Source organism: Balaenoptera borealis, assembly GCF_965194805.1.
Source record: "Balaenoptera borealis genome assembly, chromosome: 17".
Classification (NCBI taxonomy): domain Eukaryota; kingdom Metazoa; phylum Chordata; class Mammalia; order Artiodactyla; family Balaenopteridae; genus Balaenoptera; species Balaenoptera borealis.
Window position 1 is genome coordinate 78243340 of NC_138876.1, and position 72089 is coordinate 78315428.

Sequence of the window (72089 nt, forward strand, 5' to 3'; positions counted from 1 at the left end):
TATTTATTTTACCAACTACTGGTAGATCATTTGATTTCTAAAAGATCCTCATTAAAAGATGTATATGGTGTGTGTGCATGTGTGTGCTCGTAGGTAGGTGTGTATGTGTGCATGTGTGTATGTGTGTTTGCATGTGTGTGTATACACAACTTGGGGGTACTGTCTGATTAGTGGTTGCACTTCTAAATATAGGAAGCTCTCCAAGTTCTCCTGGGACCCTTCTAGTCTCCACAGACAGAGAGATTGCTTACCGCTTGGCCAAAACCAGGAATGAGAATGATTTGCTCTATAGTGGACAAATGACCTGCAGTAAAATAAAAATAACAGTATCGACTATTAAGACAGTTGTCATAGGTCGTGCTTTATATTTAAAAGTTAGTTTCTGGACACATACTAATAGCAGTAATATTAGTTACTCACCCAAGGTGAACATATTTCAATAAACAGCAATGATGATAAGACAGTATCATAATCATGTACAAGGAATGAATGGGTGAACAGGGCAGCTAAAATCCTGTACTCTTATTTGTTGTAAGTTCTCTGAAAATAAGGACGGGTCGGTCTCAACTCCAGGCCAAGTCTCAACTCCTACCCAAAGCTGAAGTACCAAAACATTTTGGTAGTAGTAGAAGATCATTGGTTATTTTTAAGGAAATGTTAATTCCTTGCAAGATACAATTCCTTACAAGGTCTGGGAGCACATTCCAGAAGGCTATGATTGTAAGAGGATCTCTTTATGACCAAGACCACCTTGGCTGTCATCACAGCTATTTCTGTGAAGGTCTGAGTGTGGGCCGTGTCCGGTGGTGGTCAAGCACTCTTGTGGGTTTACTGAGCATGTAAGTCGCTCACACTATCTTCCTGCACTTGGCAATGGGAAAAGAACATCTCAAATGTCCTCTTCTGCCACAACTCTACTAACTGACTGTTCTACAAACTGCCAAGAGGACGCGTAATTACCCAAGCTTAGCAGATGCTGACTGATGGCAAAAAGGACAGAAGCCCATCTCAGATAATGTTGGCTTAGCTGCTACTCTGCTATCTTATACCAGGAACACTTCATAATTTTTTTCCTTATCCTTCTCTTTGTTTGGGTAACCCAGTTTTGTTCTAATGTTGTAACTTGACAGGAACCAGGAAGAGAGCTACCACAAAGACTACAACAGAACAGACATGTGAACGTTTTGGTCTTCGCCCTAGAGAAAGAGTAACTGCATAGATTCACTTGTTGCCTCTACAGAGAAACGAGTTATTTCACTGTTATGAAATGTGAGTAACCGTAACTAACACAGTGTTAACCTGGCTACTACAGAACTGCAGAACTGAAATGCAGAACTGCAGTTTAGGTGTGGTTTGTTATACAGCAAAAGCTAATTGATAAAAGCAGTAGCATTTTCTTCAAGTAAAATGCTTGAAAGTAAATATACTGCCATATCCTAAATTATATTCTTCATAAACTGCTTAACTTCTCACTAATGTAACTGGTTCATAAATTTTAGTAATAAACTTTCCTGAGAATATAGAATATATGCATGTTAAATGTGAAGAGGGCAGAAAATTGAGAATTAAGATGAGATACATTTTGAAAAGCTAACATGATAAGATACATCCAACAAGTTGAAATTTATTAATATAAAATATGATATCCTATATCTTTGGCTATATTTATAGCACAGATATAACATGTCTTCTTGTGTCTTGACTGAAGCATTTGAGGATAAACATTTAGGGCAATTTTTCCCCTCAGTGCAGAGGAGATAAGGGAAAAACACAAGGACATGCCAAGGTCACCTTGAGGACACCATTGGATATTATATCGGTGAAAGCTGGCTAACTGGGCAAGGCTGGGAAGGTAAGCAGACGGACAGAGTGGCCCTATTCCATACAATCCGTAGGGAATCCAGGCTGACGGAACTCTGTCACCTCCAGCACGTGGCACCATTATCCCTTGCCCCTAACATCCAATTCAGTCCTGCATCCCTTGTCTATTTCACCGGCCTAGAGGGGGAAGGAGCGTGAAGGATCTTGTGTAGGAGATACTCACGTAGCTTTGAAATAGCTCAGTCAACAGCTTGTACTCAGTTACATGGCTATCTAACTTTAAGGGAGGCTGGGAACTCTAGTCTGACTATGTGTTAGGAAGAAGGAAACATGGAACTTGTCAAGTAGTCAGCCTTTCCCACCACAGCATCTCATAGGTGTGCACTCTTGCCCAGCACTCCTTCCCATCCTCACCTTCTGAGGACCCACTGCCTTCCCTGCTCCGATCTTTCACTTTGAGTGAGTCACTGCCATTAACGTGCAGGAGGCTGCATTACTCAGTTGCAGAGAAAACTGTTGCAGAGAAAAAATTAACTCAGAGAGCTTTATTCAGTACAAATCAATAGTGGATATGACTGCAAACAAGCAAAAAAAAATTCCTTGATATCAACATGCCATCCAGAATGAGAGAGATGTGACACTTGTTCTTCACCGATTATCTCAAACATAAAATATTTCATTCAGTTGTTTTTATCACACTTGCAAAGGGATAAGGTGGGTCACAGAACAAAGCCATAGAAGAAGAGATAAAAGAACTGGAGTTATTCTGGTAGAAGAGCAAAGAAGGATTAAGGAAGAGGCTATCATTACCTTTAAATGCATATTTTCAAAAATCATCTTTCTCCGACTACAAAGCTACCAAAGAGAAAAAAGAAACTTCATCCATATTCCCACCACCCCAAGACAAGCACTATTAACATAACTTTTTATATTAATCCTTCTGGACTATTTTCCATGCATAATCTCTTAAGATATTCTTGCATTTTATCTATTTCTCTAACTTTCGTGTGCTTTGGTCATTTATATGGGCATAGCGTTTGCCCATGTTTTCAAAAAGTCTTCACAAACACGTTTTCTAAGAACACATACTGTTTCACTGTGAAGATATTTTATAGCCACTCACTGCTGAAGATTTAGATTGCTTCCAAGTTTTCACTGTTTTAAATATCACCTGGACGCATCTTTGTGTGCGTCCTTTTTCCAATTCATTTAATCAAAGTACTGTCTACAAAATCTCTTCCTACATATGCTATATTGTTTTTTAATATTTTTCTCCCACTGGTAAATGGGAGGCTAGGAATCCATATTTCATCAAACCTTCTCTAGCATTTGGTATTGTCTAAAAAATATTTTCCGATGGAGAGAGAAAATTCATATCTTATTTTGTTTAATCTGCCCGGGTCCCTGCATCCCCACCACAGCTTGATGAATGCCCGTGGGACTGGGCATATGCTTGTAAACTTCCCCAAAAGAGCTCCCTTGTAACATGGTACTGTGCTGCTTTCTTTCACTAACACTCCCTACCTGGTGCCCAGCGTGAGGCAAACACAACTTGTCTTGGTTGTGGACCATCCCAAGGTGGAGGAGGTGGGAGACATCCCCACTGAGGATGGTGACAAGTTATCTGGATGGGGCTGGCTTGTTAATAACCATGAGATGTATGTGGCCTTAAGTCCATAGACTGTGGAAGCCCTGTTAAGGGATCCAAAGTCCCCTGCAATTCTATCCCCTGCAATTCTATCCCTTGACTTGACTTCAGAGTTGGTAAATCCTTCTGAGCCCTAAGGATAAAAAGGAAGAGAAAAAAGAATTTCCATATTATCCCCAGGCAGTCTTTGGAGTGGCTGTAGCAGTCTAACCACTTAGACCTGAAGCCTTACGTTATGCAGTGTAACTCAAGGACCTTCTGCGGGAAAACAAGTATGAGTAGAGTGTGACAACACATAGAAAGAGAACTGCACTCCTCTGAGTGTATTATACCCAATACCTGGAGGAATTAAAGATAGTTCGTTTTAATGATGAAGTACTTAGATCAATGCAGTTGATGGAGACCCCATATTAGAAAATGGGAGATGATTAATGCAGGACCCTCAGTTGCTGAAAACATTTTCTAAACTGGCTAATAAAATAATTAGGGGCTCTGGGGAATCGTGTTCACATTATCAATCCGAGGATACTTCTCCAAGAGTTTAGGATAACAAACCTACAGAAATCTCAGGAGTTTAGCATGTAAATTTTAATCATTTGCAGTTCACTGGGAGCCCATTAGCTCTTTAGGGAAGCTGCTTTTTAAGCAGTGACACAGAGATCCAGGCTGATTTTACCTGAGGCTGTAGCTTCTCAACTGTGGCCAAGCCAATCAACGTGGAAGGGAAAGTGGGAGATAGAGGAGGCACAGGGCTCTCTGACATTTAACGGCCAGGATGTGACATAGTTCACTTCCTCCCATTTCCCGCTTGCCAGTATCAGCTCGTGGTACCATCCCAACTGCAAAGGAGACTAGGAAATGGAGGCCGGTCCTGAGTGTGTAATAAGCATTAAATGTCTCTGCTGTAACACTTTTATTGGTTGAGAGAAGCTAGAAGAGATACTCTGCCATAAGAAAGTCAAATTTGGTAATGTTAGACTTGGGTACCTAACACCCATATCCTGTGCAACATTAATCCGGGATACAGAAGAAAAGAAGATGGAGCTGTTTACATATCAGTAGCTAGAATTATGACCTTTTGACAGCTGCTATCTAAGCTCAGTTACATCCATTTATGTCTCCTATTATAAATGATAAATTTTATTGGTTTTCCTAATCTCCTTTATTTTATGTAGAGAGCTTTAACAGTCATTAAGGCTGATTATAAACGTACTTGTGAATGTTTTCAATCCAATTCAAGCATGAAGTGGGGTTTATGATATTTCTACCACAAATCTCATTATTAAGTGATTGTTTCTTCCATCCAACATTCTTGTTTTCCTTGTTAGTTTTAATTAAAAACCCATTTGAACCACAACCATAGCCTGACTAATATAATATGTCAAAAGCTCTACGCTCCATGAGAAATGCAAGAATCAACTCTCCCGAGAGCCTCACGGCCCCATCATAACAGTGTGCTTTTTATGAGCAGTACTTAAGAATTCAGGGAGAAGATTCATGGAGCTCATTCATCAATTCACATTGAATCATATCATTATAATTTTAGAAGTGTGTATGTGGTTCATAAATTGGGTGATGAGCTTTCAGTGAAAATTATTTGGGCTACTTTCAAGACAAATTGTGAATATAAAGCAATGACCCTTAAACAACACCCAACTGGCATGATAATAAATTAATATTATGTCAAGTAAATGATACAATTAACTATTACTTGTCTTCTTTTCTCTGAGATACTTTTCTCAACTGTACTTGAAGAGCTTTTAGTTTGCTCAAACTTAAACAGAAGACTCTTCAAGAGTCTTCAACTCTTCAAGAATAAGAGCATTTCTAACAACCTATCTGGGAACGGTTGTGAAGTACTCCATCTATACATGTATATATAATGCCCCTCGAAATAGAAAGTCATATTTTGGTATCTGTAAGAAAAGCAATAGACTTAATATATTTAGCCCAGTTGTAAATCGCAGGGTCTTTCAAGGTCATGTAGTTGACCCTCCTACTCACTTTGTCATTCCTTCTACGTTGCCACCAGGTAGTCTCCTGGCTTCTGCTGGACCGCCTTTAACCAACAGGGGTCCATGTTGCCTCTAAGCTACGCACTGTTAGAGATAGTTGTTGGACAGAAGCTCACCTTCTTTTGAACAAAAACTTACCTTTATATAACTTCTTCCCAACTGATCTTAATTGTACTCTAATATCGTAGTAATATTATATTATACATATAATATTCTATAGTAATATAATATCTCTCCCCTGACAGCTATGATGTCTGCCTTTAATCTTCATCTAGTCTGAAGCCGGAATATAATTAAATACCCCCAACATTAACATGAGATGGTCTGGCCACTCCCTCCTAAACAGACTGTCTTCTGTATTAGTGACCCGCAGCTGGTGATGGGTATACACACCGGTTGGGGTGGGGAGAGGACTTGGGGTTGCCTGAGAGGTGAGGAGGGTTTTTCCCCATGTGGTTCCCTCCCTCCAAGATTTCTCCCTGAGGAGAAATGCCTTTTCTTCTGTCCAGGAATGACTGCTGAGTGAATCCCCATAATTAATGGAGTTGGGGGAAAAGATTTACTTAAAATGTACTCTGTGACTTGTTAATACACTCTTCTAGTATAATGTCCAGATTTTAGTACAGAACTCCAGGTGTAGTTTGATCATTACAAAATATAATAAAGCTACTCTCTCCCACATTATTAAGTTTCTACCTGTAGTAATTTAGCTATGACCTGAGTTTTCTCAGGCTTTACAAACCTATACATATAAATGGTTTCTTATTCATGGTAAAAATACACTGTACTCAATACTCTGTAATGACCTATATGGGAAAAGAATCTAAAAAAAAGGGAATATGTGTATATGTATAATAGATTCACTTTGCTGTACAGCAGAAACTAACATAACATTGTAAATCAACTATACTCCAATAAAAATTTTTAAAAAATAAAATGAATAAGTTCTGGAAAAAATAGTAAAAATATAATTTCTATTGACTTTTGATCTCTACCTTCTTACTCAGCTATTTAGTGCCTCCCCTCCCCACCCCCTGACCCTCGGACACACACCATGTATTTCTTGGAGTCTCACACATGCAAGGAAAGCCTTCAGTCAGGTGGAGTGCTGACTTTTTAAAAGTCTCTTCCATCATTTAATTCCCTGCTCTGTGGGTAGTATCTTTACAAAGCAAAAAAAAATGACAGAGAGAGGTTAGGTCATTTGCTAAGTTTCCATGTCTCCTAAATGGTGTGTTGCTGTATAACTGTGTAAATAATTACAAGGAGTTATTATGCAATAGGACCACAGACAGTACAATTATTTAGCACAAGGGCTTTAAATTATTTTGCCTGAAATTCCTAGCAACATGGATGACCATTTCGAATCATTGTTGTTTCCATGTCCTGCATTTTCATGGAACTGCAGACTCTCCATGGTTCCCTCTGTGCTGTCCTCAAGTACAAGGCTATGGTCAGTGTCATTTCCCAGGGTGGAGGACTTCAGCACCCAAGTTCCTTCAACGCCCTCATAACTGCCTCAATGTCCTCAAACGTCACCCAAATTTCACGTCAAGCTGAGCGCAGTCTCTAACCTGCCAGATCACTGGCTCCTACTCTTTCTGTTTCGAAGAGGTCATTGCCACTGCAGGTGGAGGGTGACAGCCACGGATATTTCCTGTCTGGGCTTCCATGACACACAAGCAGATCCAACTGATACTAATGGTAGGGAAAACGCTTCAGTGTTTAAATTTGAATACGCTCCTCACGATTGCTTTCTAAATCCCCCCTCATGCCCAAGCAGCTTATGACTGAGGTCTCTGAAAAGTCAGACAAAATGTCCTAATTTTTGGAATTAAAATCACCTAAGAAACAAGGCCAGTTGAAAGACTGGTCATGAGCCACCCCAGGAATATCCTGAGTCCTTTGCCTTGAGCTTCAATCTAAAAGCGTCTCATCAGAGAATTCCCTGGCGGTCCAATGGTTAGGACTCCACACTTCCGCAAGAGGGGGCACGGCGCAGGTTCAATCCCTGGTCCAGAAACTCAGATCCCACGTACTGTGCGGTACGGCCAAAAAAAAAGTAAAGAAAGAAAAATTTAGGGGCTGCCCTGGTGGTGCAGTGGTTAAGAATCCGCCTGCCAATGCAGGGGACACGGGTTCGAGCCCTGGTCCGGGAGGATCCCACATGCCGCAGAGCAACTAAGCCCGTGTGCCACAACTGCTGAGCCTGTGCTCTAGAGCCCACGAGTCACAACTACTGAAGCCCGTGTGCCACAACTACTGAAGCCCGCGCGCCTAGAGCCCGTGCTTCGCAACAAGAGAAGCCACTGCAATGAGAAGCCCGCGCACTGCCACGAAGACCCAATGCAGCCAAAAATAAATAGATAAAATTTAAAATTTTTTAAAAATAAATTAAAAAAATAAAATTGTCTCATTGATGGAAGCTGCTACTTCATGTAAGAAGACATTCCTCCAACCCTCTGGACTAATTTCTCTTTTTGGACTAGATTCCTGCTTTATAGATATTACATTTCTTTTTTTCTTTCCAACAAGCTTACTTCTGTACCATTATTAATGCTTTACTTTATGCAATTAGAAAAAAATCATATCTGGTTAAGACCCCATTTGCAGCAGTAAAAATAATAATTGTATTAATAATCGAATACCTAGGCATAACTTGGCATGTCTAATACCTAGATGAGGAAAATTTTAAAACAATCCTGAAAGCCACAAAAATAGGCTTGAGCAATAGAATGATACATACCTTGTTTGGGATAAGAAAGTTCAATATTATCAGTACGTTGATTCTCCCTAAATCAATTTATAAATGTAATGCACTAACTACAAAAATATCCTCATATTTTCCAAAGCAGGCTGAGTTGACTCCAACAAGCGAGAAGAGTTGAAAGAGAAATCTTTTTTTTTTTTTTTTAATTTTATTTATTTAGTTATGGCTGTGTTGGGTCTTCGTTTCTGTGCGAGGGCTTTCTCTAGTTGTGGCAAGCGGGGGCCACTCTTCATCGCGCTGCGCGGGCCTCTCACTGTCGCGGCCTCTCTTGTTGCGGAGCACAGGCTCCAGACGCGCAGGCTCAGTAGTTGTGGCTCACGGGCCTAGCCGCTCCGCGGCATGTGGGATCTTCCCAGACCAGAGCTCGAACCCGTGTGTCCTGCATTGGCAGGCAGATTCTCAACCACTGCGCCACCAGGGAAGCCCAAGAAATCTTTTAAAGAGGAAAAATGAGAGGAGGTCAAGGAAGTTAGCAATATATCTAGAAATTACTCCACAGCATTAGGTAAAGGTATCATCTAATATTAACACATATGACATTAAAGAGGGTCAGATGAATGCTTTCTGAGGGCTTTGAGGGGGCCGCCTGGGGGACTCAGGGAGGAAAAAACACACATGTAGATCATTCTTGGCACAGGCCGACCAAATGAAAGATTTTACTTCCAACCCGCCACACTTTCTGTGAGTTGGATTATAATTCTCTCTCCAAAGCTCTCTCTGAAGATTCCTTGGTGTCCCGTGTGTGTATGTGTGTGTGTGTGTGTGTGTGTGTGTGTGTGTGTGTGTGTTTGCCCACCTAGATAAGAGAGGTCAAGTATCTTGCCTAAGATCATACAGCCAGTAACTGGTAGAACCTGGATTCCCACTCAGACAGATGGCAACAGAGCCAGGCTCTTAATCCCTCTTCTAGAGACTGGTTTTATTGACTCCAAGATAAGGGCCATGATATCTGGGATCCATTTTACAACAGCAGCTAACATCTAACAGGTAAGCACTGTGCAAAGTGCTTTATATAAATGAACTCTCTTAATCCCATAGAAAGCTCAACTATGACCTTGTGATTCCCTATGAGAACATTGACATTCCAAGAGACTGAGCAATTTGTCCAGGGTCTCAGTGGTAGCAGAGCTGGATGATGTGCCTAATTCCGTCTGTCCCCAGCATCTCTCCTTTCACCTGCCTAAGGAAACTGTCTCTTCCTGGAAAGGTGCTTTATGAAAAGCCTTTTATTTCTGAGACATCCTTTTCAGTTCTTAAACTTATATTGCATGCTTTTTTGTCTCATTAAGTGGATGAAGAAAATTTAATAAAATATCTTAAAATATAAATTTCCTTCGGTAGGTAATACGCAAATTGGAAGGAACCTTCTTAATGAAATATGAGTGAATACTGAGAGTTAAGAATTGGTAGTCCTGATTGAATCTCTGAATCTCAGAATTGGTAGACTAGATCAAAATGCACTTAAGCAAGAAGTCAAGGAGTTGTATTTCAAGTAAAAAGCCTACTGGTGGGACAAGGGTGAAGGTTTTGGTCCCTAGTACAGGGTCCAAGATGGAGGCCAAGAAGTCTAGATGTTAGGATCTTGGTATTGAACTTTCCAAGGACAGCTCTTGTAGGGATAGCCAAGAAGACATATGGGAGCAGCTTCTATCACTTGATAGCATGCGGGCTTCTGCATCAAGCAACTCTGGTCTCCTAGACGGACATTCACAAGCTCTCTGATGATGTGTTTTGTTTAAAGCACACTGTCTGGACAGTGTTTTGCCTTTCTTCCTTTTCTCCATATGGTCTCTATCGATGTAAATGAAACATGGTGCACATGTAAACCTATATATTTAAAAATTTTTAAATATGTTTGAAATGCATGCCGGCCAAATAGCTCCTCGGTATGTGGATGAACTAGAAAATGTGCATCCAAGGAAGTGCTTCTTGCATGAGGTCAACCTCTCCAGTCCCCTGAGTCAGGCCGGCTCCCCTGGGGGCCCTCATGTGGACTTCATTCTCCGACCACTCTCTTGGGGCAGAGGGAGGAAAAGCAGTGACATAGAGCAGCGTTTATAGGATGGTGTCCTGATCTGGCGCTGCTGCCTCTGGGTGATGGAAGCCCAGATTCTGGCTCTGTCTCTCCTGGGGCACTTTTGTGGGTTCTCTGAAGCTTCCCATCCCCACCCCCCCCCCAGCAGGGGACCTTCAATCGATGTGTTCCCTGCTGAGCGTGACATGCTCTCCAGCCCCTGCCTGGGAAGCTTCATCTCCCAGAGGCCCTCTGTCATGGTCACTGTGGCCTGACGAGCAGGCAGGGCTCACGGACAGTCTCACCTCCAGTCAGCCCTGGCCTGGCCACTTTCTGGGCAACCACGTGGTCTAGCGCAGAAAACCGGCCCCTTGCCTGCCTGACTCCGCGAGCTCAAGCTGCTCTGGGCAGACCTCACTCTCAGCCCTGGTGTCCCAGGTCTCACCACCAACCTCCCATCTTTAGACGTTTCTCCTCCCTGGGCCCTCACATTCTAGGGCACAAATGTTTTTTCTCTCTGAAAGGTTCCATCCAAACCCCTACCATTCTGTCTAAGGCACAGAGGTGGTAGAAGGACAGCCTCCAGCAGAGATCTTAAAGGAATCTTCACCATCCCCTCCTCCGATCGTGCTCCTGGTCCGTGTGAAAGGGAAGGTCAGTCTGGTTCCCTGGGGACCCTGACAGTAGGTCTGGGGTGGGGATGAGCTGACCAGCCTCTTTCTTGAGACCATATGGGCTCTTCGTTCCCATTGGTCTCAGCTTTGGAATCCGTCAAAACTCCAAGACAGTGAGAAAACTTATGTCTCACCTCCTGTTGCATGTGGTCAATGCTGTGGGACACTGCCCCCTCTTTTTTTCCAGGCACCAGGCATCATGTCATCAACTGACAGTCACTGTTGATCTGGCCAGGTCTTGAGGAAGTTAGAAAGGAAGATGAGGCTACAAGCCTTTGAGAACTAACTGTCAACTGAAAAAAAAAATGCACAACCTAAAAGTTGAGAGTTACGTTTTATTCACCGGACATTCTGAGGACTTCAAGTCCTTGACACAGCATCTCAGATAACTCTGAAAGACTCCTCAGAAGAGGCAAGGTGGTGGGGGGAGGGTGGAGCCAAGACATATAGGAGTTTTTTCAACAAAGACCAGGTAGTTGGAACATCAAAAGATTACTGTTAATTAAGGAAAACCAGATATCTCAAGTTAAGGAATTTAGCGCTTTTCTCTGTATGGGAAGATGCAAGAGTCTGGGCTCACTGAAATCATTCCTTTGACATGCACCTCAACTCTCTGGGGCCAGTATCCTGTGCTTTCTCAGCCTGAGTTTCCTCAGGGCTCACCATAGGGAGTGGCTGCAGTCTGATGGCTGCTAGATGGCAGGTGTTCTTTCCTTCCTGAGTTTACTCAGAGCTCACCATTGGGGCGGCTGTAATGTGATGGCTTGATGGCTGCAACATCCTTTGTTTACTGATACGGCATGCAACATTTTTCATTCACATAATCATCCCAATAAATAAAACAAATGGCTTTGATTTAAAACACATTTAGTCAACAGCAGACCTATGCCAGCTGGCACAGCCCGATTAGGCTAGTCAGACCAGGCACAGGAAAGCAGGGGTGAGGAGTTGCCTCCAAAGCCAGAGCCCCTGGAGGGGATTTGGTGGGAGCTGATGTCAACCCCTCCTCGAGTCTTCCTCAGCAGCCACAGGACAGTGGCCTAAGGCCAGAGTCTTGGAAAGGGAGAGGGCATGGGGCGGGAAAGGTCTTGGAAAGGGAGAGGGCATGGGGAGGGAAGGGTCTTGGAAAGGGAGAAGGCATGGGGAGGGAAGGGTCTTGGAAAGGGAGAGGGCATGGGCAGCTGGCCCTTTCCCACAGGGGAGCCTGGAGAGTGCAAACACAGGGGTCTCCCTGTGTCAGCCAGTTCAGGGGCCAGGGGGGCCCAGCTGCCCCACCCAGGGTTCCCAGTCCACAGGGAAGGAACTTCCTTAGCCAGAAACAGCCCAGGAAGTCGATGTCTGCCAAGCGCCTGTAGCAAGTGGATGGTAGAAGAGTAAAACGTGGTCTTCACAGTGTTGAGAAATGGAGGTAAAGAATGAGAATTCTTGGTGGCCAGAGTGTGTTTCTTTGATTGCATGAGACTGGATCGTGTTGGTGGGGAGTTATGAATATTATGCATAATTAGGAAGACAACGCAGTTCTAAAGTGAGTGGTAAAGGTGAGGCACACCATAGAAATTCAGAGAATGGGCTGATGGGGGAGGCTGGAGGGGGATGAGGGTCACCTGTATGGGGCCGGGGAGCTGCTGGGACTTGGGGTGCAGCAGAAGGGAAAATAGTTTCAGCAACTGAAAGGAACACCCCCTGTAACAATCTCATCCTGTTATTCATGGAAACCTGTGCTTTTCTTTTGCATCTTTGTTCCCTCTAGTCTCAGCCCCAGGAGCCCTTTCCCCGACATCGCAGCTTTGGCTGAAGTCACATTAAGCACTCGGTTAGGATGCCAGAGGAGCACCTTTCCCAATTCTGGAGTGAGCATTTGTCCCCTCCTTTTATGTGGCCATAGCCTTGCTGTGATTAATGTAGACAATTGGCTTCACTTTTAAATGCTGCCCGAGTTTTTCTTATCCAGGTTCATCTCTGTAGGACCCCAGGTCACAAATCCACCAGATGGGGGGAATTTATCACCAGCATGATTGATACTCATTTGCCATGTGCCCCTTCTAAAGGAATACGAGGTGACCCATTCCCCAGTCATCTGCATTCTAGGTTGACTAAAGGAAGGGTTGTCTTTTCTCTCTCGATTATTCTGTGTTTATTTCGACCTTCACAAGTCAGTGGGGAGAATGAGCTTGCAGATTGTGCAAGACAGGAATTGAAGATATTCTTGCCCTCTTAAAACATTCCACCAGAGCAATCTTGTTGGGACATGCAGTATGGCATGCCCATGACCATGGCAGAAATGCCGATGTCAGCTCTACCCCCGCCCTACTTTGTCTCGAAAGGGTTACATTGGCATGATATGCACCATCTATTTCTTGACTTGGCCTGTTGGTCCTTTCTTCCTTCTTCCCTCCCTCCTTCCTTTCTTGCAAAAAATCAGTTTTATAATGTACAATTTATATACCATAAAATTCATTAATTTTAAGAGTTTGATTTGCTGAATTTTAACAAATGTATAGAATCAGGTAACCACTCCCACAGTTAGAGAACACTTCTGTCACCTAGGGGTCTCTTGCAGTCAACTTCCTCCTGCTAGCCCGCCCCTGGATGTGAGCAGTATAAAAAGAGCATGGCGGCACATGGTCCCCTAGGGCTTCCTATTCTTTATCTACAGTAATTGCATTTTGCCGGTCATTTCCTAATTGGTATCCCGGAGAATCAAGAATCCTGAAAATCTGTCTACCTTTAGCCCACTTCTTCAGAGGCACTCGCTGAACTCACCACTTTCATTGACTTGCCCCATGTATATCAAAGATAAGTTTGCTCCCTGTTTCCAAAGGTATGTCGCTCTAACCGACATCTCTTCAGAGGCTGAAAGAGAGCAGTCTGAGCTTAAAGAGAAAGAGGTGCACATCTGAAACGAAATCAAGTAAACTCTACCTCCTCCCTTGCTTCCTATTACCCTTTGGCCTGATTTGGATAAGGTTTTATATCTGAGAGATGGTTACCCTTATTCTACTAACCTACGGGAAGAGGAACAGAGAAGAGTTGAGAACAAGGCCCAGTGAAGAATCGGGGGACAGGCAATGGCTGTGTGAATGTTGGCGTGGGGAGGTGAACAAAACACATAATAAATTCTTTGTTGAGTGTGCGTTAAGCGCAGTGCTGGGTTCTGGGACACCGTCCCCGAATAGGCTGTGGGTCTTGCCCACAAGGAGCTCACAGTCCAGGAGGGAAGGCAGCCAGGTCTCCAGGCAGTGATGATATGGTGAAATGCACGAAATGACAGAGGCACCCCGTTTGCTATGGGAGCAAGCGCACAGGGCATGAGGTCCAGGGACGCCTCCTGGGCACTGTGATAGCTAAGACCGGGCTTGAAGAACATGCAGAGTATAAAACCCTAGAATTTGTTTTTCAGGGTTGTTCATGGTAGGAAGTGACTCATACTGTAGAAATTGGAAAATATTTAAAATTATGTGGTATCATTCAGAAGCGCTCAAGAAGTCAGAAAAAATTTTAAGTGCAATCCGAATCAGATGATATGCAAATCTAAAGTGATTTAATTAAATTCTAAAAGACATGGCGGGTGGGGCAGAGGGAGATCGTGCCCTGTAACGGAGCAGGCGCGGTGGCAGGGGCTGAGAACCCAGGCTCTGCATTTGACGGGCTGAGGCTCTTGCTGTCTTCCCAAGGAGGGAAGAACTTGTAACTTCGTAATGACGTATGAGGATGTTAAAATGTTACTTGAGGGACTGTAGTAGATGGGTCACGATGACTATAGCTGTCCATGCCCCCCCGCAAAGGGAAGCATTGGGCCGTTGTTTTTCAACTAACTATGGCTTTTACCAAGTGTGGGGATGTCAAATGAAAGTAATCTTGCTACCTTGGCTAAAATGACTCAACTAATGCCAAGTACACCCACGTAGATGCATTACAGAACTACATCATGAGAAATAACTTGGCATGAAACACTGCTAGTATGAGTGACCCTTTCAGGCTGGTGTGAACATGATGCAGGCAAGAAAAAGCAGATCACTGGAGCTGCCTTTGTATTCTACATGACTGTGAGTCATCCTTGAAGTACTCTGTGATCTGCTGAATATTCCAGCTTTAGAAGTACTGAGACACAGAATGACTCTAAGTTGCTGAGAGGGTCCTGGGGTTCCTCATGACTGCAGATATTCTTACATAAACCCTTATCACCTAGAGAAATCTGGGTGTGTGTCACCTTTTCTAACTACAAAAGCCTTGAGGACAGGCAGGGTGAATGGGGCTCTAGGGTAAAGACAGATGAACAAGAGGCTTAGTTCTGCTAATACGATAGGTGTTTCTGGAAGACACTTTGCAGCAGAATATAGTATCATTAGTAAGTTCGTGCTGCAGAAAAATGTATTTTCTATTTGCTTTGGGACTTAGATGAAGAAATCAGGTTGTGAAAATTGGCTTTATGACTTAATTGACGATGTGGGGATATTGACTGTCAAAAGCGGTGAAGGGTCTGAGATTTCACCCTACTGGCAGCTAGTAAGTTAGCCTGCCAGTTTCATGGAAGCTGGCGGAGAACACGAGACTCCTGGCTCAGAGACAAAGCAATTGCGGCATTCAGGGTGTCAGCATTCCCACTTGTTTCTCAAGCCCCAATTCCCACAGGGTGACACTTAGAGCGTCAAGGCTCCTGCACGCATGCACGGTGGCTTGCCTAACAGGAGAGGAACTTTGAACTTAGGGACCCTGAATCTTTTATAATTGGTAGTAAGCGTGCCTGCCATTATTTTTGTAGAGGAAACAAATAATAATGTACAGGAAACAAATGTGTCCTTCTCCCTGGAGGGAGATTCCATCTCTGTCTTTCCAAGCTCTTTGCTGTACCATCATCCTTGCAAAGATAAATCCTTGAAAAGGGAGTCAGTGCCTTTGCTGGAAAGACAAACAGAAAACACAGAGACTCACAGAGAACTGTCTCCCAACCATGACCCAGGAATAGAATCATAAAATCGATTTAGAGGGTTTAAAACCACAGAAGGATATTTCAGGTCATAGGGTAAGCACTGTTTAGTGAAGCTTTCTTTTGTTATAGCTATAAAGTGAAAAAAAATTTTTTTTTACCTTTTTTTCATTGGCAAAAAGTTTGAGACACATAGGCTAAGATATTAAATTATAGAGTTCTTACATTCTGGGTGACATGACTTGGCTTGAATTATATTAATCTGTGCAATAGTAATGTGTATTACATTGGGGTTCTTCTGTAATATAAATTTTGAACACAGTTCCATAGACTGTACATTCTAATCATATTTGATAAACACATTCAAATGCTATTTTTTGCAAATCAGAACATTCCAGATACTATATATTTTTTTAACTAAATGGGTTGGTTTGTTTTCTTAGATTTTTTTGATGTGGACCATTTTTAAAGTCTTTATTGAATTTGTTACAGTATTGCTTCCTTTTATGTTTTGTTTTTTTGGCCACAAGGCATGTGGGATCTTAGCTGCCCGACTAGGGATCGAACCCACACCCCCTGCATTGGAAGGTGAAGTCTTAAGCACTGGACTGCCAGGGGAGTCCCAACTAAATGGAGTTTTAAGAAGATAATTTTACCTTACTTAGGTTTGGGGTTGATAATGGGCAAAATGTGTAATATGAGTTCAGACTACCTACAGAAGAAAATATAATGTTGGAAATTTTACGTTATGAACTGTACTGATGCTTTGCCAAGCACTGGATTTAATAAAAAACACACATAAAAATTAACAAATATTTGACTTCTCAACAGCTCCAAAGCTAATATTTATTTCAGCTTACTTGTATCCTTGTGAAACAAGTGTTTTGAACAGACAAAATGAATGTTGGGTCTTTAATGTATTTGCTAAATTCAATATTTTAAAAAAAACACTTTACACAATAGACAAAATTTTGTTAAAAATCCAGTTTCATAAATATTTACTGAGTTCATACATGCAAAAGATCTGAGTTAGGTCAACAGATAAAAAGATATGTAAGATACCTACCTGGCTTCATGTTGATCATATGGATTAGAGTGATTATAATTTTAAAGGGTAGAAATTATATCCAGTTTTCTATTGTACATACATACAACATTGCCTCTATTTTAAATAAGTGTATTATTGCTAAGATCAGGGTCACAGTAAGGGTTATAATGCTAGCATATTACTTTATATGAAGTGAAAAACTTACTCATTTAGTTGAGTATTTCTAAATCTTGGGGGAAATCAGTTTTAAGAATGGACATAGATCCATGTTTTAGAAACTGACCATCCACAATCTTAACATATGCAAGACATTGTCCCAAGAAGAGTATGATTTACCAAAGACAGAACTTTAGTGGCAGAAGCAAACACCATATCACTGGATCTACTAAAAAACAGAATTATTGATTTTATAGGATCGAATCATTTAAGGGAAGAATATACAAATAATACTCTTTTTGGAAGTTTAATACTTAAACATGAAGAAATGCTATCAGTTTGTTGTTTTGTTTTGCTTTCTATTAAATTTCATACTAATTTTCATTAGTATGTATGCAGTTTTTCAAGCTTCTAGCAACTTGTTACTGAAAACGCAAGTTTCTTTCAGTCAAATTCCTATGAAGTTTCAACAGAGGAATGGATAAAGAAGATGTGGTACATATATATAATGGAATATTACTCAGCCATAAAAAAGAAGGAAATAATGCCATTTGCAGAAACATGGATGGACCTAGAGATTGTCATACTAAGTAAGTCAGACAGAGAAAGACAAATATCATATATTGCTTACATGCGGCATGTAGAAAAGAAGGGTACAAATGAACTTATCTACAAAACCGAAATAGAGTTACAGATGTAGAAAATAAACTTATGGTTACCAGGGGGTAAGGGGGGCAGAGGGATAAATTGGAAGATTGGGATTGACATATACACACTACTATATATATAATAGATAAATAATAAGGACCTACTGGATAGCACAGGGAACTCTACTCAATATTCAGTAATGACCTATATGGGAAAAGAATCTAAAAAAGAGTGGATATATGTATATGTATAAATGATTGACTTTACTGTCCAGCAGAAACTAACACAACATTGTTATGTTGTGTTATACTCCAATATACTATACTCCAATAAAAATGTTTTTAAAAATTCCTATGAAGGTTCTAAGACAATATCGCTGTCCCGCATGTAAATTGGTCTTCTTGTCATAAAGTTTCTCTTAAGGATTACATGCTGTCTTTTATCAATATCTATTAGCTATTATCAGTTGTTACCTGAATACTAAAGCACTTGGAACTACGATCTTTAAACTCACTTTCATTCTTTGCACGTCCCTTGTCATCTTCCCTCTCAAGTCTTAATCCCTTTCCTGCAGCATAAATGCCTCAGAGCTTTTAATCTCTCTCTCTCTGTCTCACGAAGGTCTTGTATAGTGCCACAGTGAGCATAGCCCAGTATTCCTTTCCACTATCCTTGGAATACACTATTGATTACTTTTACAAACCTCAGCCAGACTTTCCAATAATGCTTTTAATATTTTCATAACTACTACGCAACTCACATCTTTTGCTGATCTCATGGTGCAGTTTGAGGTGATTCGGTTGAGCTGAAGCTTTCACTTCCACCCTGGTTTTTATATTTATCCCTGGATTTGGTAACCATAATTACCCTGTGTGACCTTCACTTTCAGATTTCTTTGGAAAGTAGCATTGCTTAATTGTGAAGTTGCTCCCCAAAGCTGACAAAGACAGTGCCAGTTCCTTAAGATTTGGTGCCGTCAACACTCCAGAAACTGTTCCTACATTGATTTGTATTTGTACGTGACTTTGTGCTGTGATTATAAGCGAGGAAACCAAGCAATCAATAGCCTTTGTTTATTGTATCTGTATAACCACAAGCAAATTCTACAGGTGCTCTGAACTCAGAGGAAGTGGTAAGAGTCAGCTGTCTCTAACAACTTGCTCAGCAATAAATGTTCATAATCCATTCTGTATACCTAAAGTTTTTAAAGTCGTTAATATTAAAGCTCATTTAAAACCAATGACTTTTGGCTGTGAACAGTAAAACCGGTTGCATTTTAAGTTGATTTTGTGTAAATATTCTAACATTTAAAATGATACTGCTAACCTTAATATTCACTTTCAAGATGGAGGATAAACTTACTAACGCTTATTATAATACTTATTAAAATTTAGTAAGCACTCATATTATTGCTAAAATCAGTGGCATAATAGAAGGCAGTTACTTCTGTTAAATGCTTCTACGAGTACATTTGAAGGGCCTATACTGACCCAGAGATTACATACTCTAGGTTGACGGGCCACCCTGAGACAACCTTTATATCGCAGGCCATTCCTCTGCCCCCTCAGCCTCTGGAAGGTACTGTATGGGTAAGGTGCACGTGGCAGGGAGGCAAGCCCGGAGTGTTTTCTCACATCGTGAAAGCCCAGAATCAAGGTAAGTTCTTCACCTGCCTAGAGGATGGTTTATTCTGGCGGGTGAAGGTAAAGGGAAAAATCTATGCAGACAGACAGATATAAATGTATAAACGTTTAGACTGGAGTGCCGAAAGAATAAAGAGCCAAGTAAAATTCCTCCCATCCCCGCCCAACTCCCGCTCCACATGTAAGAGCGCCGAGAGGCGATTTAAAGCTGCAGGCTCTGCCTACACAAGCGCCGACGGAAAAAAAGCACAGGTTTCTCTTAAAATGGATTGCAACGTCCTCCGTTCCTCAATAATCAGAGTGATGGGACGTCTAGACCGTCCCTATGGCTCTATTTCAGCCATACGCTGTCGTTCAAAGAGAGATTTAATTTAAATTTCCACACGGCACTCAGCATCCTTCCGTGCCTGGGAAGTAGCCCCGCCATATCCCGGAGTGATCTGAAAACCCAAATACCGCCGTCCGACCGGAATAACTAAGCCGCCGCCGTCCAGCACCGCCCGGAGCTACCAGCCGGCCGCCCCGCCTCCGGTCGCCCCGCCCAGGGGGAGGGGCCTGGTTCACCCCGCCCCTCACCCGCGCCCCCGCCCCCTTGCGTAACCCGGATACACACCCACGCTCCCCTTTCACCTCACGGCCGTTGGCTAACGTGTAAGCCAGGCGCGCCGGCCGGCTGAGTAACTGGGAGCGCGCCGCCCGGGGGAGTCGGGCGCGCGGAAAGGCAGCGAGGGGCTTCTCGGCGCGGCTCGGCCTTTCCCGGGAGCGAGCGATGGGGCGCGCGGGCGCCGGGGAGCGGGCGCCGGTGTAGTCCGCGCGCTGCCCGACCCGGGAGCGCGGGCAGGCCTGTGAGGGCTGCCGCCCCGAGCGCCCGGCCTCCCGCCATGGCCCCCATGGGCATCCGCCTGTCCCCGCTGGGGGTGGCCGTGTTCTGCTTGCTGGGGCTCGGCGTGCTCTACCACCTGTACTCGGGCTTCCTGGCCGGCCGCTTCAGCCTCTTCGGCCTGGGCGGCGAGCCGAGCGGCGGGGCGGCGGGGCCCGCGGCCTCGGCCGACGGGGGCACGGTGGACCTGCGCGAGATGCTGGCCGTGTCGGTGCTGGCGGCCGTGCGCGGCGGCGACGAAGTGCGGCGCGTCCGCGAGAGCAACGTCCTCCACGAGAAGTCCAAGGGGAAGACGCGCGAGGGGGCCGACGACAAGATGACCAGCGGGGACGTGCTGTCCAACCGCAAGATGTTCTACCTGCTCAAGACCGCCTTCCCCAACGTGCAGGTGGGCGTCGCGAGCCGGCGCTGGGCGGGGGGGCGGAGCGGGGTCCTGGGCGCGGGTCCCGGCGCGTCGACTCCTGCGGCAGCCCCAGGCGTTCCGGCTCTGGCTCCGATTTTGCAGATCCGGACATGGGGACGCACAGGTTTAGGTGCTCAAGGTCATAACAGAGAGTTCGTGGAAGAGCTGGGTGAGGTCGCGGGGCGTCCGACTCGGGCCGCGTGACCTTCTGGCCCCTCCCCAGGTGTGCGCGCCCGCTTGGCACCTGGGATCTGGAGCTTCGGCTTCTGGGTGGGCCCTGCTCTCCAAAGGCAGAGAAAGTTAACTTCGCTCCCTGCCGCAGGCTCTTCTGTCAAGTGAAAGGGTTGGACTAGCACCCTCAAGGCCCTCTAGCCTCCTTTCATTTAATTGCTGGAAGGGTCGTGACTGTGAAGTACACGTTTTCTGACGGACCTGCCAGGAACCGGCTCAAGGCCACGGTAGACGTCTTGCTGCAGAGCTCTGGGTGTGCAGGACATTTGTGGCTGGTGTGACCACGGTTTACTTTAGCTGTGGTCTCATCAGGACCCTCTTAATGGCATATGTTTGGGGGGCCCTTCAAGGAAGTGTTTCGAAGTATATTTCCCAGCAACTTCGGCCTTCTATCCCTTATTTACTCCAAAGAGTAAAGGATTGGAGAACAGTTTCTGGGGAAGGAATTGACGTTTTCTTAGGGAAATCCAGACATTTTGGATTTGTTGTTAATACTTTAAACTTCATCATTTCAGCGCAGCTGCTGTTGAATGAATAAAGCTTTTTAAAATGTCTCACAATCCAGAGGAAGAGCTACCATAGTGTGGCGGTACTTTCTATGTTTTAACTCACCTAACAGTAGATTTTGGCGACGGAGAAGAAAAATTGTTTCCAGTGGAATTTTATTGATTAGATAGACAGTGAAATGTAAACCCCAGCTTCTTTGGAAGGTATCTGACCTTTTACTGTTCTTGTAAGACTTAAGAGTATCGTCATTGTAGAATTACATATCTTGTTTAACCCTCTCTCCAGTCTGTCATATTACTGCTTTTTCTTTTTTTGGTCTTTTTTTCTTACTTTTTTTTTTTTTTGTCTTTCCTTTTTAAAAATTTTTATGCAGTGGGAAGGAACTTTGGCTCTCATATCACGAGCTGCTGGATACCTGGTGTAATTGACATGATAGTTCTCAAACGAAACATAGAACATTTCAGGTTTTTCTTTTGCCCTACTGTGCTCTATCATCACAAATAATACTTACCTTGTGTTTGCATCTGGATGTAAGATGTGCTTGTAAAATTTGTTTTACACTTCTCCGAAGCACATGGTGTTCCCCAAGAGTTTGTGGAAAAAAACGGGAATTTCAGAGAAGTTGATATATGCTAGTTATAACAGTAGTAATAGTAACCATTTATTGAGTGTATTTTAGGTGTCCAGATCCTGGCTACATAGGACTTGACTTGATCCTCACAGCAACTTTAAGAAGTAAATTTTATTTTCTCACTTTCCATGTGGGAGACCTGAGACTCATGACACTCCACTCCACAGTTTATATGAACTACCTTTAGGAGGCTACTTAAAACTTGTAGTATGATTTTCTGGGGAAAATGTAAAATTGTAGAAACTTAAAGGCAATAATAGTGAAATATAGCAGCAGAGTTGACTTTTTCAAAAAGGCCAGTACAAAAATATTCTCAAATATTGAAAATGTATATCCATATGTACATGTGTGTTCAAATGTGAACTCCACCCCGCCGCGCATCTATCAGAACTTTTGCCTTGGGTAACTGCCACAGGATTCTGCATTTGTTTCCTCCCTTCTTAACAAACGCTGGGGGAATAGCTGCCAAGGGTGATGATCTGCATTTTGTTAAAACACAAAAACTAAGCTTTTAACAGATGTTGAAGTCTGCCTTTATGTAAAATAACTTTTTGTGTTCTCGTGACTGAATGTTTGCATGTACGTCTTTTGCGTGCCTTTTGTGTTCGTGCTGGATGGTGATTAGTGGAATAGAGGAGGTTATGTTCGTTTACACAATGTCACAGTAGGATGGTGTCATGGTGAGCCGTCTCCTTTTGTCAGTAGTTGTTAGACTAGAGGCCAGATGTTACTGCCATCTAGGTAGTGACTCAGCCCTACATTCTTTCCTGTCTCCTTCCCTTCCTCCAACACCCAGAAGTACAGTCTTAAATGTCTAGTTGTTTTTGAAGCTGCACCTGAAATTTTTTGGTGAGGGTCTTAAGTCGAATCCCACTCAGTTTATGTCCCCATGGAAAATTAGCATTGAGAAACCACAGATCCTCTTTTCTTTTATCCTGGTGCCCTATGCAAATGGAGAGAGGTCCCTTTCTCCCATGACTTCCCTGTCTGGAGTCAGAGGCTTGAGCTCGCCTATCTTAATTGTTCACTCCTTAGTAAGAGTAAATTGCAGGTGTCACTCACTCTCAACTGGACAGTTTTGCCCCCAGGGGACATTTGGCAATGTCTGGAGATTTTTGGTTGTCACAACTAGGGGCAGAATGCTATTGGCATCTAGTAGGTAGAGGATAAACATCCCATAATGCACAGGACAGTCCCCCTTAATAAAGAATTATCTGGCCTAATTTTTCAATTGGTGCCGAGGTTGAGAAGCCCTACTCTAAAGCAGTGCATGTTGGACTCCGCTGGCGGTCCAGTGGTTCAGACTCCCCTCTTCCGGTGCTTCTACTGCAGGGAGCCCAGGTTCGACCCCAGGTGGGGAACTAAGATCCCACATGCTGCCCTGCGCGGCAAAAAAAAAAAAAAAAAAGGTGCATGCTGTCCTAAGAAAACTCAGGTTTGGCCTAGGATCTCTGGATCCCCTTTTGTCTTCAGGCTTTCTCACGTTTGGGATCTGGGGAGAATTCTCAGGGCAGCCTTTCTCCTCTTCCTAAACACATTGGCCGTGCTTGATTTCATAGTGTGAAAATAATAGTAACTGCAGCCATTTGTATGACACTGTCTCTCATTGTATGCTTGTGGATAATGATGAAAATGAAGGCTGAAGATAGTTTTTTGGAGTGGATTTGCACTACGGAGCACATTTAGATTTATAGTTTTGATTTAATGTACAGGGAACTCTCTTTTTAAGGGGCTCCTGTCCTCAATTTGTTAAAAGTTTTTGACAATAATTTATTTGAAGATAAAGCATGATACTCCAAGCTGGTAGGAGTCTTGGGTCTGTGCCTTCCTTGACCTCTGGGATGAGAGACTCTTCTCTCTCAACAGGAGTACTCACTGGAAAAGTTTGAGAAGTGCTAATATAGTGCAAAGAACACTTGCCTTAACGTCTTGTCCTGTCACCAGGCTAGGTGATCCTGGCCAGTCATTTAACTTCTTTGGGCTACAGTTTCCTCTTCTATAAAATTGAGATAACTAGTAATTTGATAATCAGTACAGACATAAGCATCACAGACAGAGAAAAACCAGGTTCAAAGGAGCAGGCGGTATAGAGGTGGTAGTGTCGTAAATTCAAGTAGCCTGACGAGCTTGAATCAGTTGCACATCGGAGACTTACTGTGGAAGAAATTAGGAAGGTAGGCAGAGGCTAGATCCTATGCTAATCTCAAAGAAGTTTGAACCTGATCTTTAGTTTAATCCTAGAGTACTAAAAGAAGGCCAGATTTACCTGACTTTTCTTGAAGCCCACATGATGCCATACTTTGTTTGGGCTTTGGGCATTGAGAGGTGAGTGAGACCAGTTAGGAGACTGTTGAAATAGACTTCGTGAGAGATGAGGACCCAAACGCAACCAATGGGAAAGCTATACTCAGCTTGTTTTACTAGCCAACATTTATTTAGTCCTCAGTAAATGGCAAGCCCTGAATTAAGCTTTTTCTTACCATTATTAATTTACTCTTGACAACAACATAGGAGGTTAAGTGCTATTACCTCCATTTTGCAGGTAAATAAATTGAGGCTTGGAGAGGCTAAATAATTTGCCAAAGGTTACACTGGTGGAAAATCATCTTAGGCTCACAGAGCTTCACTTAATGGTCTGGGTATTATCTCAGGTCTGTATAATTCTGTATTATATAGGCAGCATAGGAGTAGTAAATAAGTGTAAGTAGTAAATAAAGTGTACTCTTAACTACAGTTTTTTAAAGGTTGGAAGAGCTCATGGTGTAGATGCTTAGAGAATGGTTTGGAGGGGGTAGACCAGTTAGGAGGCTTTCTCAAGTGAGAGATGATGCATTTTGAATTGGGGGTCATGGTTGTAGAGAGGATATATGTGGAAGGATACGAGAGAATTTCTAGGGATGTGTGTCAGAAATGACTTCTGTTTCTGGCTTTCACAGTTGGTGTTTTGCTGGTGGTGAAGGGCAGTGGAGAATGACAAGTACAAGAGGGCACGTTGTGAATGGCATCTTAGACTTGTTAAGTTAGAGTTGCCTTTGAAAGGTCCAAGGGGACTTGTTAAAGTGGTAGTTGAATATATGGGTCTTAAGCTCTGAAGAGACATTTGAATTAGAAATATAAATTTGTGAGTCATCAATGTTGTAATATTAATTGAAACCAGTTTTGGACGGGGGTGCTTCGGGAGAGAATATAGTGTGAAAGGGAAGATCAGGGCCTAGGACCAAGGATAACAAAAACTGAAAATAATCATTTAGTAAGAATACTAGCAGCCAGCTTTTATTAAGTGCTTACTCTGTGTTAAGCACTATACCGTTTGTTTGTTTTGCCTATTGTATTTCATTGATTCACCCAAAGAACCCTATAGGAAGGTATATTTATCACTCACTTTTAGCAATAAGGTAACTGCAGCTCAGAAAGATTAAGTGACTAGCCTAGGTAAGTCGCATACCCAGTAAAATGAGGAGCTGGAATTTAACTCAGGCAGTCTGATGTAGAACACATACTCTGTATAAGGGTGCTGTATGCAGGTCATTGGTAAATTTTGTGACCGTTCTCTTGGTGTCTTGATGAGAAGGAAGCAAAATTTAAAAAGATGGGAAGTAAGGAAATAGAGACATTAAGTAAAGACAAGTCTTTCAAGAAATTGGGCTCTAAAGAACTTGGCTAGGGTATTATGTGGGACTAAGAGAAGGTTCTGTGGATTTTTTGTTTCATATGTTTGTTTTTAAAGTGTGAGACACCAGAGCATGTTTATTTATAGGGGTATATTTGAGAGGTTATAGTTGGCAGTAAAAGGCTTCTATAGGTAAAACGAGAAGAAGACAGCTAGAGAGCTATATATATCCAGAAAATAGTTATTGAATGCCTACTGAAAGCACAGTGTGAGGCATTATATCTAAAAACTTACTAGGATATAATGATTTAGGGAGAAATGCAGTAAATGCTACCTTCTTAAGGCATTAACCAAAAGTTTCTTTGACCCCAGAGTAACTGAACTGTCATATGAATGACCCTAATTGTATTTTAGGGTCTTGATTTCTTGTTCTTCAATTCCTTGGTGAGGACTGAGACAGATAGGCAGTAGTGATGAGAGTAGATTGAGCGGAAGGTCTTCCGGGGAAGAAATGAAACTGCCTTGATGAAGAATAATGTTGTCAATCAAGGAGTATTTATGTAGCGCCTACTGAGCCAGGCCCTGGTTTGGGCACTGGGGATAGAGCTATAGTAATGAAGGAAACCGTGTCCTTGAACTCACAGAACTTATGTTCTAGTGAGTCAAGATGGATAGTAAACATGTAAACACATACGTCAGATACTAATGAGGGCTTTGAAGAAGAATGAGATCGTGTGGGGAGAGGGGTGGGGGTGGGGTGGGGCCCTGCTCTGGCCATGGTGCTCAGGGAAGGCCACTCTGGGGCCCTGTCATAGGGGCTGAGAACTGAGTGACGAGAAGCAGGCAGACCATCATGCAGAGGTTTGGGGAGAGTGTAGATGAACAGAAGAGTAAAAGTACAAAGGCCCTGAGGCCAGAGGATCAGAAGAGGACAAGTGAGTCCGGAGTGTAGTAAATAAGGGCGCAAATAGAGAAAGGTTACTGGAGCCAGATCATCCCGGACTTAACCTTGTAGGTGATAGTAAGGAGTCTGGATTTTATCTCGATGTAATGAGAAACCATTGGAAGGTTTTAAGCAGGGAGTGACATGAGGTGATTTAGGAAGATGGCAGGTTGCTGGGTTGAGAAGTGAAGCTTCAGAAAGGCAGTAATTGATCTGTTTTGTTCACTATAATATTCCATTGCCCAAAGCAGTTTAGAATATGTAGTCATTAAATTGTTGTTGAATGAATGAATGAATCAGTGAATGCACGATTGGAGGCAAGAGCAATCAAAGGCTATTTCTGGAATCCAAGTGAGAGATAGAGGGTGGTTCAAACTAGGATATATTTCTTGGTATACATAGTGACAGATATTTAGAATCAAGAGCTAGAATTTCCAGGGCTTACTGGCTGGTGGAATGTGGAAAATAATTGAGGAAGACTTACTGGTTTTGACTTTAACAACTGTTGGTAAGGCTGTTTACAATGGTGGGAGTGTTTATTAAATTTGTAGGTGTGAAGTGGTAGTAGCAGGTAACAAATAGCTGTTGTGCAAAAACAGATCAGGTAATTGTGCTGATGTTCTTATTCTCTTACTCTGTTTGTTTCTCCCTTACCTGACTCTCAGTGAAAATCTTTTCAAATAAAGTTCTGTAACTTGTTAGCACATACTCAGTTGAAAGAATATGAAGAAACTGATGAACTCCAAGCAAAAATCTTAATCGTTAAGGCACAGTGATAGGGCTTCCCTGGTGGTCAAGAATCCACCTTCCAAGGCACGGGACGCGGGTTCGATCCCTGGTCAGGGACTAAGATCCCACATGCCACAGGGACACTAAGCCCACACGCTGCAACTACTGAGCCTGCGTGCCACAACTAGAGAAGCCCGTGTGCTGCAGCTACAGAGCCTGCATGCTCTGGAGCCTGTGTGCCACAACTAGAGAGAAACCCATGCATCGCAACAAAGAGCCCATGTGCCGCAGTGAAAGATCCTGTGTGCCACAACTAAGACCCGACACAGCCAAAAATAAATAAATAAATTAAAAAAAAAAAAAAAAGGCACAGTGGTTGCCACTCAGACTTGGCACTACCATTTTTGTAAAACTAGAGTGATCAAGACCCAGGAACTGCTTCTGTTTTCCTGGTGTCACATCCATTATTTGTTTTAAGTTTATTCTGGTTTTTGCATGTTCTTGCTGCTGCATTCATTCATTGAGGTGGCCTAACATTGTCATTAAGAACGTGGGCTCTATAACCAAAATACTTTAGAGTGATATTTGCAAGATAGTAGTATAGGAATTCTCTATTGTCATTCCCTTATAGAACATTGATTTTGTCAGTCACCCACGGACAAGAGTTTCTTTGTGGGAGTCTGGGAGTCCAGCAGAGAAGTTTCAGCATATTACTGAGACAAAAAAAATCCAAAAATAGATGCATTGAAGAGAGTAAAAGGACCATTTTCACTTTTCTTACGTTGCCCCTCTGTCAAGGTAGCACAGCTCAGTGCCAGGAGAGAGAGACCCCTTCAGCCTGTGATTTCACCCACAGGAGTGTGTGAGTGAGTGCCTGGCTTTTCTAGCCATGCAAGACACTGGCCAAAAGACCTACTTTTTTTTCACCTCACCTAGATTACTGAGGTGATCTGCAAGTCTGAGGGGTTGGGAGAAACTGTGGGAGCACCTAAGTCAGGACTCAGAACTCATCAAACGGATGCTACTAAGCTCTTTGCAAATGCCGTCAGGAAGCCTGCCCATAAGCCACTGGGGACTCCTTACCTGCAAACCCCCCCAAGTGGCCTGTGAGCACCCCCAACAGTACACGCCTCACCCACACCACCCACCCACTTTGGCCTGATTTTGGCACATGCTCCCACAGACCATGAGATTAAGCCTTTGCAGATGGCTAGTGAACAAATGCAGAAAGTCACCATGACTCTGGGGTGGGGAAAAGGCTCACAGACTTGAGCATTTCAGGGCACCACCCTAGAGAAAACAAGTGAGAGGCTCTCGGCACTTGGCCTGGCTTTAGGGGATTGATACAAAGCAAACTATAACAAGGGACGAAGAAGGTCAATCTGTAATGATAAAAGGGTCATTTTATTAGGAGGATATAACAGTTGTAAATACCTGTGCACACAACATTGGAGCATCTGAATATATTAAGCAAATACAGATCTGAAGCTAGAAAAAGAGGAATGCAACAAAGTAGAGACTTCAGTACCCCACTTTCAGTTATAGATCATCCAGACAGATCATCAAGAAAGAAATAATAGACTTGCACCATAGATTGAATGGACCTATATATATATATATATATATACACACATATATATATATATGTATATGTATATATATATACAGAACATTTCATCAACAACAGAATAATACACATTCTTCTCAAACTCACATAGGATATTCTCCAGGATAGATCACATATTAGGCCAGAAAACAAGTCTTAACAAATTGAAGAATATTGAAATCATATCAAGCATCTTTTCTGACCACAATGATGTAAAACTAGAAGTCAGTAACAGAAGGAAAGCTGGAAAATTTACAAATATGTGAAAACTAAACATTCAGAAAAAGTCAAAAGGGGAATGAAAAAAATATCTTGAAGTAAACAAAAATGGAAGCACAACATACCAAAGCTTATGGGATATAGCAAAAGCAGTTCCAAGGGGGAAATTTATACAAAACAAAAAAAAGCCTACATTAAGAAAAAAGAAAAATTTCAAACAACCTAACTCACACCTCAAGGAACTAGGAAAAGAAGAACAAACTAAGCCCAAAATTAGCAGCAGGAAGGAAATAATAAAGATCGGAGCAGAAATAAGAGACTAGAAAAGCAATGGAAAGTATGAACTAAGATCTGGTTTTTTGAAAAGGTAAAATTGACAAACCTTTAGCGAGACTGAGATAAGAGAATACTCAAATATATAAAATCAGTAATGAAAGCATAGACATTACACCTGATACTGCAAAATACAAAGGATCATAACAGACTACTATGAATAGTTACATGCCAACAAATTGGATAACCTAGAAGAAATGGATAAATACCTTAAAACAAAAACCTACCAAGACTGAACTAGGAAAAAATAGACTCTGAACAGATCTGTAATTTGTAAGATTAAATCATTAGTGAAAAGTCTCCCAACAAAGAAAATCCAAGGACCAGATGACTTCTTCAGTGAATTCAACCAAACATTTAATGAAGAATTAATTCCAGTCCTTCCCAAATTCTTCGAAAAAATTGAAGAGGTAGCAACACTCCCAAACTCTCTTTATGAAACCAGCATTACGCTGATACCAAAGTCATACAAAGACACTACAAGAAAAGAGCATTACAGGCCAACATCCTGATGAATATACATGTAAAAATTCTCAACAAAATACTAGCAAACTGAATTCAACAGCATGTTTAAAGGATTAAACACCATGATCAAGTAGAATTTACCCCTGGGATGTAAGGACAGGTTAACATATGCAAATTAGTCAAGGTGATACACCACTTGAACAGAATGAAAGATAAAAATCTATGATTCAACATACTTTCATGATAAAAACTCTCAACAGATTAAGTATAGGAGGACTATACCTCAACATAATAAAGGCCATATATAACAAGACCACAGCTAATGTACTCAGTGGTGAAAAGCTTTTAGTTTTTCCTCTAAGATCAGAAACAAGACAAAGATGCTCGCTTTTATAACATCCATTCAACATAGTACTGGAGGTCCTAGCCAGAGCAATTAGGTAAGTAAAACAAATAAAATGCATCCAAATCAGAAAGGAAGAAGTAAAATTGTCTCTGCAGATGAGCCAATCTAACATATAGAAAAACCCTTAAGACTCCACCAAAATACTTTTGAAGTAATAAACAAATTCAGTAAAGTTGCAGGATACAAAATCAATATACAAAAATCAGTTATATTTCTGTACACTAACAACAATGAACTATCTGAAAGAGAAATTAAGAAAACAATCCCATTTACAATAACATCAAAAACAATAAAATACGAATAAATGTAACGAAGGCAGTGAAAGACACGTATACTGAAAACTGAAAGACGTTGATGAAAGAAATTGAAGAAGATACAAATAAATGGAAAGATACTGCTTGTTCTTGGATTGGGAAAATTAATATTGTTAAAATATCTGTGCTCCCCAAAGCAATCTTCAGATTCAGTGCAATCCTTATCAAAATTCCAATGGCATTTTTCAGAGAAATAGAACAAACAATCCTAAAATTCATATGGAACCACAAAAGACCTGAGTAGCCAAGCAAGAACAAAGCTGGAGGCATCACACTTTCTGATTTCAAATTATATTACAAAGCTATAGTAATCAAAACAATATGATAGTGGCATAAAACATACACATAGACCAATGGAATTTAATATAGAGTTCAGAAATAATCCAATGCATATACGTCCAGCTAATCTTTGACAGGGTGCCAAGAACACACCATGGGGAAAAGATAGTCTCTTCAATAAGTGGTGCTGGGAATACTGGTTATCCATATGCAAAAGAATGAAACTGAACCTTTATCTTACACCACGCAACAAAAATTAACTCAAAATACACTAAGGATTTAAGTGTGATACCTAAAACCTAAAATTCCTTAGCATGGTCTTAGCAATGATTTTTTTTTGGAGAAGGCACCAAAAAGCATGGAAAACAAAAGCAAAGATAAGTGGGACAGCATCAAACTAAAAAGCTTTTTGCACAGCAAAAGAGACAGTCAACTAAGTGAAAAGGCAACCTATAGAATGGCAGAAAATATTTGCAAACCATATATATGATAAGGGGTTAATGTCTAAAACATGTAAGGAAGTCACTCAGCTCAACAGCAAAAGAATAAGTCAATTAAAAAATGGGCAAAGGACCCAAATAGACATTTTTCCAAAGAAGACATCTAATTAGCCATCTGATGTATGAAAAGGTGCTCAACATCACTAATCATTAGGAAAATACAAATCAAAACCACAATGAGATATGAATTCACACCTGTTAGGATTGCTTTTATCAAATAGACAAGAGATAAGTGTTGGCAAGGATGTGGAGAAAAGGGAACTCTTACCTTTTATACTGTTGGTGGGAATGTAAATTGGTACAGTCATTATGGAAAACAGTGCGGAGGTTCTTCAAAAAAAAATTAAAAAAGAACTGCTATATGATCCAGCAGTGTCACTTCTGGATATATATCTGAATGAAATGAAATCAGTATCTGGAGGAAATATCTGTACTCGCAAGTTCATTGTAACAATATTCGTCGTAGTTAAGATATGGAAACAACGGATAGATACGTGTCCATCTATGCATGAATGAATAAAGAAAATGTGATGCACGCACACACACATAAAGTGGAATGCTATTCAACCTTTAAAAAGAAGGACGTCTTGCCATTTGGGACAACATAGATGAACCTGGAGGGCACTCTGCTAAGTGAAATAAGCCAGACAGAGAAAGTAAAATGTTGTATGGTATCACATTTACATGTGGAATCTTAAAAGAAAAAAGAAAAAAAAAAGTCAAAATCGTAGAAACAGCAGAATGGTGGTTGCCAGAGTCTAGGGGATGGGGTAAAAAGGGGAGATGTTGGTCAAGTGTATAAACTTTCAATTAGGGACTTCCCTGGTGGCACAGTGGTTAAGAATCCGCCTGCTAATGCAGGGGACACGGGTTCGAGCCCTGGTCCGGGAAGATCCCACATGCCGCGGAGCAGCTAAGCATGTGCACCACAGTTACTGAGCCTGAGCTCTAGAGCCCGCGAGCCACAACTACTGAAGCCCACGTGCCACAGCTGCTGAAGCCCGCACGCCTAGAGCCCATGCTCCGCAACAAGAAAAGCCACCGCAGTGAGAAGCCCGCGCACCGCAATGAAGACCCAGCACAGCCAAACTTAAATAAATAAATAAATAAATAAATTTATTTATTTAAAAAAAAAACCAACTTCAAATTATAACTAAGATGAATAAGTTCTGAGGATCTAATGTGCAGCAAGGTGACTGTGGTTTATATTACTGAATTATATACATGAAATTTGCTTCCAGAGTAAATCTTAAGTGTTTTCACCACAAAAGAAAAAAGTAAATACGTGATGTGGTAGATACATCAATTTACTTAATTGTGGTTCTTACTCCACAATGTATGTGTATATCATCTCGTCATGTTGTACACTTTAAATACATTCAGCTTTTGTCAATTATACCTCAGTGAAGCTGGGGGAAAAAGCCAAAATATGTCAAGGAAAGTCACCCCACCATGATATTTATATATATATATATATATATATATATATATATATATATCTCACATATATATCATGATATATCATATATATTTTTTTTTTCCCTTTCCCCAAAATGGCGTGTTCTGTTTCCAAGAAGGGGTTAAAAAAAGTGTAGGGATTTTGATTGAAGTTGCTTTAAATCTACAGTTTACAGATGGGAGAATTGACATCTTTATCATTGTTTTTAAGTCATATTGTTTTTAAGGCATAATTTTAAGTCCATTGTCACTTTTCTCTTTCTGACTCTTATAGTTACTTGTGTTCAGTGTTCCATAATATTGTCAGTCCATTTTCACACTTTTAGATCTATTATTTTTCCTAAACATTATTAATTTTTAAATAGCTTGTTCCCTTGATGTTTCGTTTCTTTTTATATTTCTCTATATTTAGATTCTCTGTCCTGCTTACACAACAAGCTAATTTCGAATATTAGATTGGAAAGCACTGGAAGACAATGTCGCTGGAATTTCTTACATATTTTCATTTTGCAGTGGCATTCCTTGAAATAAAAATATTTATCTACTTTCAATTTATGGGATTTTGTCTGAATTGTTGTTCTCTATTGTGTTTTTTCCAGGTAGTGATTTTTTTCTAACTTTAAAACTTTTTTAACTGTCCACTATTTTTACTGCAGATAAATACTGAGGAACATGTGGACGCAACTGATCAGGAGGTTATCTTATGGGATCGTAAGATTCCTGAGGACATCCTGAAGGAAATAGCCACTCCTCAGGAAGTACCAGCAGAGAGTGTTACTGTCTGGATTGACCCACTTGATGCTACACAGGAATATACGGGTAATTTTAAATTAAAATTGATCTCAGACTTTATGTTGCCATTATGTATTGGAGAACCAGAACAAGGGCAGGTGGTGTATTCCTGGTGGTAAGTACTTTACCAATCTGACACAACTTTTCCAATTAGATTTTAAGACAGAGAGCTGGATTAAAGCACTGTGATATGCAACTTCTGGAGTGGATCAGTTATTCTCAACCTTTTTTTTTTCCCTCAGACCACTGTATTATGGCATCCTCCTCTCACTGTGTCACTGCTTCTTTAGTGAAGGGAAGTTTCTAGCAGTCACAACAACAAAATAGTTCCTGTCGGACCCCAATTTATTGAAGTGTTTATTTACATATTGATTTATTTATTGAGGTGCTCATTATTGAGGTATTTATTTATATAGCCAGAATACAATATTCACTTGTGATTTTTGGAATTTAGGTTTTATTGCATATGCATCTGTTCTTGGAATTCAAGACAGTAAATCCTAGGCACCCAGGGAACAAGTAAACAGCAAAACAGAATTACTTCTCCCACCTCCTATTGCTGTTCTTTTCACCTAGTCCTAGCTCCTATTTCATTTCTGTGGATCTTCTCCTAGTCCTTATTTCTTACACAGAGATATATAATTTTCTGTGTTTGCTTTGTTCTCTTGGTACGTAAAAGTTGATTGCTTATATTTATATATCTGTTCTTCTAAACGGTACGTTCTCTGAATGTGGAGGCTTCTGCTTTTTCACCTTTGCACTCTAGCGCTTAAGCACGGAACTTGACCCAAAACAGACACTCAGTAGAGAACTATTTGGAAAACAAGGAGAAGACACTAGGTGTGTATATCTGATAGTAACTGAAATTATAAAACAGTATTTTGCAGAAATAGTAGAAATATGGACTATTGAGGGGTTTGTTTGTAAAAAGTTTTTCCTAGACTGCAATTGATTTGATGATATAATAGTGTTGATATTTAGTGAGCACATCCCTTGTACAGGGACTATTCTAAATGCTTGAAACTGATTTTTAAATTCAATCCTAAAATTATTTTAATAATAGTTTTTATTATTGGATTTTTTTTTTTTCTTGTAGAGGATCTTCGAAAGTATGTTACTACTATGGTGTGTGTGGCTGTAAATGGTAAACCTGTGCTAGGAGCAATACATAAGCCGTTTTCGCGATACACAGGTAAGAGACGTGCTAGAGCTTCCAAGAGTTAACGCGACTAAACCATTTGTCTGTAGGGTTTACTGTCCTGTTGGAATCTCAGCTGCAGCTCAGTAGTTGTTAAAGTCAGTCCCCCACCCTACCTCACCCCCTCCCTGGATACAGTGAGGATTTTATTGTTGGTACTGATACTATATGACAAAGCAGAGCTTTCTAAACCTTGTTTAGAGAGTAGAAACTGTGTTAAATGAAGGGGAACGACTCTTCGCGTGTCGGGGAATACAGCTGGGCGTGGGCTCCCGGCAGCTGAGCTCCTCTCTGCTTCTGTCGTGCTCTCGCTGGGGTTAAGGGCCACGGCTCTTACACGTTGGGTTCTGCGTGCATTCTGAGATCCACCGTGAAGTGGACTTAGCCCAACCTGTTGTCATATCAGGAAATGAGCTTGATATTTTGGTGGTTAAGGGCAGTGCCAGTCTCAGCATTACAGTTGGGTGGTGTCACTGTGAAAGTCTTAATAATCAGGCCAGTCCCTCTGTAGGCCTGGACGCCCTTCCAAGCTCCTTTAGACCCTTGCTTCCCCACCTTCTTGATGCAGTAATGTTTCTTAGCTTCCTGCAGGTTGGCAGGTCAGATCCATGACAGTCGTGTTGGGAGTGGGAATATGGAAGGCCATGCCAAAGAGCTTGCCATTCAGCTCAGGAATGACCTTGCCCAAAGCCTTGCCGGAGCTAATGAATCCCAGGATGACATTTTGGGATCTGCAGTTTGCCAGAGAGGCTATTCATGGTCTTCCAGATATCAGTGATGGTGTGCACTCTGGGTTACAAGTCCACGATGACACTGTGAATTTTCAGGGTGGTGAAGTGGAGGGAAACAGTTAGTGGTATAAGCAGTACTGCTGACAGTCTGAAGGGAATCCTCATACTTTTAATTGGTAACTCCCATCAAAAACTTGAGGCTAGGATTATGGCCCTTTTGACTCCAGTGTTCTCGAAGGTGATGAAGCTCTTGATGGGGACAGTAGCTACTTTGCCAGTGTTGAAAGCAGCCTTGCTGACCGGTTACAGTAGGCTGAATAATGTCTCCTTCAAATTCACATCCATCCCTGTGTTAGTTTTCTAGAGCTGCCATTAAAAATCCCATAAACAGTGTGTCTTTAAACAGCAGATATATAGTCTCACAGTTTTGGAGGCCAGAAGTCCAAAATCAAGGTGTTGGCAGAGACATACTCTCTGAAACCTACAGGGAAAAATCCTTCCATATCTTTCTCTTAGCTTCTGGTAGTTTGCTAGCAATCCCCGGAGTTTCTTGGTGTAAATCCAGTCTCTGCCTCTCTCATCGGTGTGTGTTGTGTCTCCCTGTGTGTCTGTGTCTGTGTGTCTTTTCTTATAAAGACACCAGTCATGGTAGATTAAGAGCCTACCCTACTCCAGCGTGACTTCATCTTAACTAATTACATCTGCTAGTAACTTATGATCCTATTTTCAAATAGAGGCAGATTCTGATGTGCTGGGGGTCAGGACTTCAACATATCTTTCAGGGGAAAACAGTTCAACTCATAACAACCCAAACTTCAGAATGTGACCTTTTTTGGAAATAAGCTCCTGGCAGATGTAATTGAGGTAAATAGCAACATGAGCTCATCCTGCATTAGGGTGGGCCCTTAAACCAACGAGAGCATCCTTAGAAGAAACAGAGAGCACGCAGACATACCAGGGGTCAGACGATGTGATAGGAGGCAGGGCCTGGAGGGATGCGTGCAGGCCGAGGGACACCAAAGGCTGCTGGCAGCCATGAGAAGCGAGGAGAGAGGCACGGAGCAGAGTCTCCCTTCGAGCTTCCAGAAGGAACAAACACTGCCAACATTGCGATTTGGGACTTGCTGGCCTCCAGACTGTGAGAAGATAAATTTCTCTCATTGTAAGCCACCAAGTTTGTGGTAACGTGTTGCGGCAGCCCTAGGAGACGAACACATCGGCATCCGTATGGTTTTATCGTTTACTCCAGCCTCATCCATCGCGCCTCATTGGTGTGGCTGGCACTGCATAAAAATGCTGTCTGTCAAGTGGAGGGAAATAGAGACAAAGTTAACTTTTTATTACTCTAGATGATTTGTTTTGCAGAATAACCTTGTACCCGAATTCTAGCTGCTCTGAGGTAGGCTAAACATATATATGAGGATTGGCTCTGCATTTCAAAACGAAATCTGCTTTGTGTCATCTGACCTTTTAACTCCTTTTCATAGTTCAGGTAGTTTTTTTCAGTTGACAGCTAGATGAGCTACAGAAGCTTCATGCCATTACTGTGGTAGAGTGCCTTAAGGTTAGTGATATAGTTGCTCAATGGTTTATGGATGGCTTTCACATATTTCGTGTAGTCCTTACCAAATTAGTTAGTATACAGGTTAGACTTCTAGTTGAAGCTGTGTAATAATCTGCACCAAAATACAGGAGACTGAACAAAACAGTTTATTTCTCTCTTCTCCAGCGGCCTGTATGTAAGCCGACCGGGGCGGCCATGGTAGCTCCCTGGTACCAAATTCTCACACAAATTCTCTTGCTGTGTTGCTGTACTAAAGTTAGTTGCCCTCATCTGCATGACTGAGGATGGCTTACTGCTTCATCCACTTTCCAGCAGTGGAGAGGGCTAGAAGGCAGACGCGGAAGATGTTTCCCACTAAGGGTTTGACCTGTAAGTTGTACACATCACTTCAGCTCACATCCATTGATCAAAACATAGCTGGAATCCAGCCACAAGGGAGGTGAAGAAATGTAGTCTTTATTTTCAGTGGCCATCCAAGCTGAAATTCAGGGGCTCTGTCCCTCAGGGAACACAGGGAGAGTGGATATTGGAGTGTAACGTATCAGTACTGCTACACTTCGTCCGGCTCCTGAGGGAGGGACACGGTTACTACTAGCATCGCACTTACAGGTGAGAAAATGAGACTCAGAAATTTGATATCTTCCTCAAGATCATCCAGCTAAAGTAGAGGAGTCAACCCCAGACATTTCATGCAAATGGTATATCACACCACTTTTGTAATTATAACTCCGTGATTCCTAACATGTGTATAGTGTTTACAAATTTATGTTATCTCATTTGAACCTTTTGATAACTCTGGGTGACAAGGAAAAATGTTGTCTTTTTTGTAGATGAGAACGGGGCCTTAGCAGCTCAATGTTGTCTTTTTTGTAGATGAGAAAAGGGCCTTAGCAGCTCTCGTCGAGAAAACCATACAGTTTAAAATGTTACTGTAAGAGCTAACCACTCCTTATTAGTATCTTACATTTGTTTAGTATTTTCACAGTTAGTGAAGTGTATTGACATAAATTCATTTCAGTCTCAAAGGAACTCTGGAAAGAATATAAAATAGGAAATAGGTGATTTTCTTTTAATAAAAAGGAGAAAACAGGCACATAAAGGTTATGTACAGGGCTTAAGTCTTTGAGATCCTCTCTCATTCTTCTGACAATGTCCTTCATGCCTGTTTCTGTTGGTTAGGACAGCCTTTAGCTGCGTATAAAATAAATCGTGGTTGCAGTGGTTAAACAGGTAAGGGCTTTATTTTTCTCACCTAATAAGACGGCCACAGGGTAGGAGTGATTCAGTGGCTTTCTGATTCTCTTAAATGCCTGACTCCTCTTTTTGCTTTTTTTTCTTAGGAGGTGGCATTTTGTTTGCATGCTCACAAAAATGGGCGACTCCGGTTACCATGGCTCTATTCTAGGCAGGAAGAAAGGGCAAAGAAGAGGGACAAAAGATCTATCTTAGATATTCTTTCTATTTGGAAAGACTGACTTGAAGCCCTCCGCTTCATCTCATTGGCCAAAAGTCACGTGGCACGCTTAGCTGCCAACAGAACCTGCTGCCCAAAGAGAATTAGAACTGGGATAGAGAAAATGCAGAGAAAGTTGATGTCAGAGAGGCCGATAGGTCCTGGTCTCCACATCTGTTCATGTTAGGAGGGAGAATGGCGATAATAAAACCTCCATTTTTAAAAACCTTTATTCCATCAGAATATATAATACGCCCCCCTCATAGGCTTAGGAACATAAGGTGCTTGCTAGTCAGCAAACATTCCAAAAGAATCAATACGCCCTTAATTAGGTGTGGGTTGACCTTCCATTCCTGGATCGAAGGTTTGTTTGGCTTGTGCCCTCTTTGGGACTATTGTTTTCACTTCCAGACTGTATATTGATGTTGGCAGAGTACAAACTGTCAAGTATTGTGTATTTACCAGAATTTAGCTACACTTGACTATAATGGGAGTTAGATATTATTGTTGCTGGCAACAGTTAGAACAAAGCTGATCAAAATTCTTATCAGACTTAATTACAATTAATTCACTGAGTGAAATACTTAAAAGCAAGAGATACTTGAATAGTACATATTTTAATGAAGTAATATGTAAGTAGGTGTAGTATATCCACTCAGTGGAAATTTGTAGCTATTAAAAATAAGTTGTAATGTCTGAAGTATGTGTAGAAAAGTACCAACCACTTTTTATTTCCTACTGGACTTGTTGTTAGCATGTCTTATAGATAGACTAAACATATTCTGTTGACTGCTATTTTAGCTTATCACTACTACCTTATCATCAACATCAATCATTTATATTTTATTTAAGTACCTACTGTATTTTTTTAAGGGGCTTGAAATAATTCTGTCCATATAAGTGTTATGACTGAATGTCTTGAGTTCATGTGATCTGAAATATATATTTTTAATATTAAATTAGTAATTCTTATCTAAAATTACTCTGGTACTATCTACTGAGATATAGTCTTTATTCTCTTACACAATACTGACCTCTAGAGATACAGCATTGTAAATTCACTTCTTAATAAAACTTTTTTTGATCATCTCTAAAAAGAATTTAGAGGATTTTTTTGCTTCTCATTTCTTATTTTACTTTTATTATGAATAATTCAAAAAAACCAATTATAATGAATTTTCATGTACTCCATCCAGATTTAACAGTTGATAACATTTTTATATATTTGCTTTTATTTATTTATTCATTTATTTGCCTATGTACTTTAGAAAAAATTACAAGGATCATGACATTTTACCCCTTTATATTTCAATATGCATGTCTAAAAAGAACATGTTTCTAAACAAGAACAGTACTATTAATATAATAATAAAATTAAGAATTATTCCATAATTGATCCAATAGTCACATTTCCCCCAGTTGTTCCTCAATTGGATTTTACAACCTGTTACCTCAGACCAAAATCCAGTCAAGGGACAAGCATTTCTTTTGGTTGTTAGGTTGCTGTGTTAAATTCTTCTAATCTAGACCCTAGAACAGCCCCCAGTCCCCTTTATCCCCATGCATTGACTTGTTGAGGAGATCAGGTCCCTTGTCATAGAATGTCCTGCCTTTTGGATTCTTCTGATTATTTTCCCAGGCTGTTATTTAACTTGTTTATTTTTCATCTTTTTCTTATAAAGTGTAATGGATCTGGAGGCTTGATTGGATTAAGGTTAAATATTTTTCTCAAGAACACATTTTAGGTACTCTTCATGTACTTCCTACTGCATCACATTACGTGACATACGTCTCATCTCGCTATTAATGATGTTAATAAGATGGTTAAGGTGTTCATGACCAGACTTCTCAGTTATAAAATTATGGTCATTCTCTTGCTATCAGCAGGTAATCTAGAGAGAGATTTTGGCATCATTTGAAATCAGGATTCCATTAAACCTTCCATATAATAGTTTTAAGATCTATTTAAGATGTAAAATGAGATTTTCTAGTCTGTTTTTTTTTTTTAAATGTTTGTTTTTTTTTAATTTATTTATTTATTTATTTATGGCTGTGTTGGGTCTTCGTATCTGTGCGAGGGCTTTCTCTAGTTGTGGCAAGCGGGGGCCACTCTTCATCGCGGTGCGCGGGCCTCTCACTATAGTGGCCTCTTTTGTTGCGGAGCACAGGCTCCAGATGCGCAGGCTCAGTAATTATGGCTCATGGGCCCAGTTGCTCCGCGGCATGTGGGATCTTCCCGGACCAGGGCTCGAACCGGTGTCCCCTGCATTGGCAGGCAGATTCTCAACCACTGCGCCACCACGGAAGCCCCTGTTGTTTTTTTCTACATATGTTAGCTGAAGTTCTGTAGAGAAAGTTCTCCATCAACTTGGGGTTACTTATTTACTTATTATTTACCGTAAAACGTGGTTTCTACTCAAAGACACTGTACTCTTTTCCTTTACCAATTTTCAAGTTAGGGTTAGGGTAAAAACCACCTCCGGTGCAAACAGATGTTATTCTGGGTCAAGAGTAAGCATTCTCTCTCTCTCTTTAAGATCCTTATCTCCTGGATTTTTATATATTCAATGTGATTCAAACTACAGTTATTATTTTTTAAGTTTAATTTGTTCTTTTGTTGTTGCGTTTTTTACTAACACTTTAATATATACTTTTCTCTTTAAATACCACTATATAGTCATCTTCTTCAGGTATTACCTGTTGGTTCTCTCCTAGCAGCAGCAATTAAATTTGCTTAGTTTAGCCTTCTTGACCAACTGTCCCATTTTAGTCAATCATATTTTTTTGATGTTTATCTTCCTACTCCACTATTCAAATCTTCAGATTTAAATGGTGTCCTTCAAGTCTCAGTAATCAACTCTGAGGTAACATTTCTACACCTTTTTCCTATCTTTGTCTTTCTCTTAAATCCACAGTTACACTTACTCAGTGCTTACCAGCAGTACTTTTGCTGAGAGTTCCTCAGTCATCCTTTGGTTGGATAAAGCCTGTCCTCTAATAGATTACTTTAGAAGAGCTAGCTCCTGAATGCCAAATTACCTGAGTTCTTACATGGGAAGAGGTTTTTCTATAGTGTTGATACTTGGAAAGACCACTTGGCTAGTTATAAAATATATGTATTTTAAAACTGTTTTTGTTTCCTAGGGCAGTTATAACAAATTACCCCAGACTGGGTGGCTTAAAACAACAGAAGTGTACTCTCATATTTCCGGAGGCCAGAAGTCTGGTACCAAGTGGTTGACAGTGTCACGCTCAGGAGGAGACCCCTTCCTTGCCTCTTCCAGTGTCACGCTCAGGAGGAGACCCCTTCCTTGCCTCTTCCAGTGTCACGCTCAGGAGGAGACCCCTTCCTTGCCTCTTCCAGTGTCACGCTCAGGGGGAGACCCCTTCCTTGCCTCTTCCAGTGTCACGCTCAGGGGGAGACCCCTTCCTTGCCTCTTCCAGTGTCACGCTCAGGGGGAGACCCCTTCCTTGCCTCTTCCAGTGTCACGCTCAGGGGGAGACCCCTTCCTTGCCTCTTCCAGTGTCACGCTCAGGGGGAGACCCCTTCCTTGCCTCTTCCAGTGTCACGCTCAGGGGGAGACCCCTTCCTTGCCTCTTCCAGTGTCACGCTCAGGGGGAGACCCCTTCCTTGCCTCTTCCAGTGTCACGCTCAGGGGGAGACCCCTTCCTTGCCTCTTCCAGTGTCACGCTCAGGAGGAGACCCCTTCCTTGCCTCTTCCAGCTTCTGGTGGCTCCAGGCATGCCTTGGCGTGCCTTGGTTTGTAGACACTTCCTCCAGTTCATGTCTCCTTCTTCACATTCTCTTTGTCTCTGTATTTCTGCATTTCCTCCTCTTATAAGGATACCAGCCACTAAATTTAGGGTCCACTCTAATCCATTATGACCTCAGCTTTACATCTGCAAAGACCCTGTTTCCAAATGAGGTCACATTCTGACGGCTCAGGGTAGACCTGAACTTTGCTAGGACATTATTCAATCCACTATGCACCGTTTTTTCTTGGTTAAATGGTATACACTCTTGAACTGGTGTGACATCTGTGTAGGCATGTGTGGAATCTTGACAAAAAGGCTTATAACCTGATTTTCTCTTCTTTGTAAGTAGCTTGGTCTTTTTGCCTGGAATGCCAAAGAACATTATCTTTAGAGTCTCATAAAAGAACTATGACTTATCTCAGATTCAGAGTTGGCATTCTGGGCAGTTGTCTCCATATTATGTCTCAATGTGGACATTTAGGTTCTCTTTATTTCAAGGACATTTTCTTGAATCATAATTTTAAAGATTAGTTCTGTTTCATCATTTTGTTTTTCTGTTTTGTGGACTCCTAATTATGTATGCTGACTCTTCTTTCACTGGCTTCCATATGGGTCACTTTTACTCTGGTCCCTTTTATGTGTTTACTTGTTTCATTTATTTTTTGTTTTTCGTATTGCTTTCTGTGCTTTTGGGCAATTCTCTTGTCCCTTGTGTATCCTGTGATTTAGTACTAAGCCTTTAATGATTTTGTCCTTTTTTTTTTCTTCAGTTTCTTTCCTGTGTTATATGAGTTCCCATTTCATATCTTCCTATTGTTTATTTATCTCTTCTGATTTGTTCTTTTTTATTTGTTCCATAGCATTCTTTTTATTTTTTTGTTGCTTGTTTATTTTTAACCATGTTGCAGTGTTGCCTTATAGTCTTAACTCTGCTTTGTAGAAATTTTCAAGTAGCCTGAAATGTTTTAATCGTCATTCCTTATGTTTTCTTCTTTTTCAATAGACATTGCAGTTCTATATTTCTTATTTCTATTTGATCCAGTTTCTGTGGAATTGAGGGAAGGGTGGTAGCAGGACAGGGGTTGGGGTAATTCTCGGTTCATGAGCTTTCTTTTCTGTTAGTGTGAGGAAGGCATTGTCTTTATTAGTAGGCATCTTTTTTTGTTTGTTTTCACATTTTTTCTTTCTTGTTTGACCCTTTCTTGTTTCAGTAGGGCCCTTACCTTCAACCCCTTCCTTCTTTTTAGTCCTCTTTGCTGTCTTCCAAATTGTCTCTCTTAGAGAAACATCCTAAAAGATGTTGTACTTCATCCAGTATGCTCTGAGACATCACTTTTGTTTCCGTGTCTTCTCCAAGCCTCCTTTACTCACTGCTTTGTTGCCGAGTCTCAGGCCTCCTTTCAGTAGTTCTCATTTTAGATGGGACCTTTCCTTCTGGGGAGAGATTCTGGCTGTTGCTGTCTGAGTTTGCCACCACTGACATCTTGGCACTTCCGTGAAGCTCCTGCCATATTCCCTATACAGGGTCAGCTACAGTACTTACTCTGCTGGTCTTTGGTATTTACTCCCCTTCTTTCTGATAAATTTGTGTTTATAGCTATCCTCTGTCTCCTACTTATTCTTTAGGTAGTAGTTAACTGTGTTTTTGTTCTCTTTGTTGCTGTGTGTGGTTTTGGAAAGACATGTGAGAAGAATCTGAGAGACTGCCATCAGCTTGGGGAACTCAGAAACCTAGACTCTGTTCATTTTTTAAATTTTTTTCTGCAACCAGGAGTAAGTGGTAACGTAGCTGCCGACATTGCTAGCTGTAGTGGACTATATTTTATCTCCCAGTGAGTGACTACTAGAACAGTAATCTCATTGGGATATTTCTGAGTAAGCTTGTTTTCTTGTATAGTTTGGTAGTCAGTAAAGAAAACTTCAAACCAAGAAAAACATTTCAAGCCATCTCTGCAATCTCCTCACCTTCTTAAAAATTTCTGGTCTATTTTGAAATCTAGTGCTTTTTCTTTTTATACTCTCTGATGTAGCAGATATGTAAACCTAACTCACGTACCTCTTTGACTGTTTCATATTTATCAAGCTCATTAGGAAATTGAGCCAATATACAAATAATTGAAACCGTGAATATATCAGACAAAAAGGTAGTATAGAAGAAAAGTCGTTTTTTAATTTTGAATTATGTCGTAGGTTGCTGCAGGTTGGGTTGCCCAGGAATCAGACTTTGGGGTGGAGATTAGAGTGCAGGACGTTTACTAGAGCGTGCTCTTGGGATCAGATTTGTGGAAGGGAGGGAAGGAAGTGGGAGAAGTTGAGTTGCAGCATGGTCCCAGTGAAGACTCGGCAGCTACCCTACAGGGAGCTCCGGAGCCTGGGCTTTCTTAAATCAAGAAGTTAATAGTCACTGTTTCTGGTTGGGCAGGATTGCATAGCCTCTTTTAGTTTTGTCTTAATATGTGACTATTGTAAAAAAATAAACATATTACTCTTGTACTCAGAAAACAGAAGCTTCCTGTTTTGGAAAAAAGTATGAGTAATTCTTCGGAAGAAGTTTTTTTTCAGTCACCCTTGGTACTTTGAGTTCTGGTTTTAAAAGCTTCAGTGCCATTACTGGCTATTACATTTCCTTTCCAGCTTGGGCGATGGTAGACGGTGGGTCAAATGTGAAAGCCCGCACCGCTTACAATGAGAAGACCCCGAGGATCGTTGTGTCTCGCTCACATTCAGGAATGGTCAAGCAGGTTGCTCTTCAGACTTTCGGAAACCAGACTACAGTCATCCCGGCGGGCGGTGCCGGTATGTTCCCACTCCCCTGCGGTGCCTGTGCAGTGTTCCCTGCGCGGCCAAGGCCATGTCAGGAGGCAGAGTTGGTTGTCCCGTCCTTGGGAAGAAAGTGAGAATGGACAGTGGGCTTTCAAGACAGGCGTGGTCTCCTACTTGGTGATCTCGAGAGCAGGATTTCAGTCACACGTGCCTCCTTGGTAGAGACAGTCTCACAATAGAAACAGTCTCACAGTGGTGATTTCTGTTCCTCGAATACTACAGAAGCCTATTTCTGACATTGATGGTTGTTATATATATGATCTGATTGTGAAATAATTGTGCTATTAGTTTAACTGTAAGAATAGCAAGGAGAGAAAGCAAGATACAGCACATCACAACGCTTTATTTAGCAGCAGGCTGCCAGGAATCATCAGAAGTGTTACTAGAATGGCTAACCCCTTGGTCACTGTTAACGCCCCTGAGCTCCTCAGCTTTCGTGTCTGGGAGGAGCCACAGAGTCTAGTGCCCATCCAGCTTAATGTCGATTCTGTATTATTGCATTCCCTGTGTTCCAGCTCAGGGTCAGCTGACTTCTTCTGAAAGGCCCGATAGTAAATATTTTAGGCTTTGTGAGTCACATATGATCTCTTTTGCATACTATTATTTGATTTTTTTTTTTTTAACCTCACTTTAAAAATACAAAAAAAAAAAAAAAAAAAAAAATCTATAGCTTGAGGACTGTACAAAAGCAGGCCATGGCCCAGATTTAGCTCATGGGTCATTTGCCCACCCTTGTTTTGAGTATTGTTTAATATGACAGAAGTGTTTTAATTCAAACAGATAGCAAATTATAGTCAGAAACATTTGTGTTTGAAAACCTTTTCAGCACAGTAATAAAGGGAAAAGTAGTGCTTTTAACCTATAAGCCTAACAGTGTTAGTTTACTGCTGACCTATACATGTCTTTCTTAACATGGCTTTATTGTTTTCTTACAGGCTCTTAGGTTGGTTAGGAAAGGTGATATCCAAAATGCCCAGTAGGAATGGGATAAACTAGATTTTAGACCCAGTTTCTTCTGGGTTTGTTTTATTTTATTATTTTATTTTTAAAATTCTGCCTCATTACAAAAAAGACTTAAGATAGTAGCATTATTTTGTGCTTTCTTCTTTCAAATCCAGCCTTCCTGGAGACTCAAGGGAAACCTGTGGGTGTTTAGCTTTAGTGGAATAGTCCATAGGAAACGATTCATGTTGAAGGTATCACCCTGTAGAAGACAAGCGCAAAGTAGATTTAAATTTAAAAAATTATAGGCATATATTTGTTTATATTTGAGAACAGCTTAATTACTTTGCAGTATTTTTTTGTTTTTTGCTCATTTGGGTTTAACGTCTGCACTATTACTTTAAAAAAACCTATTTTTTAAAATAAGTTTAGACTTAGCAGTTGCAAAGATAGTACAGAGAGCTCCTGCACACCCTGTGCTGTTATTTTAACAATGTACTCAAAACAGTAAGCTCCTTTCTTCAAATCTTTCAGACAGTAACCTAAATTCTGTGTTTATCTTGTAGGTTATAAAGTTTTAGCACTCTTGGATGTGCCTGATAAGAGTCAAGAAAAAGCTGATCTATATATCCATGTGACATATATCAAGAAGTGGGATATATGTGCCGGCAACGCCATCTTAAAAGCCCTTGGGGGGCACATGACTACCCTGAGTGGGGAAGAAATCAGTTACACGGGCGCCGACGGCGTTGAAGGGGGGCTCCTTGCCAGCATCAGAGTGAACCACCAAGCCCTCGTCAGAAAACTCCCCAGTCTAGAGAAGACGGGACATAAATAAGCCACGCTGGTTACAGGTCGCAGCTCCTCCAGAGCTGAACGGTCAGCCTGAAACGCTGGAGGCATCAAAGCATCGGTGGAGACTGCATGGTGAAGGCCATCCTGAACCTTTTAAAGTATTTATGAAGCATCAGAGACTTATTTTCCCTGTGATAGGATGCAAGATCAGGGAGAATGGGTTGCTTCCTGTCTCAAGTATTGTCTTTATTTTTGAGACTATTTTCGTACAGTTGTCATACACAAGGCGCATATATATATATTTGTGAATTAAAATCTATAGTCGAGTCTGCATTGTTATGAGCCACCATTTTCACACAATATCATGAATCTTCACTGTTTGTTAGTACTTTCATATAGAATTGGGCTGAAGAAAGGATTGATTTTGTGTAGATGTTTAATATTACTTTACAATTATATCTCATTGAAAATAAAATAATTGGGGGTTTTTACCCCTAGTTCAGATGGAAAGCACAAGAAGCTACAAATTCATTAATATGCAACAAATTCTCTATCGCTTACCGAATATTTCTTATGGATTAAAATAGAAAAAGCTTAAATTGTTTTTTTTTCTTTGAAATTTTAATAACAGGTTCACCAGCTAGTAGAGAATATAGATATATGATGGTTGCGTTGTAACTGTAATTTCTGTGTGTGTGCGTTTTGTTTTGTTTTTATAAAGAAAAGTGCGTTTGTACCTCTGGGTTCAACATTTCTGCCATCTTGCTGGTAATTTTCATTTGCCCTATGGACGGTGTATGGTTCCATCCTTTCCCTCTTGACCAGCATTTAGTCTTTAACTTGTAAGGTTTGGATTAAGGTTTCAGGGTTAGCATTAGAATTTGGTATATTTTCTCATTAGGGATTAAATATGCTGTATAAGGCATTATAAAAATATAAATGATCCTCTTATTAACTGAAAGTTATTTGACATTACACGAAATGAGCTAGCTTTTATTATTTTCAAAAGCCTTGTTATAGTACTTTTTAAAAAATTTGCCAGGTTTGTATATAGAGATTCTCTCATTATCAAGAATAAGTTAAGGTTGCTTTTGCCATGGTTAGTTTTACCATTAATAAATGGATCTAACCTAAACAAACAAAGTATTAACTTTTGAGATACTTTGTATCTTCTCTTCATATTAAAAAAAATGAAGATTGAAGTTACTTTTTGATGAATTTTTTTCCAGTTGAAGTGTGCAGAATCTGGTTGGAAGAAAGGTTGTGACATATTCACTGTGTCACTGTAATTTGAACCTTGCTTTGTAGGATATCTTTCATTGGGATGTCTGATTTCTCTCAGTGTGATAGCTGGAAATTTCAGGTAAACAGTAGCATTATTTCACATGACTTTGCTATGGTTTTATTCCATAACACACTGATAAGGAGAGGGATTTCTTATGGTTTCATGGTTTCTTTTCTTTATATCTTTCTTCCTTTCTCTCTCTCTCTTTCTCTCTCTCTTTCTTTTTCTCTTTAAATTTTTTAACCCTAAATCAACTTTCCATTTATTTTCCCATCTTGGAGGTAAAGTTGACCAGAAGATGGGCATCCCCACCTGGTGGAATGTGCTTACAACTTTAGGTTTGCAAATGACACTGTCCAAGGTCCTAATGCCTCATTGGGGAATCGGACCTAGTGTGATACACACATTACCACCCGGTCTCTAGCAACTGGTCACCAATCTGGTAGGGTAATGGGCCTTGATAGGTAGGGTTTTGTTCATGAAAATTCATTCAAAGTTTTGGTAGTTGGAACACTTGATATTTAAACAGGACTTAGGAATTCTGAGCAGAATATTAGAGACTGCATCTTTCTTTGCAACGAGATGAGGAAAGCCTTTTTCTCAGGAGGGATGGCAAAGGAATATGCTGTTTCCAGAGTCCTGCGGTACAAGCATTTGTTTTCATTGTAATGTGTCAAACTTAGGGAAAAGGGACTAGCGTATTAGGAAATGGGGCTAGTTCTTATTAGCAAGCGTGGTGCTTTGGTTTCATTTTGAATTTTATTAAACCACATGTAGATAATGACTTTGTGAAGGGCTTGTGTTGTGCACAAAAATTAAGATACTGGCCGACAGTTAAATGCGTTATTTTTGTGATTTGTTGGGTATAGTATAGTACTAATGATTTTTAAGTGCTTTTATAAAAATTTCATTTTAAAACATTTTGTTTCTAAAAGTCAGTATACATTATAGAACTAATGTAAGTACAAAGAACAGTATTTATATTTATTTATGTAAGACATTATTGTGCCAGGACATACCAGTAAAACACCTTCATGAATAAGTGAGACAGATAATATCTCCCAAGAATGACATAAAAACAGTTATTTCTAAAATGTTTACTTTTAGTGATCCTCACCTCCCCAATTCCTTGTCTCCCTTTCCCTCATCTTGACACTGATAACCCCAGGATCCATCAACTGTCCCCTTCCTCAGCCCCTCTTTGTCTCTACCTTGTTCCCTATCACCCTAGCCTGTTGATTAATGTTCTCCTTTTATTTCTGTTTCTCTTTCTTCACCAGTATACTCTTCCCCAGCACTTAATCCACGAATTCTCTCGTAGACCTACATCCCACGATTGGTTGCTGAAATCTTAGGGCAGAACGGAGACTCTAGTAAAGTTCCGATGGAGAGAGTAGTCCTGGCAGAGTCCTAGCTGACTATTACTTTTCAAAGACTCCTCAAAAAGTAAAGGAAAATCACCTTCAAAACCACCAAAGTAACTGTCAAGTGTAACCCAAGTCCTCTGTCTTTACAAAGCGTTTCTTCTGACCCATCCTTCAAAGAATGAAAATGCAGAAAATACAGGAGTTGGCTGGCTATGCCTGCTGGAGAAAACTTGCTTTTTCTATTAGTTTTCATACTGTGTCCCTATGTCAGTTGAGAGCATCAGAGCCTACAAGATGGGTCATATTTGTCTTTGTTACTCAATTGTCCCCTTTCCCCAGTTGTAGAGTTTTTCTTTGATTCTAAATATTGAATTGTTTATGGCTGTATAATGAAGTAACAAGCGTCTTGGTCTGTGTGTTTTAAGTAGTAATTGTGCAAATTCTTCCTGTTTTCTGGGTGCTTCCTTTGAATATTGTGCAAATTGAGTCAGAGGCAGTGGGAGGGGCAGTGGCTAAGAAAAGACTAGGGAAGAAGAAAGCCCAGGGGAAGGGTAGCCAAGGGAGGCCGCCAAGCAAGCATCTGCCCTGTCTCAGATGCTTAATTCAAAAGTTGGATTTTACTCGGGCTTTGAAGGTGACAGCTGTCTCTCATAGCTTAAACATAAGTAAAGAAAGCTGGAGTGCCACCCCCTATTCCTCAGAAAAGAAAATATCCAGCTTGCCTCTCCTTGATAACAGCTTGAAAATGGCCTTCTGGAGACGAGCTCTGGCAGGTTTAAAACAGGAACTGTTTGGAATCTAGTTGCAACTACTTATCTTGGCTATGTGTTGACTGCTTGTGGATAGAAGCAGTGATTTTTCAGTTTAGATCTTGGTTGAATTTAAGACTTACTTAATTATTCTCAGCATATGCCTACAAAAGTCTGCCTTGTAACTGTTGTGTAAAATAAACCTATGGTTTCATTTTTATCCTAAAAAAAGTTGTGCCTTAACAACAGGGCATTGTATGTTAATAAGGGAAAACAAAATTTTTTTTAATAGATGGGGAAAACAGGAACTTTTGCCATTAAAATTTAAGTTCTTTTAATGTTTTTAATGTTAGAGTTGGGGAAAATTCATTAAAGTTAAATAAAATTAATATAAAATTATTTTTGCATATACAACTAAAGTGCATTTTTATAAGAACTGGCATGTTGATGTATATAGGTCTGAAATGATACTTCATCCTTTGGTTTTTAATTTGAATTAATAAGACCATGATAGATTTTTTTAAATTTTACTCTTAAACCATTTCAGTGTGCTATTATATCTATTCTAGTACTCTGAGTCACTTTGGTTCTAACAACTATTTATGGTATCATGTCAAGAATTTCTTAATGTTAAAAAATACTGTATGTATGTGACATAAACCAGAATGGTTCCTAGATCGGAGAGGGTTCGGATTAGCATTTACTAAGAGGGCAAGAAGAACTGAACTTTGTACTTCAAAAGGAGGTTTTGGTTTTATGAGGTGCTGGTCATAATAAGTTGTTTATTTTTATTTCATCAGAGCCTAGCAGGTGTTTGCATTCCAATTTACCATTGATAAAGGCTTACAGGGAAGCTTCTTTTTTAAAAATTATTTTTAAAAATGAGTGATGAATTAATTCTGTGGGAAAATGAGATTTATAAATATTAGTTTTCCTTTAAGATAATATAACCCAAACTTTCAGAAGTTAAGGATGATGAATAATATTACAACTTGTTGTGTATTGTGTTTGTAAGGGTTCCCTAAAGTATTAAAATGCAGGTAATTTGTGTAAATTGCAAAAGCAGAAACTGTGATGTTTGATTAGTAGTATGTTGCATTAGAATTCTTTTTGAGGTGTATGTTATACATATAGTAAACTATTATTCAGACTTGTTCATCCTGTATTTTTTTAAAATAGGAGATACAGCACCCCAAGTCATCTTTAGATCAGCCTGCAAAGAGTTCATCTATCTCCCCAAATTATCTCTTCTAAGCCCTCTTCGTCATCTATGTTCAGTTAAGTTGGAAATGTTTACAGACTTTAATTTGTGTGTAAAATACGGACTTCAATTTCCATTGTGCCCTTGCATCCACCCTTGGCAGTAGCCAAAACTAGCTTTACAGTCTAACAGGAGAGACTGTGTTCTGCCGTGATGAACTGTGGTGTTGCCAGTGGGTCTTTTTCCTCTTTTGATGGTTTTACTTAAGCTACTAAATGGATATACACAAGCAGTTGAGTTTACACTAACACTATGAAATGGTATTTCCCATCTGTGTCCCTGCCTCTTCAAACTTGGATGTGGTGTGTTTTTTTTTTAATCATTTTTCACTTCCTAGTCAATCTCTTATAATGGGCTAATGATGAGAGGAATTAAAATAAAACTAAATACCTTTGAATACCCCTTCCCCTCTCACACACTGAAGGCTGAGGAGGAACTAGACCATTTCCTGTTGCCAAGATATGCTGAGACACCAGAGTTTTCTTAGCTGGGCCTGCTATCCCCTGCCTCACCCACACCACCTAATTTAAGAGGGTCCCGACTTCAGCCTCTACTGAGAAGTAAAGGTAAACTCTCCTCCCTCCAGGTTTTTGAGCAGGCTTTTTGGCGCCTCACCTGTAGCCCTCACTTCTGCATGTGCTGTTGTAAACTTCTTAAGGACACGGATGACGTCTTGGTGATTTTTGTACTTCCACCTCAGCCTCGGCAGCTACCCCAGCGTCTGGAACAAATTAGGTGCTTAATGGCTGTCGAACTAAATGGAATAAAGGGTTTCTACTAGCATCAGCATTTCTCATGCCTCAGTTGTGTAAGCTGGTTGTTTGGTTTCCTCTGCAAATATTTATGTTTTATCGCCCACACACCCTAAATTATTTTTTAAAGTTTTGTTTTCTTTCCTTCAGATACTACCCCATGGCCAAATAGCTCTAGAAAATGTGGTTGCCTCCGATGAAATGATCATCCCAAACTCTGCCCCTGGATACACTTTGCCAAACTGAAATTTGAATTTTCTGAATAAATTGGTCATGTCTGAAAGATGGTGTGCTGCATCTACTTTTTTTTTCCTTTTTTTAAAAAATTTTTACTATGGTAAAATATACATAACAAATTTGCCATTTCAACCATTTTTAAATGTACAATTGGGTGGCATTTACATTCACAATGTTGTGCAAATATCACCACTGTCCATTTGCAGAACCTGTTCAGCCCAAACAGAAACCCTGTGCCCTTTGGACAGTCGCTCCCCATCCCCCCGTCCTGGTAACAACTATACTGCTTTCTGTCCCTGAATGCTTCTGCTTTTTTTAAACATCTTTATTGGAGTATAATTGCTTTACAATGATGTGTTAGTTTCTGCTGTATAACAAAGTGAATCAGTTATATGTATACATATATCCCCATATCTCCTCCCTCTTGCGTCTCCCTCCCACCCTCCCTATCCCACCCCTCTAGGTGGTCACAAAGCACTGAGCTGATCTCCCTGTGCAATGCAGCTGCTTCCCACTAGCTAGCTATTTTACATTTGGTAGTGTATATATGTCCATGCCACTCTCTCACTTCGTCCCAGCTTACCCTTCCCCCTCCCCGTGTCCTCAAGTCCATTGTCTACGTCTGCGTCTTTAGTGCTGTCCTGCCCCTCGGTTCTTAAGAACCATTTTTTTTTTGATTCCATATATATGTGTTAGCATACGGTATTTGTTTTTCTCTTTCTGACTTACTTCACTCTGTATGACAGACTCTAGGTCCAACCACCTCACTACAAATAACTCAGTTTCGATCCTTTTTATGGCTGAGTAATATTCCATTGTGTATATGTGACTGGATGGGTTTTAATGCACCTGCAGTATTATTTGATTTTGCTGATGCTCTGCAAGTTCTCTTATCCCCTCAGATGTCAGCCTATCCTCGTCCAGGGCCACGTAGAAACAGGAGGTAGGGATTGGTTTGGGGCAAGCGCTTCTCTGGCCTCGTAAGTTTGCTGTTTTAGGGCAGTCGTTGCCAGGCAGGGCATCAGGATCCGCTGGGAACTTAGGTGTGCATCAGAAGCGGTGGTGGAGTGGTCCAGCAATCTGTGTTTCATGCTGATGCCTGCTCACATCTGAGAAACACCGGTTTGGAGTCCAGGTTAAATATAAACCCCTAGGTTATCCTTTTTTTCTTTAATAGAACAGCTTCATTGAGATACTACTTACATACCATACAGACCGCCCATTTAGAGTATATAATGCAGTGGATTTTAGTATATCCACATAGCTGTACAACCATCAATACAATCGCCTTTAAAACACTACCATCACCCCCAAAAGAAACCCTCTAGTGGTTCCTCCCCCATTTTCCCTTCAACCCCCAGATCTCTCAGCTCGAGGCAATGGCACTGATTTTTTAATCTCTGTAGCTTTGCCTATTCTGAACATTTCATATAAATGAGATCATACAATTCGCAGTCTTTTGTGATTAGCTTTTTTTCACTTAGCATAATGCTTTCAAGATCTATCCGTGCTGTGGATGAATCAGTAATTCATTCCTTCTTATGACTGAATAATATTCCATTGTATGGATATGCCACATTTTCGTTATCCATTCCTCAGCTGATGCATATTTGGGTTTTAATTTGGTTTAATATTAAAACTGTAGTGCAAGCTCTTCCTCTCCTCATGGAAAAATATCTACATGTGACAATTTTGTATGTACACATATTAGCATTCTGAATTAATATTTCAGTACCAAATGGACCACTTGGTACTATTTATGAAGGTTCTAATTACACAGCTTTCTCCCCTGACGGATTTAGAGTTTGTAAGGCTATTCTTAACGCTACTATCACTGCCACCAAAATAGAAATGAATTGAATGTGTGGGATTTAATCTGATGCTTGTTTTCTGAGTTTTCCACTGTGGCCATCAGCAGGGGTAGCCCCATGGGTGCTGGGGGCTGGTGTCCAGCTGCTACTCAGCTCTGGGTCCTGGGCCAGTGCTCACGTATGGAGAGCTTGCATGTCACCTTTCCAGGCCTTGGGATTCCTGATCTTTCACGACACACTGGAAGTTCTTGAGACATTGTGGCCCCAAATGTTTGACTCAAATAGTGCAATAAGATCATGCCCGCCTCCCCTGTTCAGTAGCGTGTCAACAAGGGGATTTGAAGACTGTGGGCAGGAGACGTATGTGCCTAACAGGTGGACAGGGAATTCTGAACTAAGACATATACACCTGAAGGGGATGCCAGATGTCAGGGAGAAAATATTCAGCGGACTTTCCTCTCTCAGCAATGCATGGCTGCTATATGAAACTGATACGAAGCCAGGTGACTAGTCTCTCCACAGGTTGACGTTAGCCACAAAACAGGCCACAAAGGTATCTCTCCAACTGCAAAAACTATTAATTTCTAAGCAACAGATAATAAAGGATGCCTCCAAGAATTTATTGGTTATGGACATGAAACTCAATGTAATATGTTTTTGCATTTTGGAGATTTATGTTCTTAGAAACAGCTGATACAGAAGTCAAAGACATTAAATAAGCAAATTCATAATTGGATTTCTTTTTTTAATAAATTTATTTATTTATTTTAGGTTGCATCAGGTCTTCGTTGCTGCACACGGGCTTTCTTTAGTTGTGGAGCACGGGCTCTAGGCACATGGGCTTCAGGAGTTGTGGCACGTGGGATCAGTAGTTGTGGCGCACGGGCTTAGTTGCTCCACGGCACGTGGGAATCTTCCCGGACCAGGGCTCGAACCCGTGTCCCCTGCATTGGTAGGTGGATTCTTAACCACTGTGCCACCAGGGAAGTCCTCTTACCTTCTTTTTTTTTTTTTGAATTTTTGAATTATATTTAATTTATTTTTTTATACAGCAGGTTCTTATTAGTTATCCATTTTATACATATTAGTGTATATATGTCAATCTCAATCTCCAATTCATCACACCACCACCACCCTTCATAATTGGATTTTTTTTAATGCTTTTTATTTGTTCATATAAGTAAATAATAGAGAACTCTATTCTACATCCTAATTTAAAAATTGGGATGTAGACCATTATTTTTTAAAAGACTTCTAGAATTTGAGTATTTTGAAAGCACAGAACCATTTTTAAATGTCTCAGCTGCTTAATAACGGCAAGGACTATTTTCTTCCTCCCTTCTAAGTCTTTTGGGTGGCTCTTATCAAGAATATCATTTCAGAGTTTCCAAAGTGCTTCAACATGGATTCAAGTTTTCCTGAAGGAGGGGTGATCCTGTGACCACGTGACATTTCAGAGGTCACATCTGATTTTTTATTTTTTGCCACTTGCACAAATATGAATTTGTCTTGCTGGAACAGTTTGAAGCTTGGAGCAAATGGAGAGGAAACATGATTCACAGTGAATTCACTGGTGGAGTCCAGTACGTCACGTGGTCTCCATCTACCTTCTAGAACTTCTGGGCCTTCCTCCCAGCCACTGCTGTTTGCCCGCCAATCATGCCTTGGGGATTAACATGAGAACATCAGGAAACAATGGATCACATCTTGTTGAACAGAGAGCAGAGTGGTTTCTTTCCCAAATCAGATTTCCGATCGTGAAACAAGATTTCCACAGCTCTGATGGGAGATCTTCCCAGATATGTCCTGGGTCACGTCTTATTTCACAGTAGGAATGCAAACAGCTCACATTTGAAAGTTTTTCTGTTTTCAGTGAATTCAGTTCTCTAGCCGGATTAAGATCTTTGGTTACATCCAATCTCCGACTGGCAGAGGACCAGACCTAATTTTTCAAAGAGAACATTGTCACGGAAAATGTTTTCAATAGTGGATATAGTTTTTCCCAAAGCCGCTCTTGGTAGGTAAGCAGCGGAGTGCCATGGGGCAGGAGGACAAACGATCTTTCTCCAATACGCTTTTTATTCTCTGGGGAAGAGATAAAACATTCTTCAAACAGTTGTTTTGGACCGCAAGCCAAATAGTCTTGGAAACCTCAGAGGACTAGATACATCAACAAGAGGAAACACTGAAAATGGGAAGGTCTGTCAGACAACAAAAGGATACCGCACTAACAGCAAGAGGTGAATTTCCAGTAGCGACAGGTCACCCTCAGCCCTGGACTCCTGGAGAGTGGCAGGGTGGATGTACTAAACCAGTGGTGGTCTGTGTTTAATGCAAAAGTTCAAGAATAGTTGACCATCGAGGCAAGTCAGAGACAGGAGTTAGGAGTCTCCAGAGAGAAGGGTGATGAGTATGAAAGTTCACCCCCAGAACTCGGGTGCAGCAGTGCCTGCATTTGAATACCCCTCCGCTTATTAGCTGTGTGATTTTGGGCAAGGTACCAACCATGGGGCTGTCATGAGGATGAAATGAGATAAAATATGGGAGGATCTTAGAACAGTCACACGGCCCCTAAGGATGCACATCTCCTCTCCGAGCCCCTGTTTCTGTTTGTCTGATCCGAAGGCTTTTACTCCATGCTGTATTTATTAGACAGGACTCTCTTGTTTTCTAGAGACAGAAATTAACTCAAATTCACCTAAACAGAAAACAATTCATTGGTTCAAGGGCCCAAGAAAGAAGGTTAGGGCTGAGAAGGACAGCTGTTGAAATGTTGTGGTCATATCTCTCTCTCTCTCTTTCTCTCTCTCTCCCTCCCTCTCCCCTTCACCCCCTCTTCCTCTCTGCTGGTGTGCTGTTTCCTTCTCTCCTTTGATAGACCTTCTTTCTCCACAAAATGGGGAGCCCAGACCCACGTTCTTCCAGCAGTGCCCACATGCATGGAACAATCTTCCACACTCACCTTACAGAAAGTCCTGGAAAGAAATGTGATTGATTTGGTTGGGTCATATGTCCTCACCTGTCCCAAACTCTCCTGTCCAAGGCACAAGACAGGATCTGTGAAGAAAAGAAGGAAGGAGGTTGGGCAGAGGAAACCATAGCTACTAAAATCCAGTCAATAAGGACTTCCCTGGAGGTCCAGTGGTTAAGACTCTGCACTTCCACTGCAGGGGGCATGGGTTCGATCCCTGGTCGGGGAACTAAGATCGACCAAAAAAAAAAAAAATCCAATCAACAAGATTTATCTGCGAGAATGGGGTGAGGGGACCCATCCCCGGTCAGTGCCTGGCTGTCAAGGGCGCTGACAACTGTCGTGTCCTCGGGTTTCTCACTGTTCTGTCCTGACTGGGGGCCCGGGTCTCAACAAGACGGAGCTTGGCAGCCGCAGGCACCTCGCACATTGCCTGAAGCCCAGCCGGCCACTCTTCCTGGCACCTTGCTCTTCTGGGGGGTGTTGGGTCGGGGAGGGGCAGGTGGGCCACAGATTGGACTGCACCCTGTTTTGATGCTTAAAACTTATATCCCTATACAGTTCCCTGATCTTCTTCTTCTGTAGATTTCCAGGAGTCCAGGCTAAAGCCGTCACTGCTCTGGTAGCGTGAGGAGCAGCTGGCCTGCTCCCTCCTGGGAGTCCTTGGTATTTAAAAAGCTTCTGTGGACTTCCCTGGTGGCCTGGGAAGAATCCGCCTGCCAATGCAAGGGACACGGGTTCGAGCCCTGGTCTGGGAAGATCCCACATGTCGCAGAGCAACTAAGCCCGTGCGCCACAACTACTGAGCCTGTGCTCTACAGCCCGCGAGCCACAACTACTGAGCCCGCGTGCCACAACTACTGAAGCCTGCACACCTAGAGCCTGCGCACTGCAACGAAGAGTAGCCCCTGCTCGCTGCAACTAGAGAAAGCCTGAATGCAGCAACAAAGATCCAAAAACAGCCAAAAATAAAAATAAATAAATTTTAAAAATTAAAAAATAAAAAGCTTCTGTGCTTTCAGAGTATTAACCTTTAGAAATGATTTTTTTTTTTTTAAAGTTATGATACTTCTCATGTCAATCCTTTTTTTTTTTTTTTTTTTGGCTGTGTTGGGTCTTCGTTTCTGTGCGAGGGCTTTCTCTAGTTGTGGCAAGCAGGGGCCACTCTTCATCGCGGTGCGCGGGCCTCTCACTATCGTGGCCTCTCTTGTTGTGGAGCACAGGCTCCAGATGCGCAGGCTCAGTAGTTGTGGCTCACGGGCCAGTTGCTCCACGGCATGTGGGATCTTCCCAGACCAGGGCTCGAACCCGTGTCCCCTGCATTGGCAGGCAGATTCTCAACCACTGCACCACCAGGGAAGCCCTAGAAATGATTTTTTTTTAAATGGTCTAATCCTAAGAATTCTCTATTATAATGAGCAAGTAAAAAAGCATTTTTAAAAACCTGGTGATGAATTTGTTTATTTAACATCCTTGACTTCTGCATCAGCAATTTTTAGGATCATAAAGTTGTTTCACGTCTAGGACCAAAAATTCCAGGGAGGTTCCCCTTATCCTCTGTTGCTTAGAAATGAGTATCTTGTTCAGTTTCCTGGCCTCAGTCATCATAGGCCAACCTGTACCCACAGCCCTGGCTGGTCTGAGTCTTTGCCCTGACTTCTCTGGTTAAAGTGAGTAAAATTATACCTACATTAGTTGGCTTTGGCTGCTGTAACAAAGTACCACAGACTGGGTGTCTTCATAACAGAAACGTACTGTCTCCCAGTTCTGGAGCAGAGTTCCAAAACCAACGTGTCATCAGGGCTGCTTTCTCCCGAGGGCTGTGAAAAGGACTCTATTCTATGGTTCTCCCTAGTTTCTGGTGTTTTCTGGCAAACTTCGGCTTTCCTTGGCTTGTAGTACATCACTGATCTCTGCCTTCATCTCCAAGTGGTGTTCTCTCTGTGTGTGTCCAAATCTCCCCCTTTATAAGGACATCAGTCATATTGGATTAGGGGTCCACCCTTCACCACTCTGACCTCATCATAACTAATTACACCTACAAAGACCTTATTTCCAAACAAGGTCACAGTATAAGAGACTGCGGGTTAGGACATAGAAATTTGGGGGGAAGACAACGTGACTCAATAATACACCTAGGAAGAGATAGAATAAAGAGATGAAAATGGAATAGAGATCATGAAGAAGTACTTTTAAATCCATGATAGTAGCATTTTCAGTGCAACTAAAGCATTTTATAAAACTTTTGTAATACTTAAGGAGTGTTTTGTTTGCTTTTTAAGGAATTACAATTATTTAAGAGCATCTGACGTGTTTGACTTTTGAAAAGTCTATGTTTTCAATTAGTGTTTAAATGCTCTGAGATAGCCTATTTATTAAATTAATGTACTTTGCTGTATTTTTTGTGGGTAAGTCATACTAGCATATTTAGATGAATACCAATTAATTTAAAATGAGAGATTGAATATTAGAAAAATAGTAGTGAGTGTTCCTCTTTACAAAAGCCCGATGTGAACGCATCTGTGGATAGGAAACCACAGCAAACTCTCAGATCTGCAGGGTCCTTCAACTCTCAAATGTTCCTGCCCCTTCCCCCAACTTGTTAGGAAAGACAAGGGCTTCCTGGTGGAATTCCGTGTCCTGGGCTGCGCCCGGCAGGAGCTGGGTCTGAGAGGTGGCTCGTGCGGGGCAGTGAACGCTAAGCTAAGGCCAGTTTTCAACATCCTTGAACTGCAGGATCTTTTGTACAAATAGTATCTTACAATGTAAACTCAATCTAGAAAACAGATTAAAGCCAACATCTTTCCCTGTCATTGGGAAGTTTTCCTTTGCATGTTATCCTGGTACCCCTTGCCTCAGAACCACCCAGAAATCACAGTTTAAGAGGCAGATTCGGGGACCTACAGTAGACTCCCCGATTCAGAAGTTTAGCCTTGGGTCCCATGAATCTGCATGTTCACACACTCCTAAGGATATTTCACATATACACTAAAGTTTAAACGTTGCTTCGCTAGCTTAATCTATGTCCTGGCACACATCTCTCTACCTCTACCATGGTTGAGTATCCCCTTAAACAATGCACAAAGGCCCTCAGCACAGGGCCTGGTGACTCAAAGTGTCTCTGGGTTTGTCACCGTCAGAATTTCCATTGTTGTTGTTACCACGGGTGCTGTTCTTAATGGTGACGCCTGCAGGCTGCCCTGAAGGGTGACTCAGGAGAAGCAGCGACCACCACTAAGTAACAAAGCCCTGCTTCTACTCCCCGGGAAGTCACCACATTGTCCCTAGGAAACCGACGCAAGCCGCCACCTGCCGTTAGGGTCCCTGCCTCTGGCGCTTCTAGTCTGGGGCTCACGTTGTCACCACGGTTGCCCCCTCTGACCACCACACCTCCCTCCCGGTTGGCGGGTCTTGGTCATTTCAGTTGTTCTGGCCCTGTGGGTCTCAAATATTAACGTGCATGAACTCCCCCGGGATGCTGTTAAAATGCAGCCCCTGGCTCCGTAGGGTCCGGGGTGCGGCTGAGACACAGCGCTTCCCAGAAGCTCCCAGGGGACTCCTGGTGCAGAGGAGCGAGGTTCCAGAAAAGGGTCTATCTCTGTGTGGTTCTTCTCCCTGGATCCCCGCAGTAAGTGCTGTTCCAGCCACAGCGCCTGTACCTCGGGTTAGAGCATCCACGAGACCCTGTCACCCAGCCTCGGCCTCAGGGGCTCCAGACAGAGACTTCCCAGGGAGGTGACGCTGTCCCTACACCCAGGATCTTATCTAAACTCCCAATTTTCTGCAGGCTGCGTACATCATTTTCTGATGAATAGGAACTTCACTTTATTCACATAGATATTATTATTTTAATTATATCTCTTGTTGCTTCCCACGTCAGTGTTGCATGAACTAAAAAGCAACCTTAAATAATGTTCTCTATTTCTACAGTTGTAGAAGTCTTTTGAAATTTAGAAGAAGGCTTTTGAAATCAGAAGGCTTTTGAAATTTAGAAGAAGGCTTTTAAAAATTTAGAATTAAAAAAAAAATTCTATAAGCATATTATAAAATAGCTGTTGGCTTTTTGACTCTAGCTTTTTGTTCGTAAAAGAAAATCAAGATATGGGTAATTAAAAAAAAAAAAAAGCCTCTTGGCAGTGCTTGCTTCTTCCTCCTTTTGTTTTGGCTATAAATCTGATTTCTTTGGGGGTGAAATACCGAACTCCGCCACACGGGGGCAGCAGAGCATCGCTGTCTGTGCTCAACTAGAAAAGCGTTGCTTTGAGTTTGGGGTTGAATTTCAAAACCTTGAAGTTAGAATTGAAAATAACAGAATGTAATAAACCTCTGCTGCTGGTTGAAATTCCGCAGGTATAACCTTCTAATTTAAAAGTTCATTTGAAGAATCCTGTTTTGAGTAAGCTCTATTGTTAAAGGAAACTGCTCGTCTCTTTTCATCTGGTCCTGGAAGCCTTGCAGGAGTGGGTAGTTAAGAGGGTGGAAATGACGCAGCACCAGCGGGGCGCTGATTAACTGAACTCCCGTCCAGGATATCACGATGACCACGGCTTCTAGCAGAATATAGAGTAGGCAGGGGAAGGAAAAAGGCAAGAAGCCTTTGAGGGAAGAAAACTGATTTGGATGAATGCTGTATGCAAAGAGCTAAAGCAGGAGACTGTCTGAAAGAACCACTTTACAAAGAAAAACGTTATCTTGAAGAATCATTTTGGAGACCATTCAGATCATCTGAGTCTGTACCTAGAACACCAGCTGTTGCAGAAGGTGACAGGATTTATTTTTATTTTTTACCTGGTGTTGTGAGGTTAGCCTTTGAAGGCACGCAGTTTGGGACACGCTTCTGTTTTGTCTCTGTGCAAACTGACAAAATCTTATTCATCTGTGTTCTCATGTGGAAGACGAGGCAAAAGAGTGATGATTTGAAATTCTGTAAGACACACACGCACGCAGAGTCAGTATTCTGTCCTTCAGCTGTGTGGCCTCACGTCACACGGAAATGGCTAAACGCTAAAGGGCGACATGAGTTCTTCCTGCATCTCATTCCTCTCCCTCTTTAGGCTGGAAGGTTGGACACGAGGAGGGTTTTGCCAGCAGGTGCCAGCCCCTGAGTTGCTGTGATGATGCCCTGGGGGGCGGGGGGTATGTTAACTCAGGTGGGACTCACCACACCGCCTGACCTGGCCTCAGGATACGGGGCTGGGCAAGGCACCCTCAGCCCTACAACAAGGGTGAAAGCACAGACCCAGCCCACAAGGGCAATCGCGGAGACAAAGTCGGGAGGTGCTATGCCGCCCGAGGGCCCTGGGGCATGCGGTTGTCAGCAGGTAAATCCGTGAATGCCTCGTTTCCTTCCCAGGCTCATTAGTCCAGCCCTGACTCAGCTTCTGATCTCCGGACCCATAAATGCCACTGCCGACCTGGGACGCCACGAGGGCGCTGCTTCCAGGTTAATGCCGTGGCCGTGAGCGCAAGGCCGTGTGCCCGACGCACCGTGAGGCCAAACAACATGAAACGTCAGAGTTTGGAGCAGGGGAATGTTTATTGCAGGGCCACGCAAGGGTAGCTCATGCCCAGAAAACCCCGAGCTCCCTGAAGGGTTTCCTTGAAGCACTTTCCAATGCCGGGTGAGGGAGGAGGGGTCACAGGGTATGTGATGGGTTCGTGCACAGCTCTCTGATTGGCTGATGGTGAGGTCACAAGGGTTCACATGATCAGTCCTTAGGCTCCAGGAGGCCTGGGGGCTGTGTGCTCAGGGTCCTCAAGAGTTAACCTCTTCCATTTGCGCGGGGGTTCCCATCTGAACCCTGAAGTCAAGGCTGTGACAACACAACTAAGGGCTACAGGAGGTCCTCGCAACCATGGGACCGGGAGTGGTCCCCAGGGAAGCGCCCAGGGTGGGAGGAGGAGGCTGAGGGCCCAACCTTTGGGGTGAACCGTGTAAGGTGGACCGGGAAAACAGAAAAGGCAAAAGCAAAACAATGACAACAGAGACAAAACGAGGTCAGAGGAAGGAGAGAAATCGGAGGTATTGGTGCCATGAGATCCAAGAATGGAGGAGGAGGAGAAGACCAATGGTGTCCAACGTGGTAGAAAGATCAGGTAGGATAGCGGCCGAGAGGGCACTGGGGTGGCGCCCACGCCCACCTGGAGCTCCAGGTGAGGAGGGAGCCTGCTTTCAACTCTGCCTCTGTCTCTGGTGTTTGTTGGCTTGAGGCAGCCATCCTCCCTGGGTCTTAGTTTTCTCCCCCATTGGGGGAGACATTGTGTTAGTTTCCCAGGGCTGCTGAAACGAAGGACCACGAACTGTGTGACTTAAAACAGCACACGTATTCTCCCGTGGTTCTGGAAGCCAGAAGTCCAAAATGAAGGTGTCATCAGGGTCAGGGCCACGGTCCCTCAGACGCTCCAGAGGAGAAGCTGTTCTTTGCCTCTTGCACCTTCTGGCGGCGGCTGGCTTTCCTTGGCTTGTGTCTGAACCACTGCGGTCTCTGCTTTGTGGTCATATCACCACCGCCTCCTGTGTCCATGAAAACTTCCTCTGCCTCCCTCTTGTAAGGACCTTGTCACTAAATTTAGGGACCGCTCTGATGATCCAGGATAGACTCGTTTCAAAATCCTTAATCACATATTTTGGACCACAGAGGGTAATATTCCCTCTTTTACCATATCCAGGGAATAGTCATAGTTTCTGGGGACTAGGGCGTGGATGGAGCTTTTGAGGTCCAACCTTCTACCCACTGCCAATGGACGGTGGACACTCAGACCAAATAATCCCCACAGTCCCTTCCGGTGGTGACATTTAATGAATCGCCAAAAGACTGACAACATGGGAAACTCTACTATTATTTAACACAAATTCAAAGTAGTTGACAGAATAAGCAAGTATTATTTTCAAGAACTAGAATAGCTTACCTCTGGGTTGCATTCTTTTTTTTTTTTTTTAATTATTTATTTTTTCAATTTTGGTAAGTGCAGTTTATTTATTTATTTTTGGCTGCACTGGGTCTTTGTTGCTGCGTGCGGGGGGCTACTCTTCTTGGCGGTGCGCAGACTTCTTATTGCGGTGTTTCCTCTTGTTGCGGAGCACGGGCTCTAGGCACTCCGGCTTCAGTAGTCGCAGCACGCAGGCTGAGTAGTTGTAGCTCATGGGCTCCATCCAGAGCGCAAGCTCAGTACTTGTGGTGGGCATGTGGGATCCTCCCAAACCAGGGCTCGAACCCGTGTATCCCTGCATTAGCAGACGGACTCTTAACCACTGCGCCACCAGGGAAGTCCCATTTTTTTAAAAACCTCTCACATGCCGTCCTGTGGTTGGCGTGTCTCTGACCCCCCCACACACGGGAGCCCTTTGGTGAGCCGTGCACTTTTTTACCTGCTCACCTGATACCCATTTTCTCTCTGTGGCCTCAACTGCAAATTCTTGGCAGAGTGAAGTTTGGCCACCATCAGTGTGATAAGGGGAAAAAATTGATTTTCGAACCTTAAGAAATTTTATTCAATTCCTTTGAAATCCGTGACGTGCACTCCGTGAAGATGCCGGCGTGTGGGTGGGTAGGAGACCTCTGTGTAAGTGAATACGTTAGTAAATGGGTAATTTATGAGGATATTCAGTGTTCAGGGACAAAATTTGCATATAAAGTGGTTTTCTAAATTCCCTAAAATAGTTTCAAGCTTTAAGCATTACTCTTGCTTACATTTTTAGATTGCTTTGTAAGTTCTTATTTCACAGAAGGTACAAAGGTACAGCCCTGTGAGCTAGAGTTATTTCAAATTCTGATTTAGAGGATTCTCAGAAATAAATGGGGCTTCTGTCATACTTAAGAGAAACTAGATTGCATTTTTATTTGGATTTTGGGCCAAACCAGGTGGGATACCTTCTGTCTCTCCGTCAACCACCTTTTCCCTACTTTGAGTGCCTTGAGAACGTGTGCTCTTCTCTTTAACCCTCATCTGGTCTAATCTGCTTTCCCTTTGGCTAATGTTGTGTATTTCTCAAGGGAAAGAGATGCGAAGGGAAAACTCCAAACATGCTAAGAGTCTCCAAGCACCTTGAAGCACACACACCACAGTTCATAAGTGTTTGTTTACGAGATGCGAGAACAGGACAAACTTTCCACCAGGACTTTTGACAATTTTCCAACTCATCTCTATTTTAGAAACTAGACATTTCTATCCACTGTGTTCCCAGTATGTGGGATCTTTTCCCTACTCTATAAAGAATGAGCAAGGCAAAACTTTAGAGTCTCAAAACCCCTTCAAGGCTAAGAAGTAGGTTGAAATCTTTTAACGCTGAACACTAGATAAAACAAAAAACAGAAAACAAAAATACCACCAAATAAAACACACACACACACACAAACCTGCATACTTTTTTCAATATAAATTGCCATCAACTAAATGTTCCTTAAAAAGGCCATTTCTGGGGGTTGCAGGGGAGAAAAAAGGAGAGCAAGATCTTTCTGCAAAGAACTTATGCCCAGAGAGGTGAAGGGCAGGGTGGTGAACGCACTTCGGAGGCGGTCGCTGCTTGCTGCAAAGGGGTTGCTTCCTGCCCAGCAGCGGGGACCTGACGTGGAGCGGAGTGTAAAGGTACCACTTCCCTCTCTGCACTGCCCAGTGTTCGGTTTTCTCATCTGCCTGTTTAAAGTCTGCATCTCCTAAGACTGCACACACTGTCTTTGCTTCCTGGACCCCCACCCTCCTCCGTCATCCGCCTCACCACTCTCCACCCCAGCCTCTGCTTCTCCTTTGCTGCCTCTCTGTACTGTAAACGCTAGTTCTTCTTTTGGAAATGGGACCCCACTGCTCTTCCATTGACTGGCTAACTACTAGCTGCCTTCTTTCTCTTCCCCTTCCTCCCCTTTTCTCTATAAAAATTTTTGTTTAAGAAATGGGTTCTCTGTTCTGCGAAGGTTTGACAAAAATGGACCTATAACGTTGTCTCTGTTTTACCTACAGCTATATCTGTCCATCATTTGAAATAGTATTTATTGTTTTTCCCTCTTTTCCTTGATAATAGAAGTTCTTCCAGTTTATTTGGGATATTATCTTTTTGTCTGTCCTGTAAGTTACAAAGATTTTTTTCGAATTTTTAACTCAGGCATCAATTTTGTTTATGGTACTCTTTCATATAGAAGAAGAATTTTAAAATTTATATCTTTGTTTATATTTGTTCATTTTTAAGTGTTCATATATTCTCTAGTACTATTTGTTTATATTTTTTCTTTTAATTATTTTGATACTACAAATGTATTTTTTTCTTTTTAATTTTTTGTTTTTTTTATTTTTTATACAAGTTTTGAAGGTTATACTCCATTTACAGTTATCACAAAATATTGGCTATATTCCCCATACTGTACAATACATCCTTGTATTGCTTAAACATTTAATATATGCAAAGATTTTTAAATTTCTAGTTTATATTGGAAACTAGGTATCTCCAATTACTTTTCCCAGATGTGTTGCCAGTGTTCCAACATTAATTATTGAATTTTTACTCCACTAATTTGAAAAGCTGGTTTATTAATCCCTAAATTCTATTTATGCTTGACTCTATCTATCTGAACTCATAGATCTGTCCTACTGCTTTATTCTTTTAGCTAATAAGGGTTTAACTACCCTTTCCTTTGTGCTCAAATCGTACCCTCTTCAGTGGGAACTATTACTGTCCTCTATTGAATCTTCTGCTAATCGCATTTCACTGATCTTCTTGAGGACACCAGCTATGACACTTATTAGCTGCTCAAGAAATTTTTTTTTTTAATATTTATTTATTTATTTATTTTGGCTGCACTGGGTCTTAGTTGCGCCACTCGGACTTCTTAGTTGTGGCATGTGAACTCTTAGTTGCAGCATGTGAGATCTCTTTTCCCCAACCAGGGATTGAACCCTGGCCCCCTGCATTGGGAGCGCGGATTCTTACCCACTGGATTACCAGGGAAGTCCCTGCTCAAGAAATATCTTGAATGAGGAAATAAAGGAAATAGTTGAGGCTTGCTGTGTGGTTCTGATGAGATAGAAAGGCCACCAAAACCTGCTTTACTAAGGAAAGAGCTTTCTTATCTGATACAGTCAAGTATGATTTCATGGACTAAAAACCTATCAGGGCAAACATAAAACTTTTGTTGTTTCTTTGTGGCTGAACTTAATCTAACCCAGAAGCTTCCATTTCTTGGACGGGAAAATCTTGCCACTTTGACGTAACTCAGTCACTTCTGGTTTAAACTGGGTGTCTCTTGGATAAATACCCAGTAAGTCCAAAGTCTCCCTCGCCTCTTCCCCACCCTTTCGTGGGGGACCCAGGGTTAAGGATGGACCCCTGGCCTCTGGCTTGTCCAGCCCCCTCGGGGAAGGTCGCTGGTCTCCGTCTGGGCTCTGCCGCATGCCTGGGTCCCACTGCGTGCTGACTTTCCCAGGCTCTGCTGTGCCCCGTACCTGGACCCTGCCTGGGACTCCCAAATCCGTGGCTTCTGCTTCAGGGACTTGGCTTGTATACAAATATCTCTTGGATGAGTTTCTAACTGTCAGCTTTCAGCCACCTTCCCCACTGCCTCAGGCTGGTGGGAAGCATTTAAAACAACCCCTCATGCCTCATCCTTCATCCCTGGGAGCACAGGGAAACCCAGGACGTGTGGGCAGCTCTCTGGGGCTCTACCTCCCCTCCCAAACCTCCCCACTCTCCTTGGCTCCCTCCAAAAGGACGCCTTCAGAGTGGTTACTGGCTGTGGAAGTTGAGCATGAGAAGGACCTACTGTGCGTGGCCCAGACCTTGGCAGTCTCTGGTCCTGGGTGAGCTTATGAGTCCCCACAGCTTTGGGCTTTCCGTGGGGTGGTCCTCAGGCTCCTGATGTGAGCTCAGCCTGCCCCTGGCTTCAATTCAGGGTTCACCTCTCAGGGCTTGGCTTCTCTCTGTCGTATCCAGTATAGCTGTGTTTGAACAAAGACCCTATACGGTTCTATACGGTCTGAAAAGGGGCCATGACTGCTGGACACAGAGTAGAGATTATCTATATACACTGCCCCATCCTCTATTTTAGACTGATTGGTTGTCAAGACCATAAAGGTATCCCATTTCCCTCTTCTTCTCCCCCACCAAGAGCAGGGTATGCGAGTCTCAGATCCTGAAGACCTAGTGAGGAAAGATGATGTGTTGAAAGGCTCTGATACACAGAGGTGCTCAGTGATGTTAATTTCCTTCTTCATAGTGACAGAAATGGCGGGTATAAACAGCTGAGTAGACAAAACTTTCTTTTTCAAATAGAGTCACACATGTAGAGAACAAACTTACGGTTACCAAGGGGAAAAGGGGGGTGGGATGAATTGTGAGATTGGGATTGACATATATACACTGCTATGTATAAAATAGATAACTAAGGAGAACCTACTGTAGAGCACAGGGAAGTCTACTCAATGCTCTGTGGTGACCTAAATGAGAAGGAAATCTAAAAAAGAGGGGATGTATGTATACGTATAAGTGATTCACTTTGCTGCACAGCAGAAACTAACACAACATTGTAAAGCAACTATACTGCAATAAAAATTAATAATAAAAAAAGAACCTGACAAGGAAAAAGAAATAAAACTTTCTTTTTCAAAGTTGGAGAGCTGCCTCCACCCTCAACCCCCCAAAAATAAATTATGTAGGCTGACCCTATTCTTCTATGTGCTCCAGTTTTTTTTAATGTTTCAAAATTTCATTAATAATATTTTTGGATATGGAATTGATAAAAAAATTAAATAACCCTCCCTAACTCAATTTCTTCCATGTTCATGGATTTGTCATTTTAGCCTTACTCTCCCTAAAAGAATGATCAGTTCTTCAAGCCCTTAAAAGTCAGGCTCTAGTGATTCTCATTAAAATGTGATACACATGAAGCAGTGTTCTTAAAAAATACAGATTCAAATCACATTGATTCTCATTAAAATATGATACATATAAAGCAGTGTTCTTAAAAAAACAGATTCAAATCACATTCACCCAGCAATTAGAGTTGGAGAAAAAAGAGAATACACAAGTATAATTTGCCATGTATGAACATAAGACTAGTTCTTAGTGAAGACAAACAGACTTTAATGCTTATTTATTCAATAAGCCAGTAGTATAATTGGGAACAGAATGCCAGTTGTTCAGAAATGACTAAAAGATCTCTTCTTAATGGGCTGGAGCTACATTTTTTTATTTTTAATTGATGTTCAGTGGCAATATTTGTGCTGCATATTTTCTGAGCACACACTCTAACTTTAAATTCTCTAAATTTAATTCTCTAAATTCACTAACTTTAAATTCCCAAGTTTCTCTTGGTAGTAAATCTGCTGCATTAAGCTAGGCTTAACCCCATGTAAGAACTCAAGATACCCTTTATGTTTTCTGTTGGTTCTTTAAAGCAATGGATGAAGTTGCCAAATTATTTCATGTGACAAGAAGATTGGTCTGACACTGTTACCCTTCCTGAACCGGAGATTGCTCTCCTAAGAATGATAAAAATGTTTCCAGCCTCACAGGACTATTGTTAGGATAAGATGACTACGGACATGGAACCATTAGGCATAGTACTGGGCACACAGCAGACTGAATACAAAGCTAGATTTGAACTGAGTAGCTGAAAAAGGATGGGACATCCCCCCAGCCAAGGGCCAAGTTTACCGGGCACCCCAAGACCCACTTAGTAAAGTCACAAAACCACCTGAAAATGAAAAATTGCCATGGCTGAATTTTGGCAATGTGAGATAAAAGATCAATTTCATGTAATTTAATCAGGTGAGAATATATGTCAATAATTACTTGCAATTTGTTTAAAATTTTCCTTAAAGAAAACAAGTACTTGGACCCTGTATGAAAATGAGTGAAAACAACCAAACCAGCAAACAAAAGAAACAATTACATTTCCAATAGTTGGGAAAATATCAAATAAATATATATGGATAAATTTAACAGAAAACTTAAATGATATTTATGAAAAAAGCAACGAAACCTTATTAGCAAACATAAAAGAGAAAATCTGAATGAATGAAAAAGACATTACTTTCCTGAATGTGAAAACTTAATATTGTAAAAACATTATCTGACTATATTTTTAGTCAATATATTTGATGCAGATTAGATTAAAAGTTCTAAAAAGTTGGTTGGAATATAAAAATGATTACGAGGTGAGTCTGAGAAAAGACCACACGATTTTTAAAAAAGAAGGAAATAGGGCAGGGGGTCATTTTCCTTTCACTCATATGAAAACATTATAAAATATAAAATAATAAAGCAGTAGGACAGATCTATGAATTCAAATAGATGTTGAGTCAAACATAAATAGAATTTAGGAAATAATAAACTGGCTTTTCAAATTAGTGGAGTAAAAATTCAATAAATAATGTTGGAATACTGGTAACACACTGGGAAAAAGTTATTGGAGATCCATAGTTTCCAATATAAACTAACTTTTAAAAAATATTTATGTATACTAAATGTTTAAATAAATAGTGGTAGAGAATATATAAAAGTTTAAAAATAAACAAATACAAACAAAGATATAAATTGAAAAATTCTTCTATATGAAAAAGCACCATGAACAAAATTGATGCTTGAGTGACAAATTAGAAAAAAATATTTGTAACATACAGGACAGATAAAAAGATAATATCCCAGATAAACTGGAAGAACTTCTATTATCAGGTAAAAGAGAGAAAAAGGATAAATAATATTTTGAATGGTGGACAGATATAGCTACAGATAAAACAAAGACAATGTTATAGGTCCATTTTTGTCAAACCTTCAAAGAACAGATAATCCATTTCTTAAACAAAATATTTTATAGAGAAAAGGGGAGGAACCACAGCCAAGTTAATTATGAGGTTAGTATAAGCTTCATACCCAATCCAGAAGATGAAAGCATAAGAAAAGATTTGTATAAGACAATTTCATTTACAAATATAGATGCAAGATCTTACATTAGACACTAATGACTCAAATCCTTTAAAGATTGTACATTTATATGTTATCCGTCTAAACCTTATAATTTATAAGCGTATAAATACCTACAACTGTGGTATCAGTATCAAAAGCACTTGGGTTCAAGAACATGACTCCCTTCAGACGGGAAGCAATTTGTATCTCAGATTGGAGGTAAACAAGGGCTTGACTTTATGGGTAACGTATTGTAGCTTGAAAAACAAAAAGACTGGAGTAAGTATTCTGAATTCTTGAGATTTAATAGAGATAGATGGTAGACTTAAAGGTGTTTTTTTATATTAGTCTTTATGCTTTATTTGTGTCACCAAGCAGGACCCCATGGGGCTTTTGGGGGGGGGGTGGATAGGCCTTCCCCATACCCTCTGCTTTAGCTCCTCTCTGAAATACCTGAATAATAGTATTTGATGCACATTTCCTGAGTTGTTTTGCAGATGTGAAAACCCCCCACCAAGATGTTAACTACTTGAGGACCCTGAGCACATAGCCCCAGGCCTCCTGGAGCCTAAGGACTTATCAGTTACCCTCTGTGACACCACCCTGTGGCCTCACAATCAGCCAATCAGAGAACTGTGCACAAGCTGATCACTTACCTTGTGACTCCCCTCACCTGGCCTTTAAGAATGCTTTGCGGAAACCCTTCGGGGAGCGCTAGGTTTTCAGGACATCAGCCGCTGTAAAGGCGTGAGTCTTGCGTGCCCTGCAATAAACCTTTCTCTGATCCAAACTCCGACGTTTCAGTATGTCTGGCTCACTGTGCTTGGTGCACA

The 72089-nt window shown here is 41.5% G+C and overlaps 1 protein-coding gene and 1 long non-coding RNA gene across 4 annotated transcripts; one reads left to right on the forward strand and one right to left on the reverse strand.

Moving 5' to 3' along the window:
* Positions 1–8377: 8377 nt before the first annotated feature.
* LOC309615345 lies at positions 8378–11984 on the reverse strand. The gene is made up of 2 exons (XR_014236760.1): positions 11077–11984; positions 8378–8687 (listed from the first exon to the last, which is right to left on the reverse strand). It is a non-coding gene; the product is annotated as an uncharacterized lncRNA (long non-coding RNA).
* An 8001-nt stretch (positions 11985–19985) lies between these two features.
* Positions 19986–52629, forward strand: BPNT2 (3'(2'), 5'-bisphosphate nucleotidase 2). 3 transcript variants are annotated; one of them, XR_014236724.1, is made up of 6 exons: positions 19989–20632; positions 33535–33697; positions 34767–34862; positions 45007–45168; positions 46704–52402; positions 52497–52629. XR_014236724.1 is itself a non-coding variant. In XM_082364780.1 (5 exons), exons 1-5 carry the CDS (start codon positions 20246–20248, stop codon positions 46973–46975), a joined length of 1080 nt encoding a protein of 359 aa, XP_082220906.1. In that variant the 5' UTR covers positions 19989–20245; the 3' UTR covers positions 46976–52629. The 3 variants fall into 3 exon arrangements, 2 of the variants coding, with proteins under 2 accessions (XP_082220907.1, XP_082220906.1); XM_082364780.1 differs by having other exon boundaries at positions 46704–52629; XM_082364781.1 differs by lacking the exon at positions 34767–34862 and having other exon boundaries at positions 19986–20632; positions 46704–52629.
* Positions 52630–72089: the final 19460 nt, after the last annotated feature.

Excerpts from the sequence above, each read along its gene's own strand:
- BPNT2 (XM_082364780.1), top strand. The coding sequence starts at position 20,246 with ATGGCCCCCATGGGCATCCGCCTGTCCCCGCTGGGGGTGGCCGTGTTC. Across the intron at positions 20,633-33,534 it reads CCGCCTTCCCCAACGTGCAG|ATAAATACTGAGGAACATGT; the intron begins GTGGGCGTCGCG and ends TTTTTACTGCAG. Across the intron at positions 33,698-34,766 it reads TGCTACACAGGAATATACGG|AGGATCTTCGAAAGTATGTT; the intron begins GTAATTTTAAAT and ends TTTTTCTTGTAG.